The sequence below is a fragment of the Magnolia sinica genome, chromosome 6 (assembly GCF_029962835.1).
Source record: "Magnolia sinica isolate HGM2019 chromosome 6, MsV1, whole genome shotgun sequence".
In the NCBI taxonomy this organism is placed as follows: Eukaryota; Viridiplantae; Streptophyta; class Magnoliopsida; order Magnoliales; family Magnoliaceae; genus Magnolia; species Magnolia sinica.
The window spans coordinates 6,394,901-6,461,223 of NC_080578.1; the positions used below are offsets into that span (position 1 = coordinate 6,394,901).

At 40.2% G+C, this 66,323-nt stretch overlaps 2 protein-coding genes and 1 pseudogene across 3 annotated transcripts; 1 reads left to right on the forward strand and 2 right to left on the reverse strand.

Moving 5' to 3' along the window:
- The first annotated feature begins 3,504 nt into the window (after positions 1-3,504).
- Positions 3,505-19,701, forward strand: LOC131248081 (pentatricopeptide repeat-containing protein At4g17616). The gene is made up of 2 exons (XM_058248130.1): positions 3,505-3,747; positions 17,207-19,701. The coding sequence occupies exon 2, from the start codon at positions 17,409-17,411 to the stop codon at positions 19,596-19,598; it is 2,190 nt and encodes a 729-aa protein (XP_058104113.1). The 5' UTR covers positions 3,505-3,747; positions 17,207-17,408; the 3' UTR covers positions 19,599-19,701.
- Positions 19,702-20,415: 714 nt separating this feature from the next.
- Positions 20,416-30,676, reverse strand: LOC131248082 (uncharacterized protein At1g28695-like; annotated as a pseudogene).
- Positions 30,677-46,773: 16,097 nt separating this feature from the next.
- LOC131248085 (rac-like GTP-binding protein RAC2) lies at positions 46,774-51,406 on the reverse strand. Of its 2 annotated transcripts, XM_058248133.1 has the most exons (7): positions 51,151-51,386; positions 50,787-50,874; positions 50,156-50,265; positions 49,915-49,978; positions 49,249-49,313; positions 47,651-47,716; positions 46,774-47,111 (listed from the first exon to the last, which is right to left on the reverse strand). In XM_058248133.1, the coding sequence occupies exons 1-7, from the start codon at positions 51,247-51,249 to the stop codon at positions 47,013-47,015; spliced, it is 591 nt and encodes a 196-aa protein (XP_058104116.1). In that variant the 5' UTR covers positions 51,250-51,386; the 3' UTR covers positions 46,774-47,012. The 2 variants fall into 2 exon arrangements, with proteins under 2 accessions (XP_058104116.1, XP_058104117.1); XM_058248134.1 differs by lacking the exons at positions 46,774-47,111; positions 49,249-49,313 and having other exon boundaries at positions 51,151-51,406.
- Between the last annotated feature and the right edge of the window lie 14,917 nt (positions 51,407-66,323).

The following is a 66,323-nucleotide window of genomic DNA, read 5'->3' on the forward strand; positions in this document are numbered from 1 at the left end:
ATCATTACTGCACAATGATTGCATGTCCTGAAACGTCACCGATATTTTGACTTTCTAATCCAATCCAATTTTGAGATCAAATTCTTCACTTTTAAATGCATTGTATGTATCAAGTGAAGCATGCATTTGGTAGATTATAAAATTGTAATCAACTTCCCAAATTTCATAACGAATATGGGTCACTTATGCACACATGCAACTCAAATGTCACATGCAGGATGGACGGCAGGGTAAAGCACAAGCATTAGAATGGGATCATAGATGTGAAATCCATGAAAAATCCATAAGGACCTGCTTGGGAGCATGGATTTGGAACCTGGATTCAGAACCCTCGGAATTAGAAACCCCCTTAATCCAAAAGTACCTGTCCATGGTATATTTACATGGGGTTTGAATTTAATTACTAAATTAACTTTAATATCTCTAATTAGTAAGATATGTAATTTTTGATACAATGGTTATGATAGGCCTGCTAAAATATATGCTTTGTCCAAAAATCATGAAATTTCAAGTATTGGATGGGCAACAAGCACAAGATCATATTTGAGTGACTAACCAACGATTTTTAATCGTTGATTTACATGAACAATATTTGGACGGTGTTGATCATCATTGGTGGGCAATGTGCCTAATAGAATGATAGTGTATAGTGACACACATGCTACACCTACATCTATTGAAATGATTTTAGGTATAATCCAAGCTCTCATCGTGGATTACAAATCCTTAAAGAGAGGATTGAAACCCCCATGGATTTCAAAACCTCCAACTAGTTTATGATGCGAAATTTCAAGTATTGGATGGGCCACAAGCATAAGATCATGTCTGAGTGACAAATGACCCCTAATATTTACTATAGACTCTTGATGATATAACATCAAGATTAATCCATTTCACCTCATTTCCACATCATAAATGGAATTTGCACACGACCAACTGTAATTTCATACCACCCAATACCACCCATCGAACATACCATGCTTCGATACCGCAAGATTTATGTAGATTTCACGTTTGCCCCTTGCACATGACAGTTGAGTTGAATACATGTACAAAGCAACCTGCACCAATTGTAAAATTTGGTATGTTGATTATAATTCTATGGTTTACCAAACACAAGTTTCACTTAATATAATATATTTTTTAAAGGAAGATTTTGATCCCCAAACATGTACAATCAAAACACCTAAGGTTTGTGCACATATATAATCATTTTGCTACAACCATGTTAAATTCATCTAAAACAATTTCATACCATTTAATTCCATGTTCAAAATAAGTCCAAGTAAACTCATTTGTGATAATGAGTTATTGCAAAAATTAGGATATACAATCACCGAGTGGGCCACACTATAAAGACTAAAGGATTATTACCCTCGACTGTAATGTGGTGGCCGACGTGTTGCTTAGATCAATCTCACTTAATAATGCGGTAGAAGTTATGCATCGCATAACATGCACTACACAAATACTGACGCCACGTTATTCCTATGGTAGGTAAGGCAGGTAAATAGTGTAAGAGTTACGTGTTGTACGTGCTATTTTAGTTCAACACATATTTACAAGCAGTGGTGACTTATGATCGTCTTACGTGGCAGTAAAGTACAACGATCTGGACCGTTCAAATTTCAGGTCTTATTATGGGTGGAACATGCACATCAAAACAGATATACAATCGCACGTGGCAATAAAGCAGGGCACTGCAGGTGGGACATGGATTGCTTGGGACCCCGTCACAAAGTTCTTGCCCCCGGAAGTTAGATGGCCTCCATCCGTTTTGCCGGTCATTTTAAGACACCAGCTAGAAAAAGAAAAGAAGAAAAAGAATAGAAGAGGTAGATCTAAAACTTAAGTAGGTCTAACAAGTGGATATAAAAATGCCTACCAATAAAACCTCGTTCAGCTCATTGTGATATTTATGTGCCATCAGAATCATTCCTATTGGGATTGACTGAAAAAAAAAGAAGAAAAAAACTTAAGATGTTTAAAAACCTTGTTTCTTGTTCCGAGGCCCAGGTGAGTTCTATATTTTTCATTTTTGGGCTTAAGTTTTAACATGACTTGGATGGGGTTTATTTTTCACAAATATAAAGGTGGACCACAAAGGTGCCTCATGCCCATCTGTGATGTTTTTATAGTCATAAGCTAGGCAGGGCCACAATGATGTTTGTGATAAAATCATTCTACCCATCCATTTTGCCAGATTACATTAGGATGTAAACTAAAAAATGAGGCAAATTCAAAATCAAGTGGCCGCACAACAGGAAACACTAAGGATTGAAAGTCTACTTGAAACATATGAGAGACCGCAAGAGTTTTGAATTGCACTCCCATTTTTGTGTTTTCAATTCATCTAGATGGAAATGGCCTTATAAATAGTTTAGAAGACATATAAACGTTATGGTGGACCCTAGGGAGCTTTTAAAGGTGTGCATTTTCTTACCCACTTTTTTTTAAAAAAAATCTTTTTTAATGCCGCGCAGCCCACTTAAAATTTAGATTTACCTATTTTTCACTCTACATCTGTTGATGTCCTGACATGATATAGAAAAACAGATAGATGAGATGGATTTCTCACAAATATCATGGTTGGCCTACCTAGTATGCAGTAACTCCCTGCGGCCAGGTGCCTCTAGGCCATCCGCATCCTTGCAAACATGCCGGCAGAATTCCAACCATGGAGTAAACTCTATGGGGCCATCCGTGGATGTAAGCATCTTATCTATGCCATCTATTCAGTTTGCCTTAGTGGTAGACTAACAGGAGTTTAAACAAAGGATCATGGGTTCAAGTAACGTATAAGTGTGTGGTGGTGTGTTAAAAAAAAAAGAGGTATGAACCCAAAATTGAAGCGAATCTAGGTATTGGGTGTGGCCGTGAATTGCCTACTGACATTTCAGTAGCTAGTTGGCTACTCATAGTGCTCCGTGGGCTCCGTGTGATTTTTTATTTTTTTAAAAATCCAAGCCGTCCATCTATTTTTCCATATCATTATAGAGCATGAGACAAAAAATGAGGGAAAATAAAAAAATCTCGAGTGGACCACACCACAAGAAAACAATAGAGATTGAATGCCCATTATTAAAAACTTCTTACTGCTCACTGTAATGTTTATTTATCATCCAACCTGTTGATTAGGTCACACACCTGTAAGAGGAAAAAACACAAATATCTGGTAAATCCAAAACTTTTGTGGCCCCTAAGAAGTTTTTAACGGTGAGTGTTCAATCAACACTCTTTCCTGTGGTGTGGTCCATATGAGATTTGGATATGCTTCATTTTTTAAATAATGTGATAAAATAGTCTAGAATAATGGATGGATGGAGTGGATAGGGGACAGACACCATGTTGGGCCCACAGAGCACTGTCAGTAGTTGCCTCGCCACTGACGCTATCCGTAGCCGTAGGCAATCCGCGTTCGTGTGGCAGGGGCGCACCTAATCCGCTCCAATCGTAAATGATGAAAATCTCGCATTGGAATGTGCCTTTCATAAAACAGAGGGTAAGGTATTCGAAAAACAGGGCTTTGGAAAGCCCAAACATTTCCCCGCAAGTCACCATCGTTCCCGTGAGAAGTAGAAATATCGGTAGTAGGCAGTAATCCGCCCTGTGAGAAGATCTTCTTTCTAGATTTTCGCGGGCATTGAAGCCCAATCGAAGGAGAAGCTTGAGATTCCCCCATTTTACATCCGTACGGCTGTGTATCTCAAGATTTGGATTTTTTTATTTGATTTAAAATTTAAAGAGGTATGTTTCTTACTCTTAATCTCACTCAATGAGTTCTATTTCATTTTGATTGATTTTAGTTTTTTCGTTCCCCTCTTTTTGAGAGGTCTGTTCCTTGCAACGGCGTTGAATAAGCTTGTTCGATAACTGTTTCTTCAGTGGGGCGTACTGTGGTCTCTATGGCATGGGATCAACCCCATCCAATCTATCATGTGGGCCACCACATTACAGTGGTGCTTTTTGAGGATGTGTATTGATTTCTATGGTGTGGCCGATATGATGATCGGAGGTCTGATTCCTTTTTTGTGGTGGCTGTCCATTCTTTCTATGTTGTGGCCTCTTATCCAACACAATAGTCCAGCAGGGTTGATCCAAGAATCATGTGGGCCAGTACACTACGGTTGAGAGTGACAATCCGTTGTTTTCTATGGTGTGGCCCACACGGTGATTGAATACCCCAATTTTTGTGGCATATCATCATCACAGTTTGCTCGCTTGATGCGCAGGTTGGATGGCATACATAGTGAGTCGCACATACAGTTGCATTACTTCTACTACATGTTTAGTCATCTAGTGATACTTGACTACTCTCTCTCTCTCTCTCTCTCTCTCTCTCTCTCTCATTTTTCACTAAAGATGTAAAAATAATTGTTTATGCTAATTGGCATGTGTTATTTTTCAATGAACTAAAAATAGATAAATTGTTTTGAACATGCTTTTACTTGAAAAATGAAGCATACTTTTTCCTATGCCTTTTGTCTTGTTTTTTTATATTTATTTTTATTGTTTACGATATTTTTTGTATTATTTTAATTAAAAGTAGAAGTATCATGTAGCTTATACCATAGGCTATATAGGGTTGGACACTAGGCTATATGCTACATGCTATTTACAACACTGTTAAATACCTTGGGTGTGAATTGCTGGTGTAGCTAATGGATGAGAATCGTCAACCACATGTAGTTGTATCAAACCGTAGGACCAAATCATGCCTAAACCCTAAACACACCCAATCTAAGATAGAGATTCTTTTACTAGAAATGAAAGGAAAAAATAAAATAAAATGCAAAACCTAGCGAATAATAGAAGCTCTCACCAGTTTTGATGGCCTGGATCATATGCCCCATAGTGAATAATAGAAGATCCAACCACGAAAGAGAGGAAGAATTGATTTAAGAAACAATCTGAATGCAAGACCTGATCGCTTTGAAAACCTCCTCAAACCATAGTTCTAGAGGGATCTTTGAGAGACAGAACCAAACCTTGGATCGCCCGAATAGGGACCAATCATCCTATTTACAAATAGATAAACTCGGACCATGACAAAAAATTCTACCCGTTTTGATTAGTTTGTCGACGTTTTCTTCATGACGAAAGGAAACCCATAAAACCGACTCAGACAGATGTCGAAGAAGGAAGCTATCCTCCAACAGACTACAAGCGTGAACTAGCCAATATCTGATATCCAAAGGAGAGAAACCTTCCCTGATGGTGACCACAATGCTCCATCGGAGAACAAAGTTGAACAACTTGATAACAGAAGGTTGAACGTCGAGAGTACCATTGGAGGAAAAAAAAAAAACCTTAGGAAGGGGTGATTGGGAGAAGCAGGGTTTGGGTTGGCCAAGGGGCAAGCACCTTCTCCATTTCCCTCACTGAATATTGAGATCTTCCCATAAGGGCATCTTTGAAAGAAACTGAGCTAGACCTAGAAGGATTGGGGGGATACCCGGTGGTTTAACCATTTTAACATACCCTTCGATATTTATCCGCTGAGGACCATACAGAGTTTCGTGAAAACGAATGGCCCTACCATTGAAGTTCTTTCCTCATTCCCAAAATAGCATTTTGCAACTCTTCGGTCGAATCCATCCTAACGAACATAGAGCCTTTGATGGAGGAAGGACCTTTAACCTTCGGGATGATGACCTCTCTAACTAACCCGAAATGCTAAAAAACTCTTCTAAAGTTTACTTCCATCCACTCCTTCAGGAAGTTGTCGATAAAGATCGCTTGCAACTCCTTTAGGGGGGGGGGGGGGGGGGTTAAAGTGAGCCTGAGAGGGTTTCCTTCCTTTGTTGCCTTTCTCCACCGTGACCCACTTGCCCTCATCCTCAAAGAAGCAGACGTGATGGTCTCTTGAAGATTCTTGCTTCGGTCTAAAACATCCTTACGCGAATCGATTGGATGAAGCTCCATCTTCCACAAATCTCCCTCCATATGCTGCCTAACCACAGTCACAAGACCATCTCTTGGAGGGCCTTGAAGAAGTACAAAGTCTTTGTCGCGGAAGTTGTGATAGGATGAATCTTTGGCGAACATCATCTTTCACTAAACTTTCCACCCTAATCGTACCTTTCCCATTCGGTCCTTCCAACAAAATCTGATCATCATTTCTTATTCTTTCTTCTACAGATAGCCATCTATCTCTTTCCTCTAAAGCCATCACCATTCTCTCAAAGCAGTCTTTCATTGCTGATCAGAGCATTCTTGACTTGTTGAAAAACCCTGCCTTTTCCATTCTTTATCATCTCTCATGGGTTTCAATACTATTTTATAATTATCTTTAATGAAGGTGTATGTATTTTTTTTAACCATCATGAATATTCTGCCATTCGTACTGTCATGGTTGACCCAATAATATATGACACACATCCATCCCTTGGGCTATGTCACACCACACATTATCATGATAGGTTTTACCAATTGTGAAAGAAACTAAACAACGACTAGAAACCTTTACCTCACTACTTTGCTTAAACCAAGAAAGTTTATATAGAATTGGATGCCTCTCGCTCCTTAATTGGAGCTTTTCTACTACTTCATCAAAGATGATATTTTCACAGCCTTCACCATCGACGATCACCCCACAGACTTTGCCATTCATTGTGCAACTCATGTAGAAGATATTAGTTCACAACCAATCATATTCCTTAGGCAACTTTGGTGCAAGAAGAGCCTTTTGGATCACTAACATTTCTGAACTAACATAATATATTCCCTCGTCTCCACCGTTAGTATCATAATCCGCACTTTGTGTTTCCTCTATGGTCTCACCTTCATTGTCAACTAACTGTTCTTCCACAACTGCTTTGGAGATATTGACCAAATTGACTTGTTGTTGCCTACATTAAGAGGAAATATGCCCAATTTCATTGCATTTATAGCACTAGATATTTTTTTGGCTTGTTTGTATTGAAACCTTGTCGTTCAGAACTTGTGACCTAGGCACTAGAGTGATATTCTTGGCCCAACCCAAATCTCCTCAAGCTTATTACTATTACCTCAAACACTAGTGGATCGATTAGAAACTTCCACGCGACCATATCTGGCTTTCCTCCTCATTTCAACCAAGGCGGCTTGTATATATGCTTCTACAACAGTAAACACTGACTGAATCCCCAACCGTTTTGCAATAGTTGGCAGAAACCTATCCTTGAAATGAGTAACCAATCGCTCTTTGGTCTTGGATAAATTATTTTAGGCTACTAGATGATAAAACTCTTCTATGAACTCCTCTACATTCCCGTCCCCTTGTTGGATATGGATATGCTGTAATCACTGGAAAAAAAGAAGAAGATTGTATGTAGTTGATGGGTAGAAAGGCTTCCTTCATGAGAGACATCATCTTCTCCCATGTTTTCGCTTTGGACTTTCTGCGCCTTTCTCGGGTGGCCTTAATCTATTCCCACCACGTTGAACCTCTACCTTTCAACTTCATGTCGATTATTTTCACCTTTTTTCTTGGTCAACATCTTTGTAATCAAAGATCCTCTCCACGACATCAATCCAATCTAGAAAATCATCCCCACGCATGCTACCATGATATTCAGGGACTTCTATCTTCACTTCCAACTCCCTACTTTGGTCATAATAATTCCTCCTCACCCATCGCAGATCAACAAACGGAGCTTCACGATGGAACGGGATAATGTCACTCCCACTTGACTCATTATCATTGTTTTCTTGAGTCAGTGGTTCATTCCTCACTAATAGTGTAGTGAGTTGTTGGGAGATGGTTTGCATTTGCCTCTCTAACATGGAAAATCTCTTTTCTATTGGATTTGCATCTTCCTTATCCACTCTCTGTGCAACACGGCCTCTACCAAGGTGTTTCGTAACGGTAATGGTAACGGTGACCGTAATGGCCACCACCGTTACCTTTACGGTACGTGACATAACGGTTGTTATAGCCCCGCAACGGCCGTTATGGTCTTTTTTTTAATTTATTGAAAAAACCCCCGAAAAACCTATATCTGTCCCGTAATGTTGATTAAAAAATATAAAAAACCTATATATGTCCCGTAATAGACCATTACGGGGCTATTACGGCCTTTATAGGGGATGTAACATGCTGTTAATAGCAATTAGAGGTCATTTTTTTCCAATAACGGTTGTTACGACCCCGTAACGTGTAACGGTTGCCACCGTTACCTTTACATAACGGCCTTTACGGCCCCATAAATGCCTTTATGGCACACCATGGCCTCTTCGTCTACGCAACATCATTGTAAGAGAGGAAGTTCACGCAAGAATCAAATAACTGTGGAAGCAAAGGCTCTAATATTAAATTTAGTGTGGCTAACAGATGAGAATCGTCAACCACATGCATTTGATGGCTTGGATCATATGCCCCACATGTGCAAACATGTAATTGCATAAACCCTAGCCCAAGGCTTGTAGAAAAGATAAGAAAATGTCCCCCAAAGCTGCCGGACAATTTTTCTTATTGAGTTTTATATAAAAGGAAATAAAAGGAAAGCTATAGAACTAATTTGGGCCTTACATCAAGGATAAACTATGGGTTGGATGTTATAATTTCAATCCTACAATCTTATTTTAAAGGGAAAAGACTAAAATACCTTATCTACTTAACTGAAATGTAAGCAAAGCAAATTTAACTAAAATTCGTTCAAAAATAAAGCAAATATCATAAATTATGAAAAATGCCACCAAATGATACTTTTGTGGACCCAAAAGTGTACCATGGGTACTATAATGTGATGCAGGACGTGAATTTAAATATGATATGCAAGATTTCAGGCTTAGATCACACCAATTCAGAAACAATCACACAAATTCCACATCCTACATGAAAATCCAAACTTTCAATTAAAGGGGAATCTATGCGGATCCAGGCCTACACATGTTAAGGCTGGATCAATGAAAATTATGAACCAAATAATACTCAAAGGGAAATAGAAATCACCCACACATGCATAAGAATCAGTCCTTAATCCAAGGGATTCCCCAATCTCAATTCAAGGAACCCTAGGATGAGAAAATGGGCAAATCAATTAAGGATAATGTAATTTAGGGTCAGGATTTATGAAATCATGTATAAAAGAGAGGAAAATAGGAAGAAACCTGAACCCGAGACAGTCTCTGCGTGTGGACAGCGAGCCAGGTGCGGGCGCACGTGCACCTGAGGCTGGCCGCACGTGTGGTGGGGGACGGAATCTAGAAATGGATTCCTACGCCTTGGTCGGCCAGGCTTGGGCTGCAAAACCTCCAAATCTGACGTCGATCCGAGCTCTGGTCTGAGTGTGGTGCTCCACCGAAGTTTCAGCTCGCCTGCGGGCCGAAATCTGGAAATCTGCTGTAATGAAGAAATCTGATGCAACAAAAGGGACGAATTCGAAGCACGGATGGTGGGGGAAGATGGAAAAAAAGATAACGGAGGATGGGGGTGAATCGGGATCGATGTGGCTTCACACTACGGTAGTTAGCCCTTCGAAAAGGGAGGGCTTCGCACCTACTTTTGAATTCTTCCACAACTCACGAAGAGAGCAGAAAAATAAAACAGAATTTTTTTTATTAATTTCAATGAGTCTAAATAATTACAAGGGGTGCCTATTTATAGGGAAAATCCTATACCCCAAAACTCGCACCATGTGCGCAACCTATTACTTGGCGATGAAGTAAACTAAAATAAAAACCAAACAGAGAAATCTAAAGCGTTCACAATGTTCTAAATAATAACAATAAGCAAAACTTAAAATATGAAATCAATCCGATGAGTGGGCCACGATCATGAGATCCCATGGTGAGTTTTCTTGACTATTGGGCCCACTTTTTTGAACCAAAACTTGTCTTCTAACTAGGAGGCCCTCCCTGAACGTCATCATTAAGCCAGATCGATGGTGGGGTCCTCCTTCTGCGTACGTACGTGCGTAGGGGTGGTGGTGTGCGGGCATGCGTGTGCACGATGTCCTCATCAACTCTCCCCGGCTGCGAAGATTTCGCAACTGGCGAAATAAAACTTCTGAACCGCTTTAGGATGTCGGGATCAAGTCTCTGAAGCTCCTTCTCAGTGAGCCATGCGCTGTCTAAAGCTGGGCGTGACTTCCATTTAACTAGGTATTTTTGAAACCCGTCATCCGACGTGGAAATTATCTCATGGTCAAGGATATCCTCTATTTCCTCTCTGGGTGTGTGAAGGCTAGGTATGGGAGGTAGAGGCTGGGATGAAAGGTCGGGAAGAGGCAATGGATCAAAGGGTAAGGCTGGGGCATCAGGATGGATGGACAAAGGGTCGGACAAAGTATTAGTGGGTCCCTGAAAAGTAACTGGATCCTCCACATTGAATGTGGAACTAATTCTTATGGAAGGTGGAAGATCTACCTCATACGCATTGAGACTATTTCGCTTTATAATTTTGAAGAGCCCAGCGCTACACGCATGTAACTTACGAACAGCCCCTGGAGGGTACCGCTCGGGTCTTATGCGGACCATCACAGAGTCTCCAATATTGAACTCTTTGAAACGTCTATGTAGATCTCTAGAAAATTTGTAATATTTTTTGCTAGTAGTGATCTTTTGTCTGATTTCTTGATGCAATGAATGTATGTGATGCGCAAAAGACTCTGCAGACTCTGATGGCCTATGGGACAATGACATGGGGATAAGATCAATAGGCTTCCTAGGCTTATAACCAGTAACGACTTCAAAAGGATTTAGACCTGTGGATCTATTAACAGAACTATTGTATGTAAACTCGGCTATGGGTAGTACGGCGTCCCATGTCCTGGTATGCTTCCCCACTAAACATCGAAGTAAACTCCCTAGGCTCCTATTGACCACCTCAGTCTGGCCATCGGTTTGAGGGTGGTAGGCAGAAGAAAATTGGAGCCTAGTATTCATCATGTGCCTTAGTGTCTTCCAAAAGCAACTCATGAATCTCACGTCACGGTCAGACACTATGGTTTTTGGTAACCCATGCAGTTTGACGACCTCACTAAAGAACAACTTGGCAACATGAGAGGCATCAGAGGTCTTAGAACAAGGAATGAAGTGGGCCATTTTAGAGAAACGGTCTGCGACAACAAATATGGAGTCATGCTTTCGAATAGTTTTGGGAAGTCCAAGCACGAAGTCCATACTGATGTCCTGCCAAGGGATGAATGGGACTGACAAAGGTGTATATAATCGTGTATTTTGTTTCTTCTGCTTTGCTAGTTGACAAGTACGACATTGCCCTATAATTTGGCCATGTCCCGCTTGAGGCTTGACCAATGAAATCTATCCTCCACTAGGGCAACGGTTTTGTCACGACCGAAATGACCTGCGACCCCCCCTGAATGTAACTTCCAGACAAGAAAATCGCGAAGGGAGGTGCGTGGTGTGCACAAGCTGTCACTCCTAAACAAATATTCGTCCAAAATCAAATACTCACTGTTAACTCCTGACGGACTCTAATAAAGACATATACACAACTCCAAAATCTGGATACTCAGAATACTCTTCTTTGATGCGTTCAAGGCCCGTAACTTCAACACTTATGGAGTTGAGTAATGCGACTCAATGACTCAACGTGTCGGCAGACTTATTCTCTACACCGGCCTTGTGCTTAAGCACAAAAGTGTACTCTTGAAGGAATTGAACCCACTTAGCGTGCCTGAGGCTTAATTTCTTCTGAGAGTTCAAGTATCTTAAGGCCTCGTGATCTGAGAAAAAGACGAATTCTTGCGGTAACAGGTAATGTCGCTAATGACGTAGTGATTGCACTACCGCGTAGAATTCCTTGTCATAGGTGGAATATCTTTGCTTTGCCTCATTTAGTTTTTCACTAAAAAATGGCGACAGGGTGCCCTTCCTGGCTAAGTACTCCTCCTATGCCGACTCTTGACGCGTCACATGTGACTTCAAAAGCTTTTGAAAAATCTGAAAGTCGCGTGACTGGAGCTTCGATCATCTTGACCTTTATCTCCTTGAAAGCCTTCGAGGCAGCCTTTGTCCATTGAAACTCTCCCTTTTTTATGCAGTTCGTGATGGGAGCCACAATAGAACTGAAGCCTCGAATGAACTGCATATAAAAAGTGGCTAAGCCATGAAACCGCATATAAAAAGCTTTTGAAAAATCTGGAAGTCGCGTGACTGGAGCTTCGGTCATCTTGACCTTTATCTCCTTGAAAGCCTTCGAGGCGGCCTTTGTCCATTGAAACTCTCACTTTTTTATGCAGTCCGTGATGGGAGCCACAATGGAACTGAAGCCTCGAATGAACCGTATATAAAAAGTGGCTAAGCCATGAAAGCTGCGCACCTCATGAATATTACGGGGTTTAGGCCAATTAACGATGGCCTTGACCTTCTCGGGATCCGCCGATACGCCCTCAGCTGACACAATAAAACCTAAGAAGATTACACTACTAGACAAGAATGCGCACTTCTTTACGTTGGCGTACAACTTCTCGGCCTTAAGGATCCCACAAACCTGCCTAAAATGGTTGAGGTGTTGCTCCCTAGTCATGCTATAAATCAAGATATCATCAAAGAATACGACTAGGAACTTCCCCATGAAGGGTCTCAACACTTGGGTCATCATACGCATGAAAGTGCTTGGGGCATTAGTTAACCCAAAAGGTATAACTAGCCACTCATATAGCCTATCCTTCGTCTTGAAGGCTGTCTTCCACTCATCACCAGGGTGTATACGGATTTGGTGATACCCACTTTTGAGGTCGATTTTTGAGAAGATAGTAGCATTGGCCATCATATCTAGCATGTCATCAAGACGTGGTATGAGAAATCGATACTTGATTGTGATTTTGTTGATGACCCTACTATCAACACACATCCTCCATGTGCCATCCTTCTTAGGTGTAAGAAGGGTGTGCACGGCACATGGACTCATGCTCTCTTGAATGAAACCCTTCTCTAGAAGTTCATCAATCTGCCTCTTCAACTCAGCGTGCTCCTTCGGGTTCATTCTGTAATGCGGGAGGTTTGGTAGAGTTGCCCTAGGGATTAAATCAATGGCATGCTGTATATCCCTCATAGGGGGAGCTCATTCGGTAAATCATCAGAAAAGACACCACGAAACTCATGTACTACCTGAATGGCCTTAGTGGGTAACTCTACGCTAGTCTCTGGTACACTCTCTCTAGCCACAAGGGCGTAAATCATCGAGTCCGCCTCCATCTCTCGCTCAAAGTCTTTGGCATTCAAAATATGGAGCGGTTTAGACTTGGACTTCGACTCCTTCACTTCTTTTGGGCTACTCACACCACTCTGTGCGGTGAACTCTTTTCCAGTTGCATTCTTGGGTGGCAGAGGATTTAGCTTGACCTTCTTGCCCTCAAACCAGAATGTACACACATTTGAACGGCCAAATATAGTAACATCCCTGTCATAGAGCCATGGCCTACCCAGAATGATATGGCCCATATCCATAGGAATAACATCACACCAAATTGTGTCTTTATAAGATCCGAACTGAATAGGGACAAGACAACGGTGCGAGACTAGAATGAATGTTTCATCAACCCAGGAGACTCTATAGGGCTAAGGATGGGCTTCCAACTTCAAGCCCAAACAACTCACAGTGCTAGTCGATGCTACGTTGGCACAACTACCACTATCCATGATCACCTTACAGCTCTTTTCCCCACATTTTGCGTAAGTGTAGAAGATCGTGTTGCGGCGCCAGTCATTAGTGTTCTTGGCTTGGGCCAGAGCGCAATGCACAATTGCGAGGGTCACAGACTCTTGTGCTCCCTCTTCCTCATCACTAGGTGTTCCAACTGGCTCATATTCCTCCTCCTTACTATCACTCTCTGGGGGCACTACTTCTACTTGCCCATCAATAAGGAGTACTTTGGTGTTCCTCTCTTATGCCGCACTAGTGAGCAAAATGACCAAATCCTTGACATCTAAAACACCTAGAGGCCCCACTTCCACATGAACTAGACCCAACAATCTCTTTACCCTTATCATCCTTACGTCTGGGCTGAACATTAGGGGAAGGTTTGTTTTGGAATCCCATGTTAGGTCTAGCCTCAGAGGGGTTGGCCTTAGCACCGGATTCACGAAAGTCAAACCGCCTTCCCACGGTATTGTTCGACATCTAACACTACTTAACTGTTCGATAGTGTTTATGTCTTTGGCGAGCAATTCTCTCCTAATATCAGGACGGAGGACCGTTTTAAAACAAGCAAGGGTGAGTACGGGGTCCTCACCAACCTCACAGCGGGTTAAGTACTCTTCGAATTTCTCAATATAGTCAACAATACTCATGGAACCCTGTCGAAGAGATTGCCACTCAATCAACCGCAGGCGATAAGAGAAAGGGAGATACTTCTCTTTCAGCGTTTCTTTCATTTCTCTCCAATGGACTATTGGGAGTTCCCTCCCTCTTTCTTTTTTTTCACTCAACCATCGCCCAAAACCTCTTTGCTTGACCCACAAGCTTCATCTTGGCGAATCGGACTCGTCGAGCATCCGATATATCATACCACTCAAAATAGTGGTCCATATCCGCCAACTAATTTAAAAAAACTTTAGGGTCTAAGTGGCCATCAAAAGTAGGGGCATCTACTCACTCCCACGAGGAGTTGCGCATTGGGGTCATATTGGTTATGATGTCCCTCATGGGGTGGGTGCACAGGTACGCGCCCATGACCAACTCCTTGGCCGCCTCCATTCCTTGGTCTAATCTTCTGACCACCTGCTTGAGAATGAGCATCTTCCCCAATGGTGGGGTTTGCCCTGAGGGAGGCCTCTATTTGAGTAACGCGATCATTGATCTATGTGTTGTTCCAAGCGCTTAGACATAGACTCAACTTGCTGGGTTAACTTAGCCATTGATTCTTGTAGCTGCTCCATGTTTAGAGTAGGGTGCAAACCAAAACCGCGACCCGCACGTGTGGGCATACACAGGCTAACTCAACCTAAGGACCTGCTATGGCAACTATATGTATCTAAAAAAAACTAAATGACCCTACGAGACCCTATATGAAGGAGACTACACACTGTTACTAAAATTCAGCTATATATGATGGACTGAATGCATGAAGGACTCAGACAAACTAAATCCTAAATATGTGGTGAATTCCCTTACAAGAACCCTAGGCTTTGATACCAAATTTGATGCAGGACGTGAATTTAAATATGATATGCAAGATTTCAGGCTTAGATCACACTAATTCAGAAACAATCACACAAATTTCACATCCCACATGAAAATTCAAACATTCAATTAAAGGGGAATCTATGCGGATCTAGGCCTACACATGTTAGGGCTGGATCAATGAAAATTATGAACCAAATAATACTCGAAGGGAAATAGAAATCACCCACACATGCATAAGAATCAGTCCCTAATCCAAGGTATTCTCCAATCTTAATTCAAGGAACCCTAGGATGAGAAAAGGGGCAAATCAATTAGGGATAATGTAATTTAGGGTCAGGATTTATGAAATCATGTATAAAAGAGAAGAAAATAGGAAGAAATCTGAACCCGAGACGGTCCCTGCGTGTGGATAGCGAGCCAAGTGCGGGCGCACGTGTGCCTGAGGCTGGCCGCACCTGTGGTGGGGGACGGAATCCAGAAACGGATTCCTAGGCCTTGGTCGGCCAGGCTTGGGCTACAAAACCCCCAAATCTGACGTCGATCCGAGCTCTGGTCTGAGTGTGGTGCTCCGCCGAAGTTTCAGCTCGCCTGCGGGCCGAAATCTGGAAACCTGCTGTAATGAAGAAATCTGATGTAACAAAGGGACGAATTCGAAGCACAGATGGTGGGGGAAGATAGAAAAAAAGATGATGGAGGATGGGGGTGAATCGGGATCGATGTGGCTTCGCACCACGGTAGTTAGCCCTTCGAAAAGGGAGGGCTTCGCACCCACTTTTGAATTCTTCCACAACTCAAGAAGAGAGTAGAAAAATAAAGCAGGAATTTTTTTTATTAACTTCAATGAGTCCAAAGAACTACAAGGGGTGCCTATTTATAGGGAAAATCCTATACCCAAAACTCGCACCATGTGCGCAACCTATTACTTGGCGATGAAGTAAACTAAAATAAAAACCAAACAGAGAAATCTAAAGCGTTCACGATGTTCTAAATAATAACAATAAACAAAACCTAAAATATGAAATCAATCCGACGAGTGGGCCACGATCATGAGATTCCATGATGGGCTTTTCTTGACTATCGGGCCCCTTTTTTTGAACCAAAACTTGTCTTCTAACTAGGAGGCCCTCCCTGGACGTCGTCATTGAGCCAGATCGATGGTGGGGTCCTCCTTCTGCGTACGTACGTGCGTAGGGATGGTGGTGTGCGGGCGTGCGTGTGCACGATGTCCTCATCATAATGCGTTGTTCATTAATTGGCCTACGGGTTTGGCCCCATTATGGAAGACATTTGGGCCCCTTCCCAGGATCTAATCTATCCCAAAACTCTTGGCAAATAAGTCAACCTGATCCATCAACATTGGGTTGTCCATGTCTTCATCACTTACCCATGCTAGTACACTTCGGGCCCATTTGGATTGAAGTTGTTTTTGCATCAGCTACTGATGCCTCAAGTGGCCGATATCAGTTTCTACTGATTCAGCAGATAAGTATGTTCGGTAAACAACATACTTACCTGCACCAAGAAGAAAGAAGAAAAAAAGGGGAACCTTCACCCTCTCTCTCTCTCTCTCTCTCTCTCTCTCAGCCGCTGGTGTCAGAGCAGAGGCAGCAACCACAGCTCCAAACGCGGCCTTGGCATGTGATATTCAACTTGCACTGAGGCCATGACACCTATTTCTGAATGTTTTCATTATCTGACTTTGGGTGCTACTTGTTTGGAGTTGGAGACATTGTCAAAGTCATTCAATGGGCTTGAAGTACTGTTTCATTGGTTAGCTTTCATTCTTGTATTGAAGATGTTTCATTGAACCAGGGCCATAATAACAATGAAATACTGTTTCAAATTTCAATAAGCTCATCAAGTCATCAAGTCATTCACTGCAATGTTTTGTAACAGAATTGAAGTACTGTTAACAGCATGTACTGTTATGAAATATTCACGGCTTGAAGTACTATTACACCATGCACATTGCAGATGTTTCGTAACAGAATTGCTAAAGCATTCTCCTATGAAGTACTGTCTTGTAAATCAAATAGGTGGCATTGATTGTCATTGCATAAAATTGTGTATTGTTTATTTATTTTTATTTTTATTTTCAAAATCTCTAATCCAGCTGTGTTATGGAAGCAGGTCATAGGTCAGGAGTACAAGAACAGGTTAAACGGAGGCCATTTCTTGAATTAGATTATGAATCCGGAAAGCCAATATGTTAGAAATTTCATGCAAGGAAGATATCATTATGAGTTTGAAGCTCAATCCCTCATCACAACCATTGTCAAAATCCCATCTCCGGTGACATTTTCTCCATTTCAAAATTTTCAATGACACAATCATGATAAGAGGCACATTATTAAGGCACTGCTTCAGCCAAAGCGTCAGACCAGCTTTTCTCATTTATTCCAATGCCTTTCCTGCAAAATTTGCTTCCATTACCAGAAAACACAGTCTGGTTGAATGTGTTGGAGCAGTCATCCTCAGCTATAATTGCACAGGCATTCGTGTGCCAGATACATGCTGGAAGCTACAAGGGTCTCCGCACCGACATTTTGCTACTACCCTTCAGCCAGGGATCTCTTGGGAAGTTCCATCCCGCACAACTTTGTTGAACAAGCTTGAAATTGCATTGAAGGGTCACCATTTGGATGAAGCATGGGGAATTTTCAATGACTTTAAAACCTTGCATGGTTTTCCTAAGCAGTGCTTGGTGCACAAATTAATAATTGAAATGTCTTACTCGTCTGACTATCGCTGGCTTTGTAAAGCACATGATCTGGTGCTTGTGATTCTAAAAGAGAGGTCAGATTTGCTTCACTATGACTTTTTAATCCGGCTAGCTCTTGTACTGGCAAGAGCGCAAATGCCAATTCCTGCCTCCACTGTTGTGAGAGTAATGCTGGAAAAAGAGAAGTTTCTGCCAATGGATATGTTGAGCACTGTGTTTCTTCACCTGGTGAAGACACCAACTGGTGCATGTCTTGCATCGGATATCTTGATTGAGATTTGTGACTGCTGCTTGCGTGATAGAGGAGAACGAAGTTCAAGAAGTTCTAAATGCTTGAAATTGCAAACTCCTAACACCATGATCTTCAACCTTGTTCTGGATGCATGTGCACGGTTTGGTGCCACCTTAAAGGCCCAACAAATAATAGAAGACATGATGCCTTGGATGGGGGTCATAGCTGATGCAGGCTCCATTGTTATTATGGCCCTGGTCCATGAAAAGAACGGACAGAGAGACGAGTTGAAGAAACTGAAAGAACACGTCGAAAGTGTTCCAGTCTTATTAGATCACCATTATCAGCAGTTTTATGACAGTTTGCTGAGCTTATACTTCAAATTTAATGACATTGACGCTGCCGCAGGCCTCATCTTGGATCTATATAGACGCCAAAAATCTCTTCATTGCTCAGGCGGGCTTGTGAGAAGAGAGAGGGAGTTAGAAAGGCCTTGCCTGGTCCAGATTGGATCTTGCAATCTTAGGAATGGATTGAGAATGCGGATCAAACCTGAGCTACTGCAGCGTGATTTTATAGTTGGAGCAGGAAGCCGATCAGAACTTGTCCTCTTCATGCATGGCAAGCTTGTTGCTAGCCACAAGGCCCTCTCAAAGCTAATCAATGGCTACGGGAGAGACAGAAAGGTGAGTGATTTATCGAATCTTTTAGTTAGCATAGAGGAGTTGGGTTTTTCAGCAGAAGCCAGCTTGAGCTCCGATGTGATAGATGCTTGCATTCAGTTAGGTTGGCTGGAGATTGCCCACGACATTCTGGATGACATGGAATCAGCTGCAGTTCCTGTCGGGACTGTTACATATACATCGCTTTTGAAAGCATACTGCAAAGGAAACCAATGGAATGAAGCCAAGGTTCTGCTGAAACAAATGAGGAAGGCTGGTTTGTTCATAAATGTATCTGATGAGAAGGTAATCTCCATGTTCCTTTTAGAAGAAGCCACCATCAATCCTCTTGATGTGAAAACTGAATCGGTTAGGAAATCAAGTTTAGCCGAGCTTTTGTTGCAAGAAATCAGTGAGAAAGAATTGACAAATCCACTTGTTTATGAGATCAATTCTTCAATCTACTTCTTCTGCAAGGCCAAAATGATGGACGATGCGTTGAAGACATTTCGGAAAATGCAAGAAATGAAGCTTCGACCTTCAGTGCAGACATTTAGTCATCTGGTAAATGGGTATTCTTCCTTACACATGTACCGTGAGATCACAATATTGTGGGGAGAAATCAGAAGGAGAATGGACGATGGAGTTTTAGCTGTGGACAGGGATTTAAACGATTGCTTGCTGTGGAACTTTATTAGAGGCGGGTACATTGAGAGAGTAATGGAGATTGTTAGATATATGAACAAACATGGAATGTATACTGATAAGTGGAAGTATAGAAGAGAATTTCTGAAGTTCCATAAGGATCTCTATAGGAACTTAAAAGCTTCTAAGGCCAAAACAGAGGCTCAGAGTAACAGGCTGGTGCATGTTCGAGCTTTTAGGAGGTGGGTTGGCATTGAGTGAAGTTCACCGAGAGAATCTGAGTTATCTATTCAATGTCTGTATATTGATGGTTTCTATACCTTGTAGAAGGACTATCAAAATAATTGTTGATCTTGCGATGTTCCATTCTCTTGTAAAAAGTTTGCCCACAGGGTTTATGAGCACGCCATTTGAAATGAGTTTGAAATGCTCTCTTGATACATGGATAGAGTTTTGAGAGAAAATTACAAGAAATTTAGAATCCGTCATTACAAGGCTCCTTCACCTCATGGGTTTGTATCAGTCAGGTGCAAATTGAGATAGTGGTGGCAATGTCCGGCACCTTTCCATCGTACGAAAATGTGATGGGGCAATCTAATGGTGTCGATTGGTCATTTTTCTAATTAATGAGAAAAGTCCTTCAAGGAGCGTTATTGCTTAAATTGTTAGGAGACAAAATCAGGTTGATCTTGCTTATTTTGTGATTAGCTTCTCTACTCCGTTATGGTGCATGCCAGACTCAGGTTCAAACGAACCAACAAGATGCAATGTAAATACGAATCAGCTTGCACATCTGAAACCTCCAATTTTTCTTTGGTTTTGTTGGAAAGGTAAGTTCATGGAGACAGAAAATTTACATTTACAATCAGTCAATGCAATGCTTCTTCACCAAAGATTACACTTCCCAGTTGGGCTACAAGAGGCAGTTCTGTTGATGGTCATTCTTGGTTTTTCCAGGTACTGAAACTTTTTCTCTGATTCCTGATCTTTATTAGTTTATAATCAAACAATTGCTGAATTTTCTCTGGATTTAAAAGTGATTTTGATTAAAATGAAGAAACTGAAAAGGGCTAGGATATTCTGTAGTTTTTGTAGTATTTAATATTTTCTTTCTTCAAGTGGGATTTTTCACCATCTATAACACCATTCAGAGCAAGAAGAGGCTTCTAGAACAAAATTTCACAACACCCTCAAAAACATTTGGGTGCTTAAACTGTTAAACAATAAAAAAATATGTAGTTATATATGCATGCATGTTTGTAGAGAGGCCAGTTACTTCACAGTTATCTGATTAGGATCAACCTTCCACGAATCATCACACGCATTGTGGTTTGGCCATCCAGTGGTTGATGTTGCATTATGTGAACCCCTGATCTTCTTCCATTCTTCAAGGAATACCCTTAGATCCTCCGTCTTTGCTTTGATTGTGCGGCAGCAATTTGCATGCATTGTTACCACTTGTCTAAAATCTCTCCCACTTCCGCAGAACCCTCCGAAGTAGCGTGTGTCCAGGAACCTCACCGTCATACCTAACTGCCCCAGGACACCTGTTGATATCATTTGGAACAGCACATCTTGCTCTTTAATAGGCAGAGATTCATTCCTTGATGTGTACCACTTGTCGAATAGAGCAATGGTCTTGTTGTTTGAGTGGACGAAGTAGAAACCGGTGTTGATGGGATTGAATATGTCGAATGGGTACCCGTTGAAGTTGTCGCAGCTGATCTGGAGGTCCTCTCCTCTGTGACTCAGAGTAAGAAATGGGTTCCTTAGCCACACCACATCAGTATCCTGTCGAGAAAAAATAAATAAAAATCCACCACCTTAATTCACATCAGGGAATTTCAGTAGCTAAAAAAAGACAAAGGCAAAAAGCAAAGCTGTTTTATTTGCTGAATCCAATCCATCAGGGTTGGGGCCCCATTGACTGGTTGATCTACAATGGGCTCAAGTGGCTGATAGGATATCATGATCTGTACCATCCATTTGATGTGCCTGAGAATGGACGGTCAACTGGATAAGTAAGCATCACATAGATTCAGTTTTATCCTTCTTCCATTAAATCTGTGCTTATAAACAATTTGAAGATGCCAACTGTACAGTTGTCCATCTGCGCTGACTTTGTATAGTGGCCCTTAACAATTGAGCCCACATAATGGACAGTACCGATATCTGACATTGCAGCCATGTGGGCCCCATCCATGATGGCCAAGCAACAAATTCCCATTGCAGCTGAAACACTTTTTTTTTTTTTTTTTTTCCATTTTTCGTTGACTCACTGTGAAGATGAAGTTATAACCACGTCTGAGAACATCAGCAAGGAAGATAGTTCTCCTCCACATCATTTTAATAAAATCACCCGACATGTATAATTTCTCTCCAGTGAAATCTACACCATCTGTAACAAGTTTGTAGCAATGCAGGTGTAGGAGATTGCACCGATCGAAGGATGTCTAGTCGATAGCGGCGATGAGGAGGTGACCAAGCAAGAACTCGGTATTTTCACCTAACCGAAAGCTTTCAATGAAGATATCTAGCATGCCCTTCTCTTTAGCGTATGCTTTGTTTATGACAGAAATTATTAGAGTCCTGTTGCTCATAGAAGCCCCCTCTAGAACTGTTTCCAGCTCATCTTTTGAGATAATTGTTGCCTGAAAATCCATGAAAGAATAACTTCAATGTGTAAATTGGATAAAAATAATTGAGATTTTGCAGGCACCCCCACGTGCATGCGTGCGTGCGAGTGTGTGTGTTGTGTTTGTAGGGGGTGTTTGATTTTTCAAATCACCTTACAAATACACATAAATAAGCAATTATGATTTCTAACATTTGTTTGCAAAGAGAGGATGATCTGTTTCTCCTAAATCCAACTGAAAGGCTGACTTAAATTTGTGGGCACCACTGTAATGTATGTGATCACACCGTCCATCCATTTCACTAGGACATTTTAAGGCATGAGCAAAAAACTGAGGTAGATCCAAAGCTCAACTGGACCACACCACTGGAAATAGTGGTCCTAAATACGTTCACTGTTGGAAGCTGTTTCTGTCCATAGGGCACACATTGATGTTTGTTTGTCATCTGAACTGTTCATAAGGTAAAAAAGACATGGGTAAAGCAACAACACAAAATCAGCTTGGTCCAAAACTTTTGGGCCCCTAACAAATTTGCAATGGTAGGCATTCAATTCCCATTGTTTCCTGTGATGTGATTCACTTGAGCTTTGGATCTGTCTCATTTTTCAGTTCATGCCCTAAATGAGCTGACCAAAGGGATGATGGCGTGAATAAGTTCCATACATAACAGTGGGACCTAAAAATTTTGACCTTTTTCGCCTTGTGTTTGGAGTTGGAAAGGCGTGCCCGTCAACATTAGGGATGTAAATAATCATTATTTTGAAAAATCCAATACCCCTCATCCAATGGTAGATGCCAACCTGAATTAATTCAGATAAGGCTTGGATGATGATGATTTATCGTAAGGGTAGATAACAGATTATGGTTTGGAGCCTTTTAATTTTTAAAGAAATATTTGTTAGTACGAAGATTTTTCTTTTTAGTTTGGACCCTTTAGGTAGCTTATAGGCTATGTGCCTTTACAACTCAAGAGCTTGCTTTGTCGCCCATTTTAAAAAATAATAATAATTTATTATTATTATTTTTATGTAGCTTGTAAATGGGCTTCTTTTTTTTTGGGCTGTCATGGGTTGGACCACCGGAAGAATGAAGTGGGCTACCTTTTGCCATGGTTCACAGCATGGTGGGACGAACCTGCTAGATGTCATCCACACACCATGTTGACCCCACAGCAGCTCGGTACCATCACTACCGTGTGTTCATTTCTTTGTAAGTTAACCTTCGTTGTGCAAAAACCACAATCATGGGAGGATCCTAGCTATTCCGTTGTCCGCCTCCGAATAGACGGTTGAAATGGAGCACGCATTCGTCGTCTACACCAGGACCTAGCTGGAGACGGACGGTCGTGTCAGGGACTCTGTGGGGCCCACCATGATGTATATGTTTTATCCAGGCCGTCCATCCATTTTGACAGATCATTTTAGGAAATGAGCCCAAAAAGGAGGTAGATCAAAGGCTCGACTGGACCACACCACAGGGAGCAGTGGTGAAAATGACCCCCACCGTTGGAACCTTAGTATGGTCGGCCGTGATGTTTATTTTCAATCCAACGTATTCGTAAGGTCACATAAACCTGGATGAAGGGAAATATAAATATCATCTTGATCCAAAACTTATGTAGCCCGCAAGAGGTTTTCAGCGGTAGGCATTCAATCCCCAGTGTTACCCGTGGTGTGGTCTACTTGAGCATTCGTTCATCCTCGTTTTTTGGCTCAGTACCTAAAATGAATTTTCAAACTGGATGGACGGTGTGGATAAAATATGTACATCACGGTGGGCCTCACGGAGCCCCTGTCAGGACCGTCTGTCTCTGGCCAGTAGCACCCAATCTGCGCCCGTCGGATTGGCTTCCGTACCATGTCCCATACACGGTGGGGCCCACCAGTTGAAGGCGACAGAAGAACTGCTCATGACTGAAATTATTGCAGCCGACCTGAAAAGTGCGTGCAACATAGGAGTGAGGCAGAGGCGGGACCTCTCTTAAAGGCGACCTCACTTACAACAGAGGGTGTCAGACTGACAAGAAAAGATAGTTTGAAAAAACTTGCCAACGGTCCACATTCAGGGTACACGTGGCCCACGGGATGATTCGTACTGGCGTGATTTTAATGTATGATTATCTTCTAGCCAGGTCCCACCTTATGACACATCAGATGTCCCACACGCTTGCAAATGACGTGGATTCAGTGGATATGTGGCTGTGGGGCTCACCATACTGTTTGTGTTTAATATCCACGCTTTCCATCCATCCTGCTAGCTCATTTTACGTCATGGTCGAAAAAATAAAATAGATCCAAATCTCAACCGCACCACGTCATGAGAAATAGTGTTGATTGAACTCCTATCATTAAAAACACACCGAGGTCCACAAAAGTTTTGGTTCAAGCGGATATTTTCATTTTCCCTTCATGGAGGCCGATGTGACCTTATCAACAGGTTAGATGGCGAATAAACATTAGTGGCTCTAGGTAGTTTCGAACGGTGGGCGTTCAATCACCAGTTTCTTGTTGTGGGTCCACCTAAGAGTTGGATCTCTTCATTTTTGAGCCAATGCCCTAATATGAGCTGGAAAAATGCATGGATGGCGTGGATTTAAAATACATAGATCAAAGTGAGCCCCAAAGTCACATATCCACCCACCTTGGCGTTCAACGATATCCACCGAGCCCCAGCTATCTTGCAAATGTGGGGCCCGTGACATCGTGTTGGTGATTATATGCCACCGACAACCTCTTCTAAGCAGCAGGACGGTCCATAGGTCAGGGACTAGAGTACCTGTACCCGTGCTGATCCGGTTTGGCTTTTGTCATGTCGAGGGTCTGGGTATTTGGGCCTTGGTTTCTAGTCATGTTCGAGCTAGGTTCTCCACTTGATGGGTTGGATCACACACATGTGGCGCATTGACAAGTGTGCTGTGTTAACAGGCTTTCTTAAGTGCTTGTGGCTTTGAAAGTCTCAATCAGTTGCTATGCTAATTTATATATCAAGACCTGTTGATTTATACATCCTAGACACTCAAGGCATGCTGGTTTTACCATTTACTATATTAAATGCTGGTAAATGGGACATGTAAAATTTGTGGAGCCCACGTCAACGTATGAGTTTGATCCACGCTGTTCATTCATTTCATTAGCTCATTTTAGGGCATAAACTAAAAAAATGAGGCAAATCTAAAGCATATGTGAAGCGCACCACATACCATAGTAAATGCCTACAGTCGAAAATTATTTGGAGGCCACAAGTTTTGGATCAAGTTAATATTTGTATTTTCAGTTCATCAATATCTTTTTGACCTTGTGATCAAGTTGGATGACCGATGTACATTACCATGGGCCTTGCACATAGAGGTCAGTATCAAGTCGAGTCAGATCGGATTAGGTCCAACTCGACTTGATCTGATTTTTACAAGTACCTGACCCAAACTTGATCTGATTCGAGATCCAGTCGAGTAGGGCTGACTCGATCCGAACTGATTCTTTATTGGCCTGACCCGAACCGAGTCCAACTCGATCGGGGAAATTGAATTGGATCGAGTTGAGTCTGTCCGGTCGATTCGGAATGGGCTGAGTGAAGCCGAGTCGGAAACTCGGGTGCTAGAAAAGAAACAGGAGGAAAATCAGGAGAGAAAAATGGAGAGAAAGAAGGGGATGAGGAAAATCGGGAGAGAAAGGAGGGAATGAGAGAAAGTCGGCTCGGGCTGCGGTACTGCATAGGTTCATCTGGCGGTGCCGGCTCGAGTAGGATTCGGGTAGAAGAAGGGTAAAAAAAGAGAGAGAGTAAAATCTGACTTTATAATACCTGATTCCGGTTCAGATCGGAATGGATCTGACCGTATCAAGTCGCTACATGACCCAAACTCGACTCGGTTTGGCATTGGATCCAAGTGGGTCTCTTCGATCCAACCCGACCTTGGCTTTCGGTTCGGGTCCAACCGGTTCGGTCGAGTTGGGTCGGATCCTGCCCACCTCTACTTGCACAAATGTAAGCTTTTAACAGTGGATGTCAGCATATTGGTCTGTCTCATTTTTTGAATCATGCTTGAAAATAAGCTATTAAAACGGATGAATATTATAAATTAGAAACATACATCATGGTAGGCCCACAAAATTTTCATAGGCAATCTCCTCGAAGGCAATTTCAAGTTTTAATGCACAATTACCCCAGTAGTTTCCCTCAATCTAGATGGGCATGGAAAATAATCATTATGAAATTACCATTGTTTACCGGGGCAAATGATTAAAGAAACATGCCCTCAAGCGTATTTACAAACAAGGCTAGTCATGAAGGAGACAATTACAAAGGTAGAACTATGGAAAGGTGCCCTATATAAAGATTTTAAAGTCAATTTCATAAATATAGAGTATATCCAATGCAACTTTAATAATAATAAGATCATAAATGAATCATTAATTTAAATTATTGACAAAAAACCCAAAATTGCCATTTCTTTTATTTTTGGTGTCAATAATTCATAGGAGAAAATTAGAGAGATTAAAAGGATATTACTCATAGAATTAAAGTTAGATAAAGGAAGTTAAGTTGTGCCGCAAGAGTTCTATTTAACCTTCGTGGAAATTTTAAAAGATAGTTATAAAATAAGTCATGCTTAACAAGATAAAATGTGGGATAACTAAAGAACTACATATTCATAAGATGAGCATAACTTAAGTGAGTTGAGATGGATGAGTGACAAGACAAGCATAGAATGCTGAATGAACATATTCTAAAGAATTAATGAGTATTATAGGTTTATAATAAGATTATAGGAAGTAGATTTGGATGATTTAGCTATATGTAATGGAAGTAAAGAACTTCTCACTTATCAGTGAGAAGTTAGTTCAAGTTAAATGCTCTAAATGTTTAAGAAAAGTTAAAAAAGAACATTACTAATAAAAAAATAGGACCTAACCCAACACGATTTTAGCTGCGTCCAAGACAATGGACCCGCCCTAAACTCAATTAGGCCTATTTTTCAATCAAGTCTGAGTCCAACCCTAATCCACGGTAGGATCGGAAATTAGACATTGGCATGCAACGATAAGCTTATGATGGTATTTAGTGTGTGGCCCACATTGATGTTTGGTCCATTATTCGTGTGATGTAGAACCTGAGTATGAAAGCGACCTGATTTCCCATGTCCATTCATCCCGGTGGGAAGCATTTTATGAACGGATAGAAAGTCTTGTACACCATCCACAATCTGAAAGGTTTTTATGGCATGTCCCCACCCCACCATTCCCCATGGTGTGACCGACCTACCCCACCTGTATCCCATGGTGTGACCCACGTATATTTTGGATCGGCCTAATTAAGGAGACACGAAGTCATGAGTAGGGGTGTACATTGAGTCGAACCAAGTTGAGCTGGCCTTAGCTCGACTCGGCTCAGTCAGCAAGCACACCTAGCTCGAACTCGGCTCAGCTCGGTGACCGAGCCATTATCTCTAGCTCGACTATGCTCAGTTAGTAGATTGGACCAGTTTGAGCCGAGTTTGAGCCAAGCTCGAGCTTTCAAGCCGAGTTCGAGTTTGTTTATATATATATATAAGTTTCAAGATCTAAAAACCAACTCGACTCAAATCGAACTCAGCTTTGAACCAAGCTTAATCTAACTTTTTCGAGCCGAGCCCAGCGAGTTGACTGAGTTGGCTTGGTTCATGTACACCCCTAGTCACGAGCACGAAGGAGAGAACCTTGTGCACGTTGAGTGGACCCACATCATGGTGGAGCCCACATTCAAAATGTATAATAACCTTATAGTGCAATCAATATTTTGGGAGAATTTGTGTACTCCAAGTAAGATATACCTAGTATTTTCATGTACGTGGGCCATCAAATACAAACCGTTAGTAATCTACACGAGAAATCTTCTCATGTCCAATCGGTTGGACCATAAGTTACCACGTCTAACCTATCATGTGCATTCGACATCCGCCCCGTCCAATAGGGGTCGGCCCCAATGAAGATTGCCTTCTGCAAAAATCAGCCTCATCTACTCATCAGGCGGACCACATTTCTATTTTGTTATTTATCAGCAGCTATGCATCTTTTCTATAATGTGGCCCATCTGATCGGTGGATGGAACTTTTTTTTTTTGCACTAGGAGATCCTGATGGTGGGGCCAACCTATGGGACGGGGTGGATGTTTCACAGACATGACAGATTGGGAGTAATCCACTGGGTGGATGGTAACTTATCATCCGACTGGTTGGATGTGAACATTTCCTATGCATGCATACTTCATTGGCCCACCTAAGTCCAGGTCCAGAATATGTATAGTCTCTTTAGTTATTAGCATGTCTTGTACGTTATTTGTGAGTTCTTATAGAAATAAAGTATTTGTGACTTTTTTAATAGAAATCCAACTAAATCCCAGCTATAAAATAGTCTTTGGTCAGCGTGTACAAGTCAGCTAATTCCCACGCCACAAAATATTCCTGCGTGGTGGGCAGGTGGAATTATCCAAGCTATCCATCAGACGGGCACTACTCTACAGATTTCCTATACCAAGAGTCATGTCTATCAACTGGTCAGTTGGCTCACGATTAACTGCACAGATGTATGGTTGTGAAAATTTCAGCCAAAGTTCCTAACCCACAAAATAACATCTACATGGTATGGTCCACCTGATGGATGACTTGGATATTTCACCTATTGTGAAAGTGTTGATTACACGTGAATATAGAAAATTAATATTTACTAATAAAATAACCAAATAGTTATAATAAAAATTAAAATATGATAGTTCAAACTAATATAATTATTATTTTATTGAAAGGGAAATGTCAGCGATTGATAGCTCTAACTAACAATATTGCTTTTTTTGTCTTTATTTAAAAAATATTAAAATAAATTTAATTTGGAAAACTTAGATTCTTGGAACTTTTCTTAACTGCCCATTTTTAAAATGCAAGTTATGATTTACCTAATCAAGGGGCCAATATTATTTTAATCAAGAGAATGTTCATATTTTAACCTATTTATTGAATGGTTAAGATCTGTGATTATAGTACACCATTATGGAAAAAATAACTCATAAAAGTTATTATTGTCCATCTAGCACTCTCGTAATAATCCGCGATTTTTCAAGTTTTTTTTGTTCAATAATAAAAAGAGATTGTAATGGCCATTATCATAATATTCGTTGCAAAACATTTTTATTCGCGATATGTTTCATATTTACCAATGTTTTATAATATACAACGATGACATGTCAACTCATCGTTAATTAACTATATTTTATGATAAGTTATTAGGTTATTGCAAATGATTATATATTTACAATAAAATTGGCGATGGATAACACTTTTCGAAAAAAGATCTTGCGACAAGTTTGCTATTTTTAGCGATGAATTAACTCGTTATAAAAAGTCTGAATTGTTGCAGTGATAATATACAGCAAATACTAATTTTTCAAATATTTTATTCAATGATTAAAAAAATCAAACGTAAGAGTCGTTGCAGTCGTTACGTACGGACTACATTGTAAAAGATAAAAGGTGCTTATATCTTATATATGATACATGTGATTTCTACAGTTAGATCAAAGACTTCATGACAATTTTTGTGGGAGCCACGTCCCATCAAAACACCTAAGGCAACAAAACACAGATAGCTAGATGTGTTCCACCTCATAGGGTGGATAGCATGAAACATGTTCCACCGACACTTTATCAAGGACAACATTCTTAGTTAAGGAAATTATATTTTTTCTTACTATTTCTAGCTATGTGATTTGAAATAGTGGTTTTTAGCGTCCACTCATCTTTGTGGGACGTATCTTATGAATGGATGAAATGGGCTATACAGAACATGAAAGCACTGTAGTTGGAACACGGAACACAAAGTGAAATAAGAAGTCCTACAGTTGAAAAACCAACTCATCCCTAGAGGTGTTTTTGACTAAGATTTGCCTCTTTCGCTAGGAGAGAGATTAGCTGGAACGAAGCAAATGAAACCCAGATCCACCCTACACAATCTACAAGTCTAATGGTGAGTGTCCAAATCTAACTGTTTCCCATGGTGTGGCCCACCTGAATTATAGATTGGCCTAATTACATCATGAACGGAGTGGATGTTATCCTAAATCATGTTAGAGCCCAAATTCAAAATTGTTGAATAACAGAGGAATGGGCCTCATTACTAAAAGTCAAAAAAGATGGGTGTTTCTATCAAAAGGGTGGGTGTAAACAGCATACTCCAGTGCCAAAGAAGAAGAAGTTTCGAACTATGATGAATATCGAACCTTGTCCTGAGACAAAGAACATAGCCGATATACCTTCTGCATATTCCAAGTAGACTATACGTACATATACGTGGGATTGTGAATACAAACCATACATAATCGAAGGAAGAAAGCTTACCATGTTAGATTGGTCTGTGTTGTACGGTTGAATGGGGGAGAAAGCATTCCACAGCGACGGAGCTCGAACGTAGGAATACAGTAATCCAAAAACCAGTAGAGAAATCAAAACCAATCTCTCAACATGGCACCCTGTATAATCCATCCTATCTTTCTACCCACAAAGATTTCCTCAAAGTGCTTTACCACACATGCATACATCCAACGCCCTCTTTAAAGAAGAGGAACGGTGTCGTATTGGTAGATCCACACCGTTCATTCATCTGATGGGCCTTATTGGTGAAAACCATCTTGGTTGGACAATACTAGCCATCCAACTAGTGGACCTATCATGCGGGGCGAGAACAGTTGAATGGTATGATTTTGTGCTTGCCCCACCTTACCGATCATAGTGCCACGTGTACGAAATCTGGGTAGGCTCATTATTCATTAGCCGTTTCTTGCAAAAAGTTTTATATGTCACTTTTGGAAATCGGATTGCGTACTCAGAACGCTATGGCGTACTGAGTAAACTATGTGGTGACCACCATGAATTATATGTTTTATCCACACCGTCCATCTGTTTTATTAGATTATTTAAGGATATTTCAAGAAAATTGAGGGATGTATAAGTCTCAAATGGACCACACCAAAGGAGAGAGTGTGAATTGAACACTTACCATTGAAATTTAAACGGGGCTACAAAGGATTTGGATCAATAAGATATTTTTGTTTTCCCCATCCGTGTATGTGTGATCTTATGAAAAGGTTGGATAACAAATAAACATAACTGTGGGCCCTAGGAAAGTTTCGACGGTGGACATCATTATTCCCACTGTTTTCTTTGGCAGGGTCCACTTAAGTTTTAGATATGCTTCAATTTTGAGATAAACTACTAAAATGATCTTAAAAAACGGATGGACGGAGTGGATAGATAAATACATTCAAAGTAGTCCAAACAGAATTTAGTCAGTACGATGAAGCGTGCTGAGTTACTCAGTACTCAATCTGCTTCCGACTTTTTATGGAAATCCAACCTATGCCCAACCATCACCCAGGAGTGGATTAGGTGAGACCCTGGCCTTACCCAATACGGTACGTCACTTACCGTGGGTCCCACTTTGATGTATGTATTCTGTATCCAAACTGTCCATACGTTTCTCCATATTATTTTAGACCGTTATACGAAAAATGAATCAGATCCAATAATCAGGTGTACCATACCATAGGAAAAAGTGGTGATTGAACAATCGACCATTAAAAAGTTCTTAGGGCACAGATTTATGTTTTCGTAGTGTTTATTTTCATCCAATCTGTTGATAAGATTACATAATCCTGTATGAAGTAAAAATAAAATATCATCTTGATCCAAAACTTTAGTGACTCATTAATAGCCAATCACCACTGTTTCCTTTGGAATGGTCAACCTGATAATTGGATATAATATCCTAAAAATATCCTCAAAAACGTATGAACGGCGTGGATACATAATATATAAACCAATGTGGGCCCCACGTTAAGGGCTGCAACGAGTTGGGTAGAACCGGGGTCTCAGCTGATCCGCTCCCCCGTCACCTTCCGTATCGTAATAGTCTTGTCCATTCACGTGTTGAGAGGCTTGCAAGTTTCACACGCAGCACACGTTTGGCATGACCGTAGGACATCTGTGAGGTTCTTAAGGTAATCTGGCGCAACGATTAGGATAGTTCTTATTCATCAGGTGGACCACCTCTCAGAAAAAGGAATGGATGGTCGAAAGATACTCCAACTGTTCATCTTAAACTTGATTGTGTGTCCCTCTTGATGAGTGGACAAGGATAGATTAATAGTCAGACCATCTTCAAGTCGGGCTTAACCTTATGCACAGTTCAGATGGTCGTCCCACTTGTCAAGATTCCACATGTTCTGCGTGAAAAAATGTGCTTGAGGGTGCGTGTTGGGCCAGCAAACCTCTAAGTTTGTAATCTTCCACTACCCAAAGTCGGTCTTGCGTGAATCGCGGTAGACGCTGGTTAGAATGTCTCCAGTGATGGGTTCTACCTGGATGCATATTCTTCTGATCCAAACGGTCCCTCTGATTAGTAGTAACTTAGATAGTTGATGGTATAAAAAATCACTGGTGCTTTAAAACCATAAAATATGCGAAACTGATAACAGTCATTTTAACGGTCGATTTGAAATTTGAAATCACCGTGCCGTAAGTAACTTTGGTCCCGGTTATTTTTGAGTTGAAGTCCATCAAACAGATGTTCCTACTAGATGAATTGTTCGGATCCTCGGGAGATGTATGCTTTTGGGCCCTTTCTACTCACGCATGTGGAATGTACGCTGAATCCTTGTAAAAAATCTAGATTTGAATGTGTGGTGGAAAGGCAGGGGGACTTATTCACTCAAGACGAAAATTCCATGCAAAAGCATTCTGGAGGAACTTCGTATGACGGAAAGCTAGGTGGGGCCACCGTGATATTTGTGAAATATCCACTCCGTCCATCTGTTTTTACAGATAATGTTATGAAATAGGCTAAAAAATGAGTCAGATCCAAAACTCAAGTGGGCCGCACGAGAGAAAAAGGAGAGGATTTAACGTCCAGCGTTGAAGTATTTAACGGGACATAAGTCTTCGGTGTGGCTAATATTTTTGTGTTTTCCATTATTCTACGTAGGAATAACCTTATGAAGGGTATAAATGGCATATAAACATACCATGTGCTCCAAGGAAGTTTCAACAGTGGATATTTCCTATCACGGTGGGCTCCACCTGACGTACCTTCACAAGAACTTGCACACGTCCATTACACTCAGGGTTCAATTCTTCGTCCTAATCACGCCGTGAATATTCCTCCAGCAAGTTAGATACTGCATGATACTTGATACGCATGCGCGACAAAATTGTACAAATGGCATATATTTGCTGGTTGCTCGGTTCGTGTTTACTTACAGCTTTGACTTTAAGCGCCAACATAAGTTGCAACTTGTTGCTCGGTTCGTACAAAAGGCATATATATGTTAAATTTAATTTCATATTATTTAGTCTTATGTTGCAACTTATTCTTCTATATTTTTCTCTGTTACTATTATGGTTAGAGTAGTTTAAAAGTTTTTATCTTGATCGTTCTTTCTTACTATTATGATTAGAGTAGCTTAAAAGTTTTCATCTTGATCGTTCTTTCTGCTATGCTTCTTCTCCTCGATTATTCATCTTCTCTTGACGGAGCTTTATTTTGATCGCTAATGATTCATCAACCACACATTACTAGTATTGCTTTTGTTGGTTGTTTGATGATGCATAGTATTAATTTTTTTAAATGTTTTTTCTTTAATATGACGGCTGACCCATTGTCATGAAGTCTTCTGTATTTCTCAATACATTTCTCTCTTCCCATTCCACTTCTGCATGCCTTTAGGTCAAAAAGCTAAGGTTTTGTTGCCCTTAATTGCCTTTTATATCATAAATAACTCACCCATGCTTCGCCTCTTGACTGGATGCTCGGCTATGCTTTTGGCCATGTTCTGCTTCTATACACTTTTCGACCGCTTGATTCACTTTTGGATGCCTATTAAACGTACTTTTCGATGCTTCTCATCTACTTGATTTGTCATTGAATATATTTCAATTGCTTCATGTTTTGTTATTATGTTGCTGTGATTCCGTAAAAAACACTTTAAGCATTTTTAAAGATATTTAATATATTATACATTTTCCTTACTATAATATATCTCTTCGAATTATATTTTCCAACATGTAAAAAATAAAGTACAACAATATTAGCTAAAATTAAAAGAATAAAATATTGGAAATCACTGATACAACGTCATGGTACTAAAATCAAATTGGTTGAACAACCCTAACCAATGATTTGTGGACACTTTGTTAAAATAAGAATATTTTTCACTTTTAACAGTCTAATATTATATAGATATGCATTAGCCCATGTAATTTTTTAGTCATGATACATCCAACTTTAGACCCTTAAATTGGACAATTTATTTTCAATTATTTGTATACCACTTATACACTTTATAGGTCATTTCTAAGTGATTGCCTATCATCCATCGTACTCCACTCCGCCCATGATATAAAAGTTTTTCTCCTCCTCATTTCGGGAAGCGCTATGCCTGTGATCCCGGACAGAGATATCTCCATGGCCAGGCTGTGTGGGACCTGCAGAGATGTCTATGACAAATCTACTTCGTCCATCTGATCTGAAAGACAACAATTGTAGAGGATGCTAAAATTAAGCAATCCAAAACTCAGGTGGGCCACACCAACAAAACAGTGGAAACAGTAGAATCCACTTTGGAAACTTTCCCAAAACTAACCATGGTATTTATATGCCATCCAAACCGTTTATAGAATTACATGCCATACCACTCATACAAGGTGTAGGACAAAATACATACAAAACTCTGTCCATCTGTTCTAAAAGACAACAATGGTATAGGATACTTTCTTTTTGATTTTTCGTTTGTTAGCTTGTTAGTACACCCACTGTAAGTTCACACTTCACTGTTAGCCATCCGCACTAGAAATCGATACCAAGACGTCGTGTTGAGACTAGGTATCTTTCGTCTATCACTTGATTAGGGTGTTAGCATAGGATACTAGAATTAGGCAGATCAAAAACTCAGGTGGGCCACACCAACAACAAAATCCACCGTTGAAACCTTTCGGGTGCTGACCATGATGTTTATATGCCATCCACACTGTTCATAGAATTACATACCATAACTCCTGCCTCTACCAACGTTCAATCCCCACTTTTTTCGTGTGGTGTGGCTCACATAAGTTTTGGATCTATCTGATTTTTGAAATTCTATACTATTTTAGTCTTTTAAGACAGATGAACGTAATGGATTTATCACAGACATCACTATCGGCCCCACACAACCACTTTGGACGCGGATTGACTGAGAAAGGCTTCCCACTTCCGAATTGCTCAAGGTGGGTCCTCTGTTATGCCTGTGAGAAATACACTCCGTCCATTCATTTTACCGATTCATTTTAGGACATGAGAAAGAAAAATAAGGTGTATTTAAAACTAAAATTCACCACCCGAGATAAAATAGTCATGAGGATTGAACAACCATTATTGAAACTTTCACGTGGCCATAGAAGTTTTGTATTAGTATAAGCTTTTTGTTTTCAGTTCATTCCAGCTTAAATGTCTTTTATAAACGGTTTGGATGACAGATGAATATTAAAGCCAACTCTATAGATGTTTCAAAGGTCGCATTTCTCTCCCTCTACTATCACGACGCGTGCCCTCATTGCGTTTTCAGATACAGCTCATTCTTTTTTCTTAAATGAGTCGGCAAAAGGGATGTTCGGGATGAATTTATTACAAATACGATGGTAGCCCCACATAGATTGCCTGCACAGGAACTTAATGCAAAAGATTTGGCAAGCAATCCACCTAACTTGATACAAAGGCCTAACGTGATATATGTATTTTATATTCAACCTGACAGCTCATCTAAGAGTATGAACTCAAAATGAAGCGGATTCAAAGCAAAGTAGACCACAGGAAGAAGTGGAGATAATGACATCCACCGTTTAAACCTTTTTATAGTCTTAAGGTTATTCAAACCTGAATGAAGTAAAAACATAAACATTAACATGATCTACAACTTTTATAGCTCTCAAGAAGTTTTCAATGGTTGACATTCAACTATAATTGTTTTCCACGGTGTGGTTCACTTAAGTTTTGGATTTGTTTCATTTTTAGTTTATGCTCTAAAATAAGAGGAAAACCAATGGACGGAGTCATGTTGGCCTGCAGTGCCCAACACATTGGGACATGGGATTGCATCCTACCCATCTGTTCATTGTTTTTATCAGATCATTTTAAGGTATGAGCCAAAACATGAGGCAGGTCCAGGTCTTAAATGGACCACAAAATGGGGATTGAACGTCCACTATTAAAAACTTCTTGGGAGCTGAAGAACTTTTGGATCAATGTGATATTTGTGACCTTGTTAATAGGTTGGATGGTATAAAAAACATCACGATGGCTCTTAGAAAGGTTTCAACGGTGGGTGTCATTATCACTGCAGCTTCCTTTAATGCGGTTCACTTGATTTATGGATCTTCTTCATTTTTTGTCTCATACCTTAAAATTATCTTATAAAAGCGATGAACGGAGTGGATAAAACACTTAAATCAAGGTGAGGCCCACAGAGCCCTACCCAGACAGATTACGGCCAGGCGGGGGTAGAACGCAATCCATGTCCAACACATTGACGCTGGGGTGGTGATCCGTGACCGTGGCGGACATCTAGCTATGTATCATGTGGTAGCCACTGTACCAATGGCCAGATCATCAGGTAGGCTGCACATGTAAGAAAACCACATGAACAATTTTAAACCGTTTATAGTTTGGAAGTGGATTGTGTGGTGTGTTTACATCACCAAATTCTCACTATTAAAACCTTTTTAGGGCCTACTATAATGTTTATTTTCCATCCAACCCATTCGTAAGGTCACACAAACATGGATGCAGGGAAAAACAAATAACCGATTTTTCCAAAACTGCTGTGACCTCTAACAAATTTTTAATAGTAGATGTTTCATCCATCCACATTCTGTGATGTGGTCCACTTAAATGTAAATATATATCATTTTCTGCATCAAGCCTTAAAACTATATTTCCAAATGGATGGACGGTTTGGATATAGTACATAGTCATAGTGGACCCACAAAACTTGGTTACGTCAAAACACCACGAGATCGGGCACACCACGCAATCCGCTTTCTCGTAGTTTACGGTCTTCCCCACGTGATAAGCTGACCCGATTGATTTTTTTCGGAGTCCGGATCCTCTGTTTGCCACATGCCGGATCTTCCTGCTTCCTTTCATCGTCGTTGCCCGTGCCGTGTCCGGATTGGCTACTCCCCTGCCACTGCCACCCACCCCGTGGCTGATGATTGGTGCTATGTGGGCCCCACCATAATGTATGTGTTTCATCCATGCCGTTTATCTATTTTTACATATCATTTTAGGGCTTGATCCAAAAAATGACAGGGATATAAATCTCAGGTGGACCACACCATGGGGAAACAATAGTGATTGGATATCAATCATTAAAATCCGCCTGAGGCATACTGTACTGTTTATTTGACATCCAATCTCTTGATTAGCTCGTAGAAACCCAGGTGGAAAGAAAAAACAAATATTAGCTTTCCTAAACTTTTATGGCCTCCAAAAAGTTTGTAATGGTAAACGTTCATTCAACACTGTTTTCCATAATTTGGTCCACTTGAGATATACCTAATTCTTTTGTCTTATACATAAAATGATCTAAAAAATAAACGAACAGTATGAATAAAACACATAAATCATGATGCAGCCCACAGAGCACGTCCTCATTGCATAGACCATACCATTACTGACATGATGAGCACTGCATCATTAAATGCAGTGTGCTGATATGGTCTAATTAAATTGCAACAAACAGAATTTATCTGCTCATCGCAAGCAGAGTATCTGTGTTCTTTTTTACAAGGTTATCTAGACCGTGGGTCCTGTGTAGTCCACGCATTGATGTCCTATACACGTGCCAATTTGGCTAGTGTGTCTGTGTAGATGTATGCATGAGATCTTCTTTGATGTATGTTTTATGTACATAGTCTATCAACCCGTTTTTACATATTATTTTAATACATGATACCAAAATGAAGCAGATCCAATTATCACGGTGATTGACCGTCCTACCATTCAAAACCTAATAGGACGCACCTTAATATTTCCGTAGTGTTTATTTGTCATCTATTTATAATGTCACATTAGCTTAGATGAATTGAAAAATCAAATATCATCTTGATCCAAAATTTTTATAACTCATTAATAGTCAATCACCAATATCTCCTATGGTCCAAAACTTTTATAACTAGTTAATAGTCAATCACCACTGTTTCCTATGGTATGACATACCTGATAATTTAATCAACTTTTTTATTTTTATTTTAAATAAAACACTAGACTATTGTATAAAACGGATGGACAATGGATGGAGACTAAACACATAAAGTGAGTGCCGCACCATCCTGGGTGAGATCCGGGTCTCACCTAATCCACCCCCTTGCCGACAAGGACTCGAGTCGAGCAGCGGCTTGGGAATCAGATATGTCATGGGTGATAGTTAATCTGAACAGGAATATGTGTGGCTCAAATCAAACCGACAGGGACTCACATGGGATGCTCCCATGAGATAACATGGTACTTATTCCGTTTGTAGATATCCAAGAATCCAACCTATGCCCAGCTATCAACTGAGAGTTACGGAGCGCAGCTTGGGTGGTACCTTGCAATCAACCAGCGATTTGAGTGACTGGAGAGTTCCGTATCTTAATAATCTTTTAATATTTATTAATTAATGCTTGTTTTATTCACGTGTTGAGAAGCTTGTTAGGTCCACACGCAGCACACGTTTGGCGCTTGTGTTGGACATGTGTGCGGTTCTTAAGATGGTCTTTCTGTTAAGGTAACCTGAGGCAACGATGAGGCTAGTTCTTGTTTATGATCGACCACCTCTCAGCAAAAGGAATGGATGGTTGAAAGAGACTCCAGCTGTTCATATTCAAGTAGAGTGTGTGTCCCTCTTGATGAGTGAACAAGGGTGGTTTAATCATCAGACCATCTTCCAGTTGGGGTACACCTTATGCACGGTGCAGATGTTCATCGCACGTGTCAGGATTCGACATGATCTGCGTGCAAAAGGTGCTTGAGGATGCGGGTGTGCTGGGCTAGCAAACCTCACGGCGTATAATCTTCTTCCCAAAGCAGGGGAATTAGTTAAAATGGACGCGGATTGCGTCCTACCCCTGCCAGGACGGTAATCCGTCTGTGCAGGGCTCTGTGGGGCCCAACGTGATGTAAGTATTTCATCCATGCGGTTCATCGTTTTTCCCAGATCATTTTAAGGTATGAGCCAAAACACGATTCAAGTACAATGATGAAGTGGACCACAAAGTGGGCATTCAACGTCCACCATTAAAAACTTTTTGGGAGCTGGGGAAGTTTCGCATCAAGCTCAAATTTATTATTTTTTCAGCTTCATCCACCAATACATGACCTTATGAATAGGTTGGATGGTTAAAAAAAAGAATCACATTGGGTGTCATTATCATTGAAGCTTCCTTGCCCAATAGAGTTGTGGAAATGCTTAGTTTTTACGATCATAGCTTAAAATGATTTGAGAAAAGTAACAAACGGAATGGATAAAACACTTAAATCATAGAGGGCCCCAGAGATCTCTGCCCAGACAGATTACCATCCGGGCGGGGTAGATGCAATCCTCGTCCATTTGAATAGCTAGCAATTATGACACGATAAAGGAACTGATATCATATTTTGAATTCATACCTTTTTAAGTCATTTAATGACTTTTTTACCATCTGAAATAGATGGAAAATTCCTTTATTGGCAATTACCTTGCTAGGCGGTCGCTTGTAGCATAAGTTGAGATGGCATTTTCAAATAGAGCTTTGGGCTCCACTAAATCAAGGATTGGGCCACTCCTTAGTTGATATAATCTTCACTTTAATAACCAATGTGAAAATATAATAGAGTCAGATTTAAAAAATTAGAGTTATACATTGGTACACAACTATATTAACGTTGTGGGTTAATTTCAAACTGTATCCCCTGTCCATCCATAATGAGTTTTTCCCCTCGAACTTGAGTAGATGCCATGAAATTAAAAACTCTTTCATGTAGATGGATAGAATTTGCTTCAAAATAAGCTAGTGGGCCCCACATAATATGTGTGATGGGTTCAAAAGGACGCCATTGAAGCAAGAAGGCCATTAGACATTTTCCTTCTTTTCTTTAAACTTTTTTCAATATTAATGATGTATCGTTAATATTTTTTGTAAATTGTCGATATTAACTGTGGATTGCATATATTCAATGTGGATCGTCGATATTTAATGAAGATCATCGATATTAATGATGGATCGCCGATACTAAGGTTGGATTGTTGATTCGAGAAAAATAATTATAATTCCCTCGTTACATGTTCAATTTTGATGATCTTATACTTATTGAAAAAATAATTTGATGAATATTGAAATGACATTAAAATAATCTTATTTAGATACTATTTTATTGTCCAAAATTAGGCCCAAATTTTATCAAAAACTATAAATTGCTGATACACACCATGGATCGCCGATCCAATGAAAATGGTCATAACTCTCGTTAAATGTTTGATTGGCATAATATTGTGCTCATTGAAAAGATAAATTGATGAAATTCCAAATAGCATTTGTATTAACCAATTTAGACATCATTTTAATGTCTAAAATTAAGCCCAAAGTTTATAAAGAACTGTAGATCATAGATACGCACAATTTATCATTGATTCGTTCCACACCATCCTTCCCTTGTAGGTAATTTTTAAGTGCTTACCTATCATCCATTGTACTTTACCAGAGTATTAAGTTTTTCTCTCCCTCTTCATTTAGGCGTAAGAATGACGGTCTACACCAAGTTAGTATGCCATGTGGTGGATTAGGTGGAAATCCAACCTATCCATCTATTTTGCCAGCTCATTTTAGGACATGAGACGAATAAAAATAAAAATGAGGTAAATTAAAAACTCAAGTAGGCCACATAATAGGAAACAATGTGGATTAAACAACCAAGGTTGAAATATTCATATGGCCACTGTAAGTTTTATATCTAAGGTAAGTTCTTTTCATTTTTGGTTTATCCTAGTAAAATGACCTTATAAATAGTTTGGATGGCATATAAATATCAAGATGGACAGCATTTCTTTTCCCATTTTTCCATCTCATGTGGCCTATTTTAGTTTTGAATTCATCTCATTTTTATCTTAAAATGAGCTGCCAAATGGATGAACGAAGGTGGATTTACCACATACATCACGGTGGGCCTCACCTAGATTACCAGTACAGGAACTTTCCATGGAAGACTTTGGCAGGGACTGTTTGACGTCTTGCATACGATGTGTTTGTTTTCTATCCATGCGACATTTTCCAGCTCATCTAAGGACAGAGCCAAAATGAAGTACATTCAAAGCAAGTGGACGACGCCAGACGAGACGAAACAGTGGGGATAATGAAATCCACCGTTTAGACCTTTCTATAGTCCTCCATAATGTTTATTTTTCAACTAACCTGTTGATAAGGTCACTCGTCCTGGATGAAGGAAAAACACAAATATAAGCCCGTTTCAAAACTTTTGTATCCCAAGAAGTTTTTAATTGTGGGCCTTCAATCACCACCGTTTCTGTTACGTGGTCCACTTGAACTTTCGATCTGCTTCATTTTTGAGTTCATGTGCTGAAAATGAATGGTAAAACCGATGGATGACATGGATATAAAATACATACATGACGTTGGCCCACAACGCCCAGCACACTATCTATGTATCACGTGGGACCCACCATGTATATAATTGGTGGCCAGATCATCACGTAGGCTGCACATGTAAGAAAAACTCGTGAACAATTTTAAACCGTTCATAGTTTGTCTTCCCCACGTGATAAGTTGACTGCAGAGACGGACGGTCCTGTAATGGGCTCTGTGGGGTCATTCTGATATATGTGTTTTATCCAAGCCGTTTATCAACTTTGATAGATCATTTTAGGGCATGAACCCAAAATAGAGGCAGATTGAAGGCTCTAGTGGGCCATACCACAAGAAGCAGTGGTGACAATGACCACACCGTTGAAACCTTCCTAGGGCCAACCTTCCTAGGGCCCACCGTGATGTTTATTTGTCATTCGAAGGTCACGCTAGATGAAGGGAAAACATAATATCTTGATCCAAAACTTCCTTGGCTTTCAAGAGGCTTTCAACAATTCCCTCTGTTTCCTATGGTGTGGCGCACTTTGAGCATTTGATCTGCCTCATTTTAAGCTCACTCCCTGAATGATTTGCCAAAATGGATGGACGGCGTGGATAAAACAATATATCCTATGGTATTAGGAGGGATGGGATCGCAATATCCCGGGATATGCATGACGAGCCAAACAGACCCGATGAACTTGTCCTAGGAGATAAGTAATCCCATGGATCTTTTTTCCTTTTTTTTTTTTTAATTACAGACTCACACGGTAACCTACATTAAGTGGGATTGAATTGGATGAAATAAAAAAAGTAACAATTAATGCATGTATAAGGTATTGATTTTTAATTAGGTTTAACCATAGATTTGTAATACCATGTTTGAAAGATATGGGAGTACCCTTAATCCCGCGGAATAGGATTAAAATCATGTTTAAAAAGTGAAACGATAATGTAGGATTGCAAAAGCCATTTTGCAAACACTCTTATCTAACAAGGAACTACCAGATGAATCTTAATGTATGAAATTTACTATGCCTACGCATCGATTACCATATACCTGGTATATTTGGAAGATATCCAGACAGTCTGTTCAGCAAGACCAAGCGTGAGTGGAACATGAACCAAAATTCACACTGGTCAGATAATCCTAACCCTTTAATTGATGGCGAGATAAATATCAGTAACGGTTCAAATTCAAAAGTAGAATGTACATTGTTTAGAAGGTTAGCATTATCTGATCAAGCCGATTTTAAGTCTGTGGCCAATAAATGGCAGAGGCTTTGGGATGAACACGTCCCCATGTCATCCAGGTATGACACATGTGCGTTAAATGAGGTGAGAGACTGGATGAGCTCCAATGTCGTGGGTGGACCATGAACTCACTGATTATCCTGGTCACGTGAATCGACGACCCAGGTAATGTCACGTGGACCCACTTTAAGGACATTTTAATATTCAAACGAATATCATGCAATCTTGATGTGGTTCTACAATTCATTTTAGGTTGTGGTCTACTCCATTCTTGGTTATACTTCATTTTTCGGTTCATATTCTGAAATGATCCAAAAATAATTATGAACAGCGTGGATACTACCATTTACATCATGATGGGCCCCACATTACCTTGCCATTTCACGCCCGAAAGTAGGATGCAATCCAGACATTTTTCTGAGGAAAAACAGTGAGAACTAGCTAATCCAGGGAGGATTGCGAAATCCTTCCCTCTCGACCCACAGTTTGGGCGGGAGACCCAAAAACCCTATCCCGCATTTTATAGATGGGTCCCAAATGTAATCTTACGGTGCATTAGATGGGACAAGAATGCAATCCCATCTAATCCCAGCTAATGCATGGGGCCAAACAGGCCCTTACTGTCAAGTACCTTTTTAAAAGAAGAATTAGCTATATTTAAAATAAAAAACATTCATTGAATTTCTGTTACTCCAAGGGTAAAATTAAATTATTATTTACGCTAAAGAACCAAAAGATAGATCATGCTAAGAAATATCAAGAATAATTGATATATTCGACTTATTTGAATGGGTTGGGACGAGAAACACCAACAACCACTTGCTCAATTCTGACTGTGATTTCCACGGCGCTAAATATTCTCGCAGATCATCTCATACCTGTTATATACTTCTAGTGCAATAATAAATGTACTTTTCTAAGTGTCACTTTTAGTAACAGTAGCAATAAAAAAATATAGTAAAATAGCCAGTAGAATTAGATACTCTGACAGTTTACTCATGTATAAAGAAAATGAATATATGGCTCAAATCAAACCGCCCAAATCATGGGATCCACTGTAGATAGATAATAGTCCCAATATTAGATTAACCAAGCTATTCTAACGTCCCGATTAATGAGCACTTGATCGTTGAATTAGGACTATCATTTTTCAACTTTACTGCCCAATTATTCGAACATCAATCATTTCAGATTGTCTTTTGTTTTTTGATCCACCTAAAGTAGGTCCCGCGATTTGGTCCGTTTATTTTTTTTACATTCGGCATGTGTGCTGTTTCGTTAGGATATGGTATAAGTCATGAATCATCACACATGTGGGCCATACAACACCAAACAGTGGGGATTGAATGCCTGGGGTGACAGAAGTTTCGTATCATAATGATATTTGTGCTTACAGTTTATCTAGTGGTAATAACCCTATGAACGGTTTGGATGGCATATAAACATTATGGTAAGCTTCAGGAAAGTTTCAACGGTGGACACTTCCATTCCTAGTGTTTCATTTGGTGTAGCACACGTGAGTTTTGGATCTGCCTGATTTTTAAATTCCTTATATATTTTGGTCTTTCAAAACAGATGGACGGAGTGGATTTGTCACAAACATCTCTTTGGACCCCACACAACCCCAGGCACAGGTGTATATCTAGGAGGGTTTAAACGGTGAACGTTGTTGTTCCCACTGTTTTATTGGTGTGACCCACCTAAGCCTTGAATATGCCTGATCTTTAGAAAACCGCCCTATTGTGGTCTTTCAAAACCGATGGACAGAGTGGATTTATTAGAACCGTTGAAATAGTAAATTAGGAAGTCTAGATAGGTCCAAATGCCTAGTTAAGTAATTACCATTACTTAGAGAAGGTGAAAAAATTTAAACCGTTGGATGAGATCCAATGGCCATTTTTCTTTTCATTTTTCAATCCAAAGTGTGAGATTAGTTTATAGAAGAGGATTTATTTTAAAATTCTCCTTAGATTAATCTAGGATAAATTCAAAGCTAACTTAAATGGGCCATAGGCCCACATAAAGAAATGGTCCCATCATAAATGGGCCATGTTATAATAATCGTGCATGAAGGTTGATCCCCACCACTGATTTGCGTAAAAAGAATCTGAACCGTTGAAGAATTTCCTTTGTCAGAATAATCCCTTCAGCCTTATTTCGTTATTGTGGACCGTCTAGGAAGCAGAGAAATGGGACCTAATACTATGTATGTCAAAAGAGATAAATGTAAGTAGGCAGACGACGTACATTGGGAGATTGGACCATTTAGCAGGAGAGGGCCCACAGCTAGACAATCAAGATGGACCGCTCATCAGGTGGGTCGCATGTTTGCAAGAAACCTATATTTTTATTTTAAAGGACCAATGGTCTAATTTCAACTTTCACATGTGCCTGCCAGATGAACGGTCCACCCTGACTTATGGCCCGTGATGACTATGCATGGCCCTGGGGCCACTGGGTTATTAAACTGGCTTGAATTTTAGGCCCAGCCCAACCCTCAGTCTAAGTATTCCAGCCCAAGCACGGCCCAAAGAAGGCCACAAGCGTGAGAAATCCTGAACGTTCATAAGGTGGTACCTAACATTCCCTGGCCAAAAAATATGCCGGTCCACTCATCAGGTGGGCCACAAGCGTTTCTTGAATGTTGAGGGATAGTCTTCTTTTCCGTGTCCATTTTTCTCATATAAGTGTGGCCCACTTTTGGGCCCCACTTGATAATGGAGCTGCTTGATTTTTGGGTCAGTGCATGTTTACCAGTGGCCCACATGCAAATGCACTTGTGGTCTACCTATGGGTGGGCCTAAGTTTTTTCGTTAGGCCATGTTCGTGGTGTTCTCACCTGATGAATGGCCCAGATCTTTTAGAGGCGCATGTTAACATGTGTACATTGAGGTGCATTGGGCTCCGTCTCCCTGCTAGTCTCATTCACATTCAGAACTTTCGCATGAACTGCCTTCTTTTCCACCAACATGCGCGTTTGTTTAGAACCTCCAAGCCATGCAAAAGGTGGGCTATGCAATGTTGTTTTTGATGTCTTAAATATGTTCAGAAACAGGGTTTGTCGATGCCATCGACAGACTATTCGATCTCATCAATATTTTTTCGAATTTTCTCCAATTAGTTGCTAGACTTATTGGGTGCCTTTTTTATGACATCAAAGTGTATTAGATGCCACTGACGGTCTGTTGATGACATCGAAGTCCCATTGAATGTGTCATTGAGCATATCACAGAGTTATACAAAATTGCAAATTTGCAGGATTTGTATCCGATTCTGTAGGAGTATAATCGGGATTTGAGGGTATTCTAAAGGTTTTCCAATTCATTTCTAAGGTTTTAAGGGCATAGCTTAGGGTTGATTCGAGGTTGATTCGAATCAGGTATTCTCTGAACTCTTGTAATTTCTACTTTTATAGTGATTTTCTGTCACTTTGTGCCGTGATCTTTTCCCGCAAGAGTTTTTCCACATTAAAATCGTTATGTTCTCTTTGTGCTTGGTGCAATTGAATTACTATAATTACTATACTCAATTCATCTCGTGCTTCCGGTCCCCCACAATGAATGCCATGATGGTCCACTAGTCAGGCAGGACATCACTGAAATCAATGGGCAGCCAAGCAGTCGACCTCAATGAAAAGACTCAAAACTACCAAATGAGTTGATGGGTGTGGTCCAACTGAAGAGAAAAGGGAAATGATCTTGGGCTAAGAAAAGATTGGGCCTGATGGACGGTCCAAATTGCACCCACGCATGCCACATCAGCACATGCAGCGTGCTTCTGGCACATGTATATACACAGTCACACTCGTACTTGCACAACAGACGTTTTAAAAAGTGTGATCAATGATCCACATTTAACACACTTGAGTGCAAGATCTGGACCCCACAAAACAAAATGATCTGGTCATGTTCATGTCTCCATTTTCTTCATTATAGCACTAAACATGTGAGCTTGTGGCATTGAAGTGGTGGTCAGATGTAAATCAATCTTGTTACATCAGAACTGAGGAAAAACAACAAAAACTATAACAAACATCAAAGAATCCAATTCGGCCTTGGAAAGAAGAAAAGAAGAAAAACCAACAAACAACACAAATGAAAGAAACCATCAACCAAAACAGCAACAGAACTCGACTTAAAGAATGGAGCAGATTTTCGGTCTTTTCTTCTGTTTCTTGGGCTTGGGCGGCTGAAGAACCACTTTGATTGCTACGTCGAAAACCGCCTTCACATTCTGTATTGAAACCAAGCTTCTAATGCCTCAAGAAATTCGTCATACGGAAGAATTCAGAAAACTACAATGTCTACAAAAATTCTGAAAAAAAATAAACCCCACATGCTCTGAATACCATAGAGCTATTGAAAAGATGCTTGGTTGCAAGATATGACATTTTCTTATTGATTTAGCAATGGTACAAATGGGAAATGGGTCCACCATTTCCTAATTTATATTATTCTGGGGGGCCCAAACTCGAATGAATCCCATTAGACTCGGGTGAGTCGACTTGGATCCAGTACCATCCAATCTAGTTTGATACCACGAGTCGCCTCCAATCACCCCCCGACTTGGGTGAGTTAGGCCAATACACACTCTCCAACTTGGGATAGTTGCGGCTTGACTCGAGATTGAATGGGTCAATCCAAGTTCCCAAATCTAAAAACCATGGTGCTGCCTCAGTGAAAGTCAATCTATAAAAAGATTGGTAGTATGTTGGCTAATTCTCAAAGAAGGTAATTCAAGCCGGTTTATGTTAGAAATAACCCATGACAAACCTGCTGAGTCTTAGCACTGCACTCTACGTATGCCAATGCACCTATTTGCTTCTTCAGTTCTTCACCCTGAAACCCAAAAATGCAGGAGATGGTTAGAATCTACCATGTGTTCAATAACGGTAATGGTGGCTGTAATGGCCACCGCCATTACCGTTACGATACAAGCTGTAATGGCCGTTATAACTTTTTTTTTTTGAAAAACATGTTTCTGGACCGTTACGGGCTGTTTTTTTCTGTAACGGCCATTTCGACCCGTAACGCGTAACGGTTATGGCCGTTACATAACCGTTTTTGAATACCTTGGGTAAATGGCGTAAGGTGCATAAAATCCACTGTCCATCAGGTAAGCCACACCTTGTTTTGCCTTGACCCCAAAAATAAATTTAAAAAAACAGACTGATTCAACTCATAGGCGGGCTGCCCCAAAATCTCTAAATTCAAGCGGTATGACCCACTTGAGTTTTAGAATTATATGATTTTTGGATAATTCTTTCATCTTGATGAGGCACATCTGATGAATGGTGGGTGTTTCATCCCAACTGTTCCTATGTTGCAGCTTGCCTGAGTTTGGATGATTGTGATTTTTTGGGTCCATGGTTAAAATGAGGCAGCACAGCATACCTGATGGACAGGGTAGATCTCATGAAAGTTCCACCCTCGTGGATTTGCCAACCCCAGTAGGTACCTGGTTGCGATTTAACCTAGCGTGGTTGGACGTAAAAGAATGGATCCTATCAACTTGTTCCGACCTATGAAAATAAGCTCATGAGCATGGCCTTAACCGTAGAAGAAGAAGAAGAAGAAAGCTCACTCATCAGAATTTTTTTTTATTACTTAATCAAACCCCATGATCCAAATGCCACCGAATCAGTTTAGTTGCCCTTTGATCTTCTATTGCCCCATTGTTGGAACCTGGTTAGCTAGGTGCTTGGGACGAGTCGAAATGGGGTGGATTTACTGAGTCGACTCAGGCAGCTCATCAATCTGGCTGACCTCTCTGTTTTTCCCATCTTGGCTGGTCAAGTTTTGATGCTGAGTGACTGAGCCACCATTGCTGAGTGGTGAACGAGGTGCGTGAGTTTTAAAGCCACAACACCATGAGTCAACAATAGTTGGATCGTGCGAATCCAGCTTAGTGACCAGAAGATCAAAACAGGTTTTTTTAAAAAAAAAAAGAGCTATGCTAAGAGTTAGAGAATAAAGGAAAAGAAAGTGTCCGACAAGGAAGAGGCGGGCTCAGGTCTAGGAGAACTATGTATAACAGAACATATTGAGATTCAGCGCATCTGAAATACAAATAGAAACCAATACAAGTAATAGAATCCAGAGAAATGGCAGAAGCTATTGGCCTTTGATCTTCTCCAATACATACAGGAAATGCTATCATTAATTGAATGGTTGAGGATTTCAGCATCTGAGTCAGTGATAAATCTCAACATTTCCCTAATAGAAGTATAAAAATCAAAACTACCCCTTTTTAGCTCTGTTTCTTGAGAAATATGAGTGATTTTCACCATTTTTTATGATATTTGTAACACTGGAACAAGACACGAAAACAAACATGTAACGAGACGGGGGTCTTAGCAACTGAGACATGCCTGCGCTGTTGAAATGGTGCATGCTCCAGGATGATCCATGAAGAACTGCTTGTCTTCTCTTAAATCTGACAGCCCAAGAAGCCATATCAGTAAAAAAATTGGAAAAGAACACTAATTCTATTCTCAATTCCCTCCGCAATCCATAAATTACCAAACTGCCCATCCTCTATTTGCTATATATAAAAGGCCTTCTCTTCTTGTTCATCACTTTCAATTCATAACCATAAAAATCAGTGTATTTCAAAGAGAAAATCCATTTTTGCTGTAGAACATGTCTACAACAGAAATCCAACATTCACCATAAGATGTCTTTTTTCTTGTTTCCTTTTTTCTTCCTACTTTTAAACCTGTTTTGAGTGACGCACTTACGTCTAAGCGAACCTTAAAACTGTAATTTAGGATGTGTTTGGTTGCACCAAATATCATGATATTTTTGTACAACTAGACACCAATAATAACTACTGTTACCTAGGACCTGATTATTTTAACTCAAAATACTGCTGATTCTTGTTGGTTATGGGAATAACAGATGAAGGGTGTCTAGATCAATTCAAGTTCTAAACATTCATAAAAATTTGGATAATTTCATGAAAGCATAGGGGCATTTTGGACATAATTCCAATTAAGAAATCGAGAAACTTCAAAGGAAGTGGAATGCATACGGACCTAGTTTGGTACCCACAAGCACAATGGGCACTGATGGGGCATAATGTCTCAGCTCTGGGACCCACTTCTCTCATAGAACAAAATGCAATTTGCAGAAAAAGAAAGCGACAGAAAATCAGAAAAAGTGTACCCTAAGAATACAGCATCATTACCATTGCTTTGAGCAGAATATCAATGCCAACAAAATACAATTGGGTATTGAAAAAAAAAAAATCACAGTAGAACAATAAAATAAGCTCACCTTCTTTGCTATGTTCTCAAAACTAGGCCTGCTAATGAGAGAGAAAGCAAGGAGAAAGACATCGGCGCCTCTGTAGCTGAGAGGTCTCAGCCTATTATAGTCTTCTTGACCTGCATAGAGTTTCAATTTCTTGAAAATCAGTAATTACAATGCACAAAATAGGAAGATGGTTTTGTTTTAATTTCTTTCCCAAAACCATTAAATACTGAAAATAATTCAAATTACTAAGCTTTAGCACAAGCAATTCCAACAGTGGATAAAACCCAAAACAGGATATGGGTTTGGTTGAATATTACAATTCAAGCTACTAGTTGCTTCTTTTTCTTCTTATTCTTTCCCTTTTCAATCGATGGCATATCTGCATATATTTCTGGTACATCCACCTCCTTTACATAATTCATCATATTCAATTCAAATTTCAAAAATAGGAAAAAAAAAAATCTCAACAGGTAAAAAAGAAAATTCACCCAGAACAGAATAGCAAACAAAAGAGAAACGAAAGCAGTTACTTTCTCCAACAATACGTGCTTTACAAAATAAAAAAATAAAATTAAAAAAAAACACAGAGACATTTAAACCAAGAAATTCAAAACAAAAATCAAATTTTCTAGAAGATATTATAGAAATCTACCAGCAGTATCCCAGAGTCCAAGATTCACTGTCTGCCCATCAACCACCACATTTGCACTGAAGTTATCAAACACTGTTGGAACATAATCCTGTCCAAAACAAATACAAAAACCCACCAAGGAAAAGCCATGAAATCCAAACATCTTCAGCTACAACAAGCATCAAAGGGGTCCTTACTCATGCCTCAGTGGTAGACTCACAGGAGTTTCAACACGAGGTCATGGGTTCGAGTACCCATTGCAGTGAAATTCCACTGTGGTGTGAGTGCGTGTGTTAAAAATAAAAAAAAATAAAAAAAAACATGCATCAAACAGAGAGAGAGAGAGAGAGAGAGAGAGAGAGAGAGAGAGAGAGAGAGAGAGTACAGTAGGGAAGGTGTTGCTGGTGTAGGAAATGAGGAGACATGTCTTCCCAACAGCTCCATCTCCAACTGTCACACACTTGATGAACTTGGAAGTGCTCATCTCATCACCACACCTCAAGAGAATTCAATCCAGACTCTCTCTCTCTCTCTGTTTTTTTTTCCCCTCTTTTGAAGTTGGCAGATTTGCAACAGAAAGGAAGGAAGAAGTGGAGAAAGAGCAGGACCCTTTCTAGTAAACTCTTACCTCAGTCTCTTTCTCAATGCCTGGCAATTGAGAGAGAAAGGGCAAAGTAGCTTTAATGGGCTGTTTTTGAGATAGAATTTTGCAAGAAAGTGGCTTTTAATGAGCTTTTATTTCTGACACCGGTTCCTCTGTCAGTATCGTATAACAAGTTTAATTCTCCAATCTTAGGTCTGGGGCCCAACCGCTACTTGGATCGCACATCCACTCCGTCAATCACGTAAGCCCCTTGAATTTCTCATATTACGACAAAACACCAATCCCATCGAAAGCACATGTACGTCACACTATAGAAAAAGCTTAGGATGGGAATTCCTACCTTCACCACATTCCATATTGTTTGTGGGGCCCACAGCGTTCTTTTACATTCCATCGAATTCATTCATAAGATGCGTCACCGGGATGAATGGACCCCTCCAAAATCAAGCCATTGAAAACTCAGTGGACAACTCCACCTGATTTTAGAGGGTTTTACAATGATTTTATACGGTATGGCCCACCTAAATTCTGGATTGTTTGATTTTTTGCGATCCGAGGAAATCACGAGGAGACTCACATTTTGGACGGAATGGATGTAGTGAAAACATCACAGTGGGGCCCAAACACAAGCTTATTCAACAAACGCTGTAGAGGAGAAATATTCACATACAACGCTCTCCTTTCTGCCAACTTTTCAAATTTTTAGAAAATCAGATCCGTTAAAAAGATGGACCGCACTACAAAAATATTCCCAAAAGAAAAATGAACCAATCCACTCATTAGGGGGACCAAATCATTATATTGAATGGAACTATCATCTGTCTATTGACTTTGACGGCTTAAACGGTAATATCAGTGGGCCGTCCTGTTTCTTGTTCCACATAATATCTATCGAAAGGCCCATCATTTTCACGGCTCTGATTTCATACACAAATAACACGTAGGGAAAGACACCGATGTATATTAACTTTCTCTTCAATACACCAGATCACGATCCATGCCTGAGAGACTTCACTATACTCATACGCTATGTATGAACCTTGCGATGGCGAAATGCTAGATGTAGTCGCTCGAGTATACTTAACACGTGCAAACTACGAACATGTGTGAGAGATCGGAACTTATTGAGTGTGCTCGAGGGTTTATATCCTATTTCTAGAAAATAAATTCGATCTATGATCATCTTGACCACACGTTTACTTTTGATCGTTATTACTCAATTTGTCCTAACCGCTCATATTGATTGTATATGCGTGGCTCATATGATGAACGTATCATTTTTATTTTGAAATATGTATTATTTTCTACAGGGATTTTCCTGATGAAAGGCTCTGATCTTGTACACGTGTTAATTTTCTACATGTGTGGCATGTGCAGTCTCAAAGCGCACGACAGAGTACACTCTACAGTTCTTCGTTAGAGAAGACGTCTGTGATCTGTCAGAGGCAAGGAAAGAGATTGGTGTGATTTGATACTCTTGCAATGCATGACACTTGATACACAGGCACTGAGAAATTGTATGCGTGGAACCTACTATTTAAGTCATATGCCAGGAATCAGATTTCTTAAACTATTTTAATCTCTGATTCTTGGATATATTTTTTTTGGGTTGATGGTGAAATAGACCCATTGGATTCCTTCATTTTATACCGTCCAATCACTGTTCACCAATATAATAGTTACACGATCAGGTGATTTTTTTTTTTAACGATAAATATGGTACGGAACCCATAATTTGGATAGTATAATTTGAATAATTTCTACGCTTAGCATGCCATTTTAAAGTAATTTCTAAGTGCCAGCGTATCATCTTTCGTACTCTACCTTTGTATTAAATTTCTTTTTAAGCGGAAAGGGTACAAAATCATTTGAAATGGTTGTCTGTCCCGGACGCGGATTGCGTCCTACCGTCCGGGCGGGCGGGGATCTGTGGGCCCCACCATGATGCAAGTGTTTTATCCACGCCGTTAATCGTTTTTCTCAGATCAGTTTAAGGTATTAATATAGAAATTAAACAGGTCCATAGCTACAGTGGACCACACCAAAGGAAGCTTCATTGATAATGACACCCACCGTTGAAACCTTTCAAAGGGCCACAATGATGTTTTTTTACCATCAAACCTATTAATAAGGTCATGCCCGGGCGGGGGTAGGACGCAATCCGCGTCCGTCTGTCCCTGCCTTACCTTCTGTAAATTTAGAATTTAGATTAGATTAGATTAGATAGAGGAGTTATTTGATACTCTGGCAGAGTATGATGGACGATACACAGGCACTTGGAAGCGGATTGCATGGTGTGCCACACACTACCGAACTCCTGGTGTGTTGACGTCATCCGATTCCGTGGGCCTCACCACGATGTATGAGTTATATTCACAGCTGGATCACACCACAACAGTGGAGACGATTCTCACTGTTGGAACCTTTCTAATGCCCATAATGATGTTTATTTGCCATCCAATCCGTTCAAAAGGTCACACAAACTTTCGTGAAGCAAAAACAAATATCAGATTGATCCATAACTTCTTTGACCTCAAGAAGTTTTAACGGTAGAACTTCTTCAGATTTGGATTTTTCTCATTTTTTTCAAGCAAGTCCTAAAGCCATATTAGCTAAAATGGACAGACGGTTTGGATATAATACATACATCATACTGGGGCCCACAGAACTTGGTGAAGACAACACACAACGGAGGTCAGCGTAGACACCACGCAATCTGCTTCCACTTGCATTTGAACACGTGGCATAAGTACAACTCGGATTAAGCCGTGCAAATCACGGAATCAGGCCGCTACTTTGGAAGAGGATTGCTTGGTGTGCCACACACCACCGACCTAAGGGGTGTTGACGTCACCCAGTTCTGTGAGCCCCACCATGATGTATATGTTATATCCACACCGTCCATCCATTTTTTATATCACTTTAGGACATGGACCAAAAATAAGACAGATCCAAAGCTCAAGTGGACCACACTCTGAAAGCAGTGGGGACAATAATGCTTACGATGAAATCTTCCCACGCCCACCATGATGTTTATTTTCAATCCACCCGTATATAAGATCGGTAGGACCTGAGTGAAGGGAAAATACAAATACCAGCTTGATCCAAAACTTTTATAGCCTGCGGGGAGTTTTCAATGGTAGGCATTCAATCTGCACTACTTTCAATTGGGGTTTGGATATGACTCATTTTGTTTTTTTTTGATCTATGCCTTAAAATAATCTCGCGAAATGAACCTACAGCGTGTATATAACACTTACGTTATAGTGGGTCATACGGGACTTCGTAACATCACACACCACCTGTCACGCCACGCCATCTGCTTCTGGCTGCTAGCTGCTTTACAGGCATGAAGTAATATTAATTGAATGCTTTGATATATGATTAACAACCATTTCCTGTTTGATACAAGCCATTGAGAACCGTCCATTACCTATGAACAAAGTTTTAAAGTATAACCAACCATTTCCAAGGTTTAGCCTGAGGAATGTGGATCCTATGCTTGTTACAAACAGTAAACTTCTATTTTCCTATCTCCTGATTGGTCCACATCATCACTGTTGTTGTCAACATTACTACTTTAAATGTAGTGTTATGACGTGGCTCAATCATATTGCAACAAATAGGAGTTTTCTTTCCGTAGCCCTGTGGGTCTATGATTGAGTGGTAGACTCACAAGAGTTTTAACACGAGGCCACTGGTTGGAACACCCAGTGTAGTGTGAGTATGTGGGGTCGTGCGTGTGCGCATCATTCCACACACTCTATTAGTTAGAAATTTTACGACAATAGCTCTATAGTCTTATGAAATTTAAGTTTTGGCCTCTTCTCTTAAAATTTTATTATTTTATTTTAAGGATATTTTTTTACTTTTTTTAATATAAAAAATAACATTCTATCATCTACTCCCTTGAATGGCCTGGTGGCTTGTTTCAAAAGTTGAAAAGTCTTTTTTGAAGAGGGGACGATAGGTCCCACTAAACCATGAATGGGCCCACTCATTAAGAGATTTGCTTTGTTCGTTTGTTTCGGGACTTCCTAAGACATCAAAAGGCATTGTGAAAGGGTAAAACAAGAACCACCACAATGCTTCTTGGTGGTATGCGTATTGTATTTATTTATAATATTCTGTACAATATGACAGCTAGATGATTTACAATAGAGTCAGACTATCCATCTATGCTACAGTCTATAATCAAGGGATTGCCTAGAATCATGGGATTGTGATATGGTTAAATTAGCAGAATTATTGGAGGTGTAATTGCTGGAGCCTTCCATAACTGTAATACCCCCCCGCAAGCCTAGCGACTGAGAATCTTGGACGCGTAGCTTGGATCGCAAAAAAATGAAGGCCGGTTTGCCAAGGCTCTTTGTGAACACATCTGCAACTTGGAGATTAGTAGGGACATAACGAATGTGCAGCTCTCCGGAAGCTACGAGTTCTCTCACAAAATGATAATCCAAATCAATGTGCTTAGAACGTTTGTGAGAAACCGGATTAACAGCAAGAAAAATAGAACTTTGATTATCACAAAGCATTATCGGAGAAGAGACCGAAGGCACATGAAGATCACGAAGGAGATGACCGAGCCATTTAACTTCAGCGGCTGTGAGGGCCAATGCCCGATATTCTGATTCACAACTGGAGCGAGACACTGTCGGTTGCTTTTTAGAGCTCCAAGACACAAGATTATCACCAAAATAAATTGCATAGCCAGAGATTGATCGACGTGTGTCGGGACACCCAACCCAATCGGCATCAGAATAAGCAAGGATCTCCCGAGAAGAAGATGGAGTAAAAACCAGTCCAAACTGAAGAGTTCCATTAATGTAGCGAAGAATTCGCTTAATCGCTTGAAAATGAGAGACAGATGGCGTATGCATGTACTGACTGACGGCAGTGACGGCATGAGCAATGTCCGGTCGAGTGATAGTGAGATATTGAAGAGCGCCAACAAGTGATCGGTAAAGAGAAGGATCATCAAAATCGGGACCAGCAGTCGATAGATGATGAGCAACCACCATTGGAGTACTGACCGGTTTGGAATCAAGAAGCTGGGCACGCTGAAGTATTTCATGGGCGTACTTGGCTTGACTGAGAAAAAGGCCAGTAGAGGTCCGATGAGCTTCTAGGCCCAAAAAATAGTTCAAGGACCCGAGATCCTTTGTAGCAAATTCACGGGTCAATTTGCCAATGAAACTATCAAGGAGAGACGAGTTGTTGCTGGTGACCACAATATCATCAACGTAGAGTAATAAATAAATTAAATCAGCACCTCTGCAGAGGACAAATAAAGATGAGTCGGCACGACTACAAGTGAAACCCATAACCAAGAGAAAGGAGCTGAACCGATGAAACCAAGCACGTGGGGCTTGCTTGAGGCCGTAGAGTGCTCGGCGAAGCCGACAGACATATGTTGGATTTTTGGAATCAACATAGCCGGGTGGCTGGTCCATATAGACTTCTTCTTGCAGAAAACCATTGAGAAAAGCATTCTTGACATCAAGTTGACGAAGAGGCCAATTATTAGAAACGGCCAAGGAGAGGACAACCCGAACGGTAGAAGCCTTCACAACAGGGCTGAAAGTGTCATGAAAATCAAGACCCGGTTGTTGAGTGTACCCCTTTGCAACAAGACGAGCTTTGAGACGGTCCACGGTGCCATCGGATAAATATTTAATGCGGAAGACCCATTTAGCACCCACAACATTTTTATTAGGCGGTCTCGGAACGAGATCCCATGTATGATTCTTTTGAAGAGCCTGAATCTCTTCATCCATGGCAGCAATCCAACCTGGATGTTTTGTAGCAGACTTAAAACCTTTGGGTTCACGCATAGTGAGCAAAGAATGTAGGAGGCTAGAATTGGGAACTTGACTTAAATAAGAACGTTGGTTGGGCTTGAAGATTCCTGACTTGGCCCGAGTTTGCATGGGGTGAGTGCCAAGAAGAGGCGGATTAGAAGACCCAGGTGGCTCAGCAGAAGTGTCCTGTAAAACAGAATGGGGCACAAGACTAATGGAGTTGTCAGTTAAACAAGGTGCACACGGAAGCGGTAATGAACTGGGTTGTGATGATAATGGAGCCTCTGAGCTAGTAGTGGGCTCAAGAAATGCACTAACGGGAGAATTAGGCAAGGGCCTAGAATATGGATCTCCTTTGAAAGGATAATTAAGTTCATCAAAAATAGCATGCCTGGAGATAAAAACTTGGTTAGTGGATCGATCAAGGCAACGAAATCCATGATGAGACATACTATAACCCAGAAAAATACATGAACGACTGCGAGGGGCAAGTTTGTGAGGAGCATAATCGCGTAAATAAGGAAATACAAGACAACCAAAGGGATGAAAATTAGAGTAAGTTGGAGTCTTACCATAGAGAATTTCATATGGAGATAGTCCATCAAGAGTAGATGTGGGTAACCGGTTAATCGTGAAAGTGGCAGTGCTGAAAGCATCAACCCAAAATTTCAGTGGAACATGGGCATGAAAAAGCATCGCTAAACCAGTTTCAGTGATGTGACGATGTTTGCGCTCAGCACGACCATTTTGAGAAGGTGTGTGAGGACATGACATTTGATGACGAATCCCGGAGTTAATTAAGTGATCTCGAAAAGTGTGATTGGTAAACTCAGTGCCGCCATCACTTTGAAATATTTTGATTTTAATAGAAAATTGATTTTCTACAAGCTTTTGAAATTGAATAAAAGTTCTAAAAAAATCAAATTTTAATTTCAAAGGATAGAGCCACGTAAAGCGAGAATAATCATCAACAAATATCACATAATATTTAAAACAAGAGGTGGAATTGATGGGGGATGGACCCCATAAATCACAGTGAATAAGAGCCAACACATGAGAAGCACGTTGTTCATTCGGTTGGAAGGGAAGTCGGTGACTTTTTGCAAGTTGACAGCTAGAACAAATAGAAGGATTAGGAAGCAAAGAAGTCACAGATAATTGACGATTTTTATTCAAAAAAGAGATAATAGAATGGGACACATGACCCAGCCGAGCATGCCAAACATCAAAAGAGGCCCGAGGGCAATTATTTGAAAAAACAGAAACTAAAGAACGATGTCCACGCTCAAGCACATAGAGTCCATTCTCACGTCTTCCGGTTGCCACCATCCTTCTTGTGACTTGATTCTGTATGATAAAACGATCATTAGTAAAAGTAATGGAGAAAGGAAAATCTGACGTAAGTTTGCTAATGGAGATCAGATTTTTGGTGAGGCCAGGCACAACTAAAACATCTTTTAAAGTAAGAGAAGAGGTGGGGGAGGTGGTACCGGTGTGAGATATAGGAAGAGAGGCACCATTACCAACAATAACACAGTCCTTACCAGAGTACGTGTCAGCCTTATCCAATTGAGCAACGTCATGAGTCATGTGCGCCGTGGCACCAGTGTCCGTATACCAGTCGGAGTCCGGAGTATCATTCAAAGAACAAGAGGTGAAAGCTTCCACCAAGTTGGCAGCATTTGAAGTGTTGGAGGAACGAGAGTAGCGGTCACGACAAAAAGTGGCATAGTGCCCTTCTTCACGACATATCTGGCAACGAATGGGGCGGTGACGTTGATAGCGCCCGCCTCCTCTTCCATGTCCACCACGGGAGTTGCGGCCTTTACCACGGCCATTACCACGGTCACTGCGAGAGGCAGTAAAAGCAGCAGTAGTAGATCCCGTGGTGGGGGATGAGTCCAGTGATCTGACAAAAATTTCATAACTCTCTGCTTGGGGAACGACATCAGCAAATGAAGGAAGAGGAGTAATAGATAACTGAGTAGTAGAGAAAGCAGAGAAGGTAGAACCAAGTCCACGTAAATACCAATGAATTTTGTCAAGGTCATCAACCGGACGACCCATGGCAACAAGCTGATCACAAACAGATTTAAATTCGCGAGAGAATTCAGCAACACTTTTATCAGCTTTCTTCAGGTGTTGTAGCTCATCTTTCAAACGAAGTTCTCGTGATTTGGAACGATTGCTGAAGGTGTTCTCCAAAGTAGACCAGACAGCATATGAAGAAGTCAAGCCAACAACAGTAGACAGAGCCTCTTCCGTCAATGAAGCAAAAAGAAGACTCATGATCAGTTGATCTGTTTGCTGCCATTCAGTAAATTTCGGATTGATAGTGGCAGAGGCAGCCGACCCAATGGTAGCAGGTGGAGACCGAAGAGAGCCATCCACATATCCAAGAAGGTTCTGACATTGCAGCAAAGGTAAAACCTGACTGCGCCAAAGAAGGTAATTGGAGGATGATAATTTGATGGTCAGGAGATGGATCATAGTGTTGAAGGACAAGGTAGAGGAAGGTGTATCAGAGGCCATTGGATCGAAGGAGGTAAGTCCAAAAAAGTGGCTCTAATACCATGAAAGGGTAAAACAAGAACCACCACAATGCTTCTTGGTGGTATGCGTATTGTATTTATTTATAATATTCTTTACAATATGACAGCTAGATGATTTACAATAGAGTCAGACTATCCATCTATGCTACAGTCTATAATCAAGGGATTGCCTAGAATCATGGGATTGTGATATGGTTAAATTAGCAGAATTATTGGAGGTGTAATTGCTGGAGCCTTCCATAACTGTAATACATTGTTTCCATCTTTATCCGATACCTTTGTAGCCTCCAAATGGAGGTAACAATGGCTTTTCTTTTTGAGCTTTTTTCCTTTGGTATAGTCCACCAATGATGTCTTCTTCCTTCATTCTTGGGGTCATGCCCTGAAATTATTTTTCCGAGCCAATGGTCAGAGTAGATTCCAATAGGCAGTCATGGTGCGCCCTATATAAGTTGCCCGATGAGATTCTTATGTTGGGAGCCTATCGCAAGAAGGTTATTTAGCATTTTATTTTATTTTTCGTTTCTTCTTCTTCTTCTTTTTCTTCTTTTTTATAGGAGGGGATCACATAAGCGCCAAAGGTTCCATGGCAGTTGGAAAGTTGTACTAAGTTTCACCACTCTCTGGGAGACCATGACACTCTCCAACAAAGCCCAGTACACTTTCCGGGCAAAAATATTGAGGTTTTTTAAAGATTTTCATCCACACTCTCTGACATAGAAGCGATGAAGGCCAAAGTTTGGTTTATGTTAAGATAATAATGACTTTTATATTTTTTAGTGATTATTAATGTTGGGAGTTTGTGAAATGGCAGAGGATGGGTGGTTATCCTTTATAGTTATTTTTTAGATTTTTTTTAATTAGATATGAATTATAGGAGTATGTGAAAGGGAGGAGATTGCGGTGGTCCCCCTCTATAGAATGTGGATCTCATTTTCATAGTGGGTTTATTTTTAAAGACTAGGTAGTGTGGATCGCCGATATTCATTATGGGTTGTTGATACTCACTGCGGATTACCGATACTCATTCCTGATCTCTAATGTCCATCATGGATCGTCGATATTTATTATGGATTGCCAATGTGTATTGTGGATCGCTGATATCACTATGGATTGTCGATGTGCATTGGATTTAGACAGTGGATTGTCAATATTCATTGTGGATCATCAATATTAACTGTGAGTCACTGATCCTTGTTGTGAATCGTCAATACCACATTGTGGATTGTCGATATTCACTTGCATTTAGTGCGTTGCAAATCAAAATCCTATGACTTTCGAATGTGTCTATTGGAGAATGAAAGATTGACCTCGAAAACCAAATCACCATCATGTAGCCGTTGTTCGCAAACACATTGCAATTAATGTAAAGTCATGTTCAATGTATGTCCTGCTTATATATGTTTTCTAACCATCAAGCCTTCTTAATCCCATCATTTTAGCTTTCTAATCTTCTTACATAAATTAATCTCCTTTGTTATGGCTTCCGATGTTACTTGCAATGCCATTACTTTTGTGATTTCTCTATTTTGAGTTAGATTTATTTACTCAGCATTTTGCTAGAAGGGATTGAGATATTGATGCACATCTTGAAGAAGTCCAACCTTTTGAAACTACAAACATTTTTGCATGGGAAATGCCCATCATTTTATGACTGGTTCTAGCCATTCCTCAAGATTTTCGTGAGGCCCGACACTTTTACATTCTGATGACACAACGGCTTTATTCTTATTAAGCTCTTCAGGAACAACTTAAACAAATGCATAAGACAATAACATCAACCAAACCACCATAGATGTCATTCTCACAAGTTACATAATACTCGGCATTCTTTTCAGCAGCTCTGTAGGCTAAAAGAGATATTAAGACGTCAAATCAGAAGAGAATACCGTCTTGTAGATCGGAAGATTGTCTTCGTGAAGTTAATATTCAACTTCGATCAGCCCAACGCATATCACTATTAATAGCCAAAACTTTAGAAGAGGCTGAAATACTCTTAAGCGAGCAACAAGAGCTCCTCATGAAAATACTTGTCTGCTATGAATAAGAAGAGATCGAAACAATTTTGTGGAGGAAACATTTATTTAGGATTGCTATAATCTGTGTCGACTACGTATCTCAATATGAGTCAGCATGAAATTAGACATTTTAAGATAATAAGATATCTTTTCTTTTATATATGTATTTTTTTTAAAACAATATATTTATCGTATTAATGAATCAAGCCGAATTTTAACCCTTTTTTTCTTTATAAGGCACTATACCTTGTCTTGTGTCATGAAATAATGTTGTTAATCGTCGATACTCACTATCAACCATTATGAATCATCGATATTCATTACGGATCACCAATATTCATTACGGATCATTGATATTCACAGTGGATTGTCAATATTCACGGTGGATCACCTGTATTCATAATGGATCGTCGATATTCACAGTTGATATTAGTGATCCATTGTGAATATCCACAATCCACAGTTCTTCCGTCTCAATATTCTTACATTTCAAAATTCATCCATTTTAATATTTATAATTATAACATTCTCCCATTACGACATTCATTTATTTCAACATTCTTCCATTATAATTTTCTTCCATTACAATATTTATCAATTTTAACATTCATACATTACAGTATTAATTTCATTACAACATTCTTCCATTACAACACTCATATATTACAACATTCTTCTATCTCAACATTTCTCCAGTACAACGATCCAAGTGTGGTTCCAATGTACGTCGGTGATTCACAGTAAATGTCAACGATTCATGTGGTCCCAGTGTACATTAACAATCCACAATGAATATCGGCAATCCGCATTGTCTGCCCTTAAAAAAAATCAACTTTCAAAATGGGGCCACCGCACTCTCCTTCATTTTACAAACTCCCACCATTCATACAAAATAAAATAAACCATTACATAATCCTCCATTTTACAAACTCCCACCTTTAAAACCCACTACCAAAAATAATAACACATAAAAGGCCATTATTAAACCTACATTTGGGTGCCTTGGCTTATACGTCAGAAAGCATGATCAAAGATTAGCTTCATTTTTTGCCCATAAAGTGCACTTAGCTTTGCTAGAGCTTGTCATGGTCTCTCGAAAAGTGTGATGTTATTATGTATAACTACCAACCGTCATTGACCTACGCTCTTATGTCATCTCCTCATGTAAACAAATGAAGAAGAAATAAAAGGGAAAGGCCAAATGGCCTTCCTACATCAAGGCTCCACATAAGAACTCATTTACCATCTTATGTGGGGCTTATTGACTTGTCATCAAGCAAATTCAACCTATCCAAATGAATGAGATTTAAATTTTATGTCATTGGCTCAAGTTTAAGAATTTTTTTATCACAAATGGACCACACTGAATGAAATAGTTCAGAATTAATGGACAACGTTAATGCTATCACAGGCCACAGAAAGCTTCGCAAGAAAATTGAAAAACACTCTTCCATGACTCATAATTATCCAATTGAAATAAACAGATCAAATCAACCAAGAAGTGGGCACAATCCTTGTTTCAGTAGAGCCCACACTCTCATTTTGAGAAAGGACATGCAACCACCTTATTGGCATAAGGGCATTTTTGTCCCAAAAAAAAAGAAAAAGGAAAAAGGAAGAAGCAAAAACTGCCGTGAAGACAAAAAATAAAATTAAAAATTAAAAAAGCCAAAATTTGAGAGGGGAGACTAAAGGCTATGTTTCATAAGACCATATAGTCATTGTCATAAATTTGAGTTAATTGATTGAAGTTTAAGGGCACTTGGGTCATTTTAGAATTTTTGCGTAATGGCCCTGTGCATCATGTAAACCCAATGGATGAATAGAGCATAATCTAAAGAACTATATCGTTTTCACTAATCCTAGCCATCCAATTAGGAATGCCCAATGGTTAGGAAGTAATCTGTTGTCTAATTTGAAGGCGAGATCAGAGCCATTTTGCTGACTATGGTTCTGACCTTAAAATCAAACCGTTTCACCTGTAAATTCGGCATCGTCGACGATAATTAATAAAAATAAATGGATATGTAGGTTTTATGTTGACGAAATTAATGAAAACAAATGGATACGTAGGTTTTATGTTTTATCATTAATATTCATTAGAACTTTTAAGATCACCTGATCTAACACCAGTTCCTATGGGGTTAAGTATACCCGGCTGTATGCACACCGGATCTTTTAGACACGTGTGAACAATCAACCATTAATCTAGACCAACCATTGGATTCTACTTATTCTTATTGGTCATTGATAAGAAAATTTCACATTGATTAGGCGATCCTAAGAATCCAAACCATAGACTTCATTTTGATAACCTTTGGTTTTCAAAGATACGGATGGGATGATTAGAATGGTTTTGTCCAAATGATTCTTTTGAGACACATGCCATCTAAGGTCAGCCCTACGGAATGGATGGTCCAGAATTCTGATTAGACCTTTTATATTGTAAATGATCCAAACCGATCAAAATTTTTCTAGGGCAGAAATCAGATGGAGAGGATCATCCTTCGAGGTGTTCCATGAAGAATGAGCTGGACTTAATCTACATCCTAGATTGATGCTAGGACTATAGACGTGTCTAAAAACACCATGTGGGGCCATGGTTCAGATGACCCAAATCATTCGTATCATTCTTTGAGAACCTTTGTGAACAGAATATGGTACTCATTTCACACACCCAGATCCATAGCGCAATTGGCACGCTGAGTGGATATACCTCGTTTCAACACTTGAGGTCTTGGTAACGATCCCTAGTGGGGGTGGCTAACATGGAGTGTCTGTACTGACATGAGGTCTTGGTATCGATCCCTAGTGGGGGTGACTAACATGGAGTGTCTGTACTGACATGGGTTTGCACTAACAAGCTAACTCAAAAAATAAATAAATAAATAAATAAAAATAAAAAATCGTACTCATTTCACCAACGGTCATCAATTTAGGAGTGTATACAAGTCCGAACAAGTCGAGCTTAACACGGCTCTGACTCTGCTTGGTCACTAGCTGACCCCCAGCTCGAATCACCAGTAGCTCAGGCCAAATCGAGGTAGGATTGAGCCTATACAATTTACAAGTAATTCATCAAACACAAAGTAGACAACATAAAAATCAAAATACTAAGGTATTTGTTTCATTTTCATACCTTCCTCACCACCCGCCAATACTTTGTTGAGTCATTTTATCAAACACTTAGCTAAGCAATATCAATATCAAAATAAGAGTCACTAATCTGGTTCGGTCCCGTGCTCGTTTGGACTGAGGGCACAATTTGAGTCAACTTAGCTCAAGTGATAGACTGAGTGAAAGATGCCTTGTTTCAAGGCTAAGGTTTTGGTGTCAATTCCCTAGTGGGGGTGGCTAACAGTGAAGTGTGAACTGACGGTGAGTGCTCGGAATTATTTCAAGCTTAAAAAATCAACTTGACTCAGCTCGAACTCAATTTCAAGCCGGGTGACATCAAGCTTTTGTGATTCGAGGATCCCTACGCTTGCTCGTGTGGTAGACTCTCAGGAGTTTCAACACCCGGGCAAGGGTTCGAGTATCCATAGGTGGTGAAATCCCACTACAGGGTGTGTGTGTGCGTGTAAAAAAAAAAAAAAAGCTTTTTTAACTCGAGTAGAGCGGGCTGACGGAGCTAATTCGGTTCGTGTCCATCCCTAATCATTCAAACCAAAGCGATTGCAACTTTCAATCTAGGCGATCGCAGCGTATCCTGCATCAGGGCCCTACCATATTAAAGGCTTGGATGACTGAACCATGGCCCACATGTATGGGGTCACACATTCCGAGAGGGGAGCGGATTAGATGTTACCCTGGTAACACGTTAGAGGGTGTTACCCTGACCGTGGGGCCCAGCTTGTTGAATATGTTATATATCCATGCCTTCCATCCGTTTTTCCGGATCAATTTACTACATGATCCCAAAAATTAAATAGATCGAAATCTCAGGTGGACCACACCATAGGAAATAGTGGTGATTGAATGAATGCTCACCATTAAAAACTACTTAGGACCCACCGTCATGTTTATTTATCATCAAACCTGTTAATAACTTCAAACGGACCTGGATGAAAGGTAAATAAAAATATTAGATTGTTCCAAAACTTTTATGGTCCACAATAATTTTTTAATGTCCAATTTCCACATATTCCATCGATGTGGTCCACCTGAAATTTGGATCTACTTAATAATTGGGATCAATTCATAAAATGATATGTAAAAATAGATGGACAGCGTGCATATATTAAATATTCATTAAGATGGGGTCATATGACCAGGGTAACACCCACTAACGTGTTGCCCGAGGAACACCTAATCCCCCCGCCCTTCCGAGAGGGAAGCGGATTGGCTAGTGTATCTCACACCCTGCTGTATTGACGTCACTAGGTTCTGTGGGTCTTATCATGAGGTACTGTTATATCCAAACCGTCCATCTATTTTAAGCTCGTCTTAGGTCTTGAGATTAAAAATAAAACAAATCTAAATATCAAGTGAACCACACTGCAAAAACTAGTGGGAGATTGAACTTTTACCATTGAAACCCTTGTTGAGGTCATAGAAAGTTTTGGATCAATATGAAAAAC

Excerpts from the sequence above, each read along its gene's own strand:
- LOC131248085 (XM_058248133.1), bottom strand. The coding sequence starts at position 51,249 with ATGAGCACTTCCAAGTTCATCAAGTGTGTGACAGTTGGAGATGGAGCT. Across the intron at positions 49,979-50,155 it reads TTGAGAACATAGCAAAGAAG|TGGGTCCCAGAGCTGAGACA; the intron begins GTGAGCTTATTT and ends CTATGAGAGAAG. Across the intron at positions 49,314-49,914 it reads GCTTGTGGGTACCAAACTAG|ATTTAAGAGAAGACAAGCAG; the intron begins GTCCGTATGCAT and ends TTGGGCTGTCAG.
- LOC131248081 (XM_058248130.1), top strand. The coding sequence starts at position 17,409 with ATGATAAGAGGCACATTATTAAGGCACTGCTTCAGCCAAAGCGTCAGA.